The sequence below is a fragment of the Mya arenaria genome, chromosome 2 (assembly GCF_026914265.1).
Source record: "Mya arenaria isolate MELC-2E11 chromosome 2, ASM2691426v1".
In the NCBI taxonomy this organism is placed as follows: domain Eukaryota; kingdom Metazoa; phylum Mollusca; class Bivalvia; order Myida; family Myidae; genus Mya; species Mya arenaria.
Window position 1 is genome coordinate 30,465,473 of NC_069123.1, and position 72,089 is coordinate 30,537,561.

General features: G+C 36.6%; 3 protein-coding genes and 1 long non-coding RNA gene across 5 annotated transcripts in view; 2 read left to right on the forward strand and 2 right to left on the reverse strand.

Annotated features, from left to right (window-relative positions):
• Window positions 1–3,042: 3,042 nt before the first annotated feature.
• LOC128217420 (methylated-DNA--protein-cysteine methyltransferase-like) lies at window positions 3,043–9,006 on the reverse strand. 2 transcript variants are annotated; one of them, XM_052924575.1, is made up of 4 exons: window positions 8,961–9,006; window positions 7,314–7,493; window positions 6,610–6,764; window positions 3,043–4,816 (listed from the first exon to the last, which is right to left on the reverse strand). In XM_052924575.1, the coding sequence occupies exons 2-4, from the start codon at window positions 7,460–7,462 to the stop codon at window positions 4,554–4,556; spliced, it is 567 nt and encodes a 188-aa protein (XP_052780535.1). In that variant the 5' UTR covers window positions 7,463–7,493; window positions 8,961–9,006; the 3' UTR covers window positions 3,043–4,553. The 2 variants fall into 2 exon arrangements, with proteins under 2 accessions (XP_052780535.1, XP_052780527.1); XM_052924567.1 differs by lacking the exon at window positions 8,961–9,006 and adding an exon at window positions 7,647–7,793.
• Window positions 9,007–11,343: 2,337 nt separating this feature from the next.
• On the forward strand, window positions 11,344–30,248 carry LOC128242618 (ubiquitin carboxyl-terminal hydrolase 31-like). The gene is made up of 11 exons (XM_052959840.1): window positions 11,344–12,212; window positions 12,487–12,807; window positions 13,357–13,547; window positions 15,014–15,137; window positions 16,064–16,170; window positions 17,247–17,327; window positions 18,783–18,909; window positions 20,671–20,793; window positions 22,579–22,753; window positions 23,887–25,689; window positions 26,671–30,248. The coding sequence occupies exons 1-11, from the start codon at window positions 11,583–11,585 to the stop codon at window positions 27,123–27,125; spliced, it is 4,137 nt and encodes a 1,378-aa protein (XP_052815800.1). The 5' UTR covers window positions 11,344–11,582; the 3' UTR covers window positions 27,126–30,248.
• A 10,184-nt stretch (window positions 30,249–40,432) lies between these two features.
• On the reverse strand, window positions 40,433–45,041 carry LOC128225182 (collagen alpha-1(I) chain-like). The gene is made up of 3 exons (XM_052935237.1): window positions 43,521–45,041; window positions 42,726–43,289; window positions 40,433–41,997 (listed from the first exon to the last, which is right to left on the reverse strand). Exons 1-3 carry the CDS (start codon window positions 44,914–44,916, stop codon window positions 41,963–41,965), a joined length of 1,995 nt encoding a protein of 664 aa, XP_052791197.1. The 5' UTR covers window positions 44,917–45,041; the 3' UTR covers window positions 40,433–41,962.
• A 26,715-nt stretch (window positions 45,042–71,756) lies between these two features.
• The window catches only part of LOC128244225 (uncharacterized), a 1,289-nt gene continuing 956 nt past the window's right edge, over window positions 71,757–72,089 (forward strand). The window contains exon 1 of the long non-coding RNA XR_008262944.1: window positions 71,757–72,019. This is a non-coding gene — a long non-coding RNA (uncharacterized LOC128244225). The remainder of the gene's footprint in view (window positions 72,020–72,089) is intronic.

The following is a 72,089-nucleotide window of genomic DNA, read 5'->3' on the forward strand; positions in this document are numbered from 1 at the left end:
AAACAATTTGGCTAACTTTATATTCTTAAATGGTGTTTTCGGGTGCGATTTATACATGTTTCTTTTTAAACCACTTTAGCATTAGAAGTTTACTTTGTTAATTTAAAGGATGGGGTCGGGAAGTGGGCGAAAGGGGAGGTCTGGTGTGTGTGTGTGGGGGGGGGGGGGGGCATGTTCGTACTACAACACTTCAATTTAAGTTTCTTTCTTTTTTCATAACATATTTTTGTAGCAAAAGAACTGTACATTTGAAATGATTGGAAACTAACATTTGTTTTCCCTTTTATCCAATCCCAGTATGACTCAGATATTCTATTATCATTAAATGTTACCAGCTTCTTGATTATACATACCCTATATTTAGTTATCAATTAAACTGTAAAAGTAAGTGAATTAAACTAGCTTTATAAAACTATTTTAAAATTAAGTACGTGCTGTGAGTTATTCATAAGCAAATCCTTTAAATGAAATTAAAGTTAAAAATACCCTTCAAATAAATCACTACAAATATGTGAAGGATTCGCTCAAACCTGAACCATAACACTTCTCATATCATGAATATCCAGAAATTTGCATTGTTAACATTAAGCTCTAAAAGTAATGCAATTTCTAGACGATTACATTTTTATTTTTGTTCATAACGTTTAGTCAGTCTTACTATGATCACTAGCGGCGAACCCGGGGTCTCCGCCCCCCACCCCACCCACCACTAAAATGTCGTCCAAGTTTACTTTGTCTTTCAATATAGGAGTAAAAAGTAATAAAATACGCCCAAAATGAACCATTTCGGATTAGAAATTGTTAAAATTGTCGCTGCCAAGACTTTAAACCAAATAAATTTCGGTTTTAAGGGAGGGGCGCAAGTCAAAAGGTTACTCCCCTGAGTTACGCCCCCTCTAACGTCGAATCCTGGATCATATTCACCGAGTTTACGTTTACTCGTTAAAAAAACTCGGAGAGGGATAAACAACACATATCGCTTTTTGCTCCATTTTCAACTCATTCGCACAACAACGGAAGATGCGCTGTGGCAGTTTGACCTACTTTTTATGTTTTTAAACCTACGGCAATGAAATTTAGACCATGTGTACAGTTTGCAAACGAGTATCAATGTTGACCTCGGATGACCTTGACTTTGACCTTTGGTCTACTTTCTTAATTTTGAAGATACAGCAGTGATCTGACCATGAATACAGTTTTGAAAACAAATATTATTTCTTTCCTCGGATGACCTTGACTTGGCACATATTTAAATAGTTCATGCAACTAATCTGCTTACAGCTTTATCTGTCCTCAGATGTTGAACGCGCAACGTTTTCAGCTAACCCAAACACAAAACGTGAACTGTTTTTAGCCTATTACATACATGCTCTGGATTGAAAATGACCAAAAGAGCCATGCCAGTAGAGCATAGGCCGTCCTGGGCATCTTTTTTTTTATTTCACAGGCCAAAATTATTTCTGCAACATTACCTCTACTAAGTATTTATATTAGTTAATATTACTGCACCCAGATTGTAATGCTTCCCAAAGTGAGACCATATAGTCGCCTCTTTGTCCATCTGTCCGTCCTTCTGTCACACGCTTGTACGGAGATAAACTTCGAAACTACCGATGGGATTGAAATAAAACTTGGTATACACATAATTATAGATGAGAATGAGAGGAAGTGCAGTGCACCATAATCCTATCATGCATGAGTATTAAGCTATCTCCCCTTAACCATTGTTTCTATAATTGATGCTTGTCCGGGCCATATCTTGGACAATACTCAAGAGATGTAAAAATAAAACTTTGTCTACAGATATATGGCAATAAGATGAAGTGCAGTGCACAAAAACCCAAGAATCATAATCCTGCACATATATGGTTGCTTGTCCAGGCCATATCTTGGAATGTACTTGACGAATTCAAATGAAACCTGGGTATAGAAATAGTTGGCAATTACATGAAGTGTAGTGCCAAAGAATAATTATTCTAACCTGCATATTTACTTAGTTATCACCCTTTAACGTGATATTTTTCACAACGGGCCCCAATATCATGAAAATACTCAAGTCAAATCACAATCTCAACTCTATTAACTACATAACATCTAAAGTTATTTAAGATCCTATGTTTTGACACTTTTTGAAATCACATTCTATCGTAGACTATGATGATGAAAAATGTTGGTCAATATTAAAAGAAAAAATATTCTACAGCAAAAATGAGTACAACGCATTGCTTTTTAACCATTACCCAAGTACAAATGTATATTTGCCCTAGACTAAGTTATCTTTGAAATATTGACCAGGGTTTTCATCAGCACATTCAATGGGAAAATACGTTTTTCTTAAGTGTAAAAGCATACAAGATTTAGAATAATACTATGCTTTTATGGGGTAAAATGAGTTGAATTTGAGATTGAGATTTGATTTAAGTTATTTCTTGATATTGGGGCCAGGTGCTTGTTCAGGCATGCATGGGCCGTATTCAATAAGCAACTTAGATTGATCTTAAATTTAAGATTAGAAACTAAGTGTTTTGATTGGCCTATATATTAAGCTGACCAATAGGCTGAATGGAATCACTGAGCCATGTCTAAGGATAAGGATAAGATCAATATTGAATACCAGTCATGGCATACCTACGAATGTTCTCAATGGATTCAAATGAAACTTGGTATATAGAGAAGCTGTCAATGACATAATAAAATGTTTAAATATCCATGTTCAGGCTATCATGCAACGGTCCTCTTCTACTGATCTTTGTGAATTTCAATTGTTGCTTTTTTATTTCATAGCCTCAAATCTTCTTCTCAAACCTGCCCATATCTTTCCAATCCATGTTATGATTTTTTCCAACATGTGTATAATAATGCTACAACCATTCATCAGTCCTTCTACCAGCAAATTGTATTACAATTTCTGCCTTTGCATAGAAAATGGGCTTATTGGGAGTATCCATCGCTTCCAGTGATACTCTTGTTTTAATAGCCACTGTTGCTTTAAAAGCCCGCATTAGTTTTGTAGAACATGATCAAATAACGAAGATGTTTTATATTTAAAGATTTTTTTATTATTTTTGCGAAACATTGCATCAAGTACTACCCACATGTCAAGATTATAGCGAAAGTAGACTTTTGTTAGTTTAACAAGTTTATATCTTTTCCATTCACTAACAAACATGTTTCATACTTTTTACACAAACAAAAGACAAAACAATAACAAACACTGGCAAATAAACGTATAATTTTAGTGTTACCTGGTTACAGCTTTACAATGAAATATTTCAACACAATTTCCAGATTGTTTTCTAAACATTGTGTCTAAACTTAAAGGGACTAGACACCAGATGGTCCAAAAATCAGCAAAAACAGTATTTCCTCAAAACAAGTTTAGATTTGTCAAAACGAGATAGTATGAGATTGATAAAACATCACTCTACATTATTAAAAGAATGTTTTGTCTCTGTCTCAGCTGAGTTTACCCCTTTAAAAATAGCGCATAATGGTTTCCCAGTTTATAATGTGTATATTTAGCATAATTATGAAAGTCACATGATTAGTACAGATATATATACAGAAGCAATTTTAAAATTACTGGTATTGATGTGGTCGAGAAACGCAGTCGATGTCCAATTGGTAAAATACGCTAAAACTTCTAAAGATCCATGTGTCTCAAGAGGTGTGATACATCAGTAAGAAAGATTTAATGTGTTGTACAAAACTGTATCAATTTTATGAAAATTCTTGACAGCATTCTTTTTTTCTTGCAATTGTATCATCTGGTGTCTAGTCCCTTTAACAGAGAGACAGAATTCAACATTTTAAGACATCATACAACCTTTAAACTTGTAATATAAGACATTATTTTCAGAGTATTATGTATAAAAGTACACCAATATCTTTAATATATTGAACTGCTTTTCTGTAGACAAACACTACATGACAAAAAAAAATGATAAAACAAGATTGTCAACAATTAACATATAAACATATATATGGTTTATATGTCTGTGTGTGAACTCAATAATGTGGAAACACTTTTTAACACAGCCATGGAACATTGTCTTCACAGTAAATCACGCGAACAAACATGTTTATTATGATAGGGCACTAGGTGCATGTATAAGAGATATGAGCACATTCAGCTGGTACATGTAATTTTTTGTATACTGTTACACATATAAAATTAAAAAAATTACATGTTTTTAATCAGGCAAAAACTATGCCAAAAAAAATCTATCTTAATTTCTCATACTTATTTGGTTCCAGTTTTAATTGCATTAAGCAAATAATCAACTATTTTTTTTCTTAAAGGAAATAAGATGCCAAAATATTAGCACTTCTTCTTTATTCCGTCATATACTTGTAACTGTATACCCATAACTGAACAAAATAACATAAAAAATATGACATAAAAATATAAGTGCTCTTAATATGCCTTGAAAATCCTGTTACAAAATTAACACACTGCCCTGTAAATGACACCGTTACTTATCAGCATGTGGCATTCTTTCCCATTCATTATCACTCAATTTCACCATATTTCGTAATTTGTTTCACACGTTTCACCTCAAGGCTCCTTCATGTTTAAGTAACCATTCCTTCACCCTATTTCGGGTCCCATGGTGATAGTTCCCCAGCTGGCCTCCCTGTTGAATAACCCGATGACAGGGTATAATCAGACCCACTGGATTGTTCCGCATGGCTTGCCCCACTGCCCGACAGGCCTTGGAGTTCCCACACAATTTGGCGAGGGCCCCGTACGAAATTGTATGGCCGAAAGGTACCTTTTCCAGCAGTGTAAACCATACATTGTAGGTGAATGTTCCTGAAAGACAAATAATGAATATTAATTTTTTCTATTAGCTTAATTCAAACTTATATATTTTACAACAATTGTGAAACAAGTTATTACAACATATTATCAATCAATCGCGTTGGAACGATTTTGTGCGAGAGTGTGGTCTTATGTTGTGGGGGAAACTGAAGAACACGTTGGAAACCCACTTGTCCGGTTTGGTGACCACAAACCAAACTCACATGCACCCAGAATTGTACCCAGGTTGCCTAGGTGAGAAGCAAGTGCACTTACCAATGCATAATCCCAAATGAGCATACTATGAACAATATTGTGGTGAATGCTTGGTTTTGTATCTGGCATTTACCCCTTGAATGATCATGGATTATTCTTACCCTAACCATTGTCCTCACATACTAAGAAAAATAGTACCATATAATAGATAGAACAAAAGAACATTATAACTTTAACAACATTTACTGCAATATTTAAAGATGGTCACAGAATTTTTCATTTAAAAAAACAATTTTATAGTGTAATCTTTTACAGAATTCTTTCCATCAATATCTCTTCTTCTATTCCTGTTTTGAGAGCATTTTCAACACTTTACCAAATCAAATTTTAACTAATTTGACATACAGTGACGACACACATTTAATTAGATCAAGTTTATGTTTGGAACGAATTCAAGCTGAAAAGTACTATAACAAGAGCCGTCGTAAGACAGCGCGCTCGACTACGCCGCTTTGACTTAGAATACAATAACGATGTAATAATACCAAGTTTGGTCTCTTTATGTCAAACCTAACTAAAATTATTCAATACATAAGGTGACTTTGATGCTGCCCTCCCACCAGCCCGCCCAAACAATGACGCAAGTCATTCAAATTACTTGATTTCCCATTATGAAAATGTGGGCCATAATTTGTATTTAGGCTTAAAACGGAGTTATGTTTCTTGTTGTAAGATGGTCGTAAATAATTTTGAATTTTATTAAGTGCATTTAATGAACAGTATAGAAGTTTTTTTATTAAAATCCCAACTTGCCCTTAACTTTTACTTGCCTTAAACTTTAACCTTAGTCAATCAGGGGCCATAACTTGTATTAAGGATATGGAGTTATGTAACCTTGTTGGGTGATGGTCCTGAACAATTGTGTGAAGTATTAAGTCAATTGAATGAAGGGTATAGAAGTTATTAAACAATATCCCAACCTGCCCTAAAACTTTAACCTAAGTTCCATAGTCAATCAGGGGCCATAATTTGTATAAAAGATAATATGGAGTTATCTAACCTCATTATGTGATGGCTCTGAACATCTGTGTGAAGTATTAAGTCAATTGAATGAATGGTATTGAAGTTTTAAGTGAAAACCTCAACTTGCCCTAAAACTTTAACCTGCCCTTAAACTTTAACCTAAGTCAATCAGGGGTCATAACTTGTATTTAGGATAATATGGAGTTATGTAACCTCATTGTGTGATGGTCCTGAACAACTGTGTGAAGTCTTAAGTCAATTGAACAAAGGATATAGAAGTTATTAATAAATATTCCAACTTGCCCTAAAACTTTAACCTAAGTTCCATTGTCAATCAGGGGCCATAATCTGTGTAAAGAATAATATGGAGTTATCTAACCTCATTATGTGATGGCCCTGAACAACTGCGTGAAGTATTAATTCAATTGAATGTAGGGTATTGGACTTATAAGTGAAAATCCCAACTTGCCCTAAAACTTTAACCGGACGCCGACGCTGACGCTGGGGCGAGTAGTATAGCCCACCTTTTCTTCGAATAGTCGAGCTTAAAATAAGACTTATCTCACCTTGCTTCCCAATATGGTGGCAAATGGCTGGGGTAACAAACTCTCTCTTGTCTTTAGTGCTGAAATATGCCTCCAACCAGTTGACACAGTCTGTAGCTGGCTTGTATGTGTAACCATTGTCCTCATATTGTTGGGACTTCAAGCATACCTTGATTCTGAAACATAACAGTGCAAAGTTGTCAATTTAAACTGCATAAACAAATATTTTTTAATTGAAAATAAAACTTAAGCATGTAACAATGTACTTTTATAATTTACAGACTGTTTATGTTGTCTCTTAAGACACTGGGGGGGGGGGGGGGGGGGGGCATGGTTATGTTACAATTGACTGATGCAAGTCTTGCATCAGTCAATTGTAACATAACCACGGCCCCCGCCAGGTCAGGGGAATACATGTAGCAGGGACTTTGACTTACGGTCCAGCCTATCCCCAAATCCCTGCCCAACAGGCACAAACTACTGGTAACAACACCCCCCCCCCCCAAAAAAAAATGCCCCCGCACCCCGGGGACATTCTAGGTAAGGCCCATTCCCAGCTATTTTCAGCGCGAAAACAAAACCACCGCATTCACCTGGCAGTGCAGGGCCACCTGGAAGGTAAAAACACGCTCTATTCCCAGTACAATAAATAAATCATAACATAAATAATTCGCTTACGCTGTATGGAAAAATGAAGATATTATGATGCAATACAAGTCAATTACCCGGGTTTAGGGGTGAAGTTGGCATCATTGACGCTGCCCACCATACCGAGATCATGAAGACCTTTAGGGCAGCAAACCACCTCATAATCCCCCAATGGTGTCGCCACTATGTATGTGTTGGTGGGACCATATTGGCACTTGATTGACATCACTGCCTTGTGTTGATGGCTTTCTTTCTGTCTGCAATAGTGAAAACAAAAAGAAATGATGTGCATGTACATGTACAAATGTTCTGCCTGAGTGGGAGCAGTGAGCACCGCTAGAGGACTTAAATAAACTGAACATTTTGTTGTGGATATCAGACATATTTATATATCTGCATTAAAACTCAACCTTGGGGCATGGACACTGTCAAAATCCCTGGGGTCATAGTTAGTCTTAGGGCATCAAGAATGCTTAGGACTTTTCTTCCAGCCAAGTCCTATTCCTGCCTTAGAACTCCTATTCCAGTCAATTTTCTATTCCTGCTAAGTCCTGTTCCAGCCAAGTCCTATTCCTGTCTAGTCCTATTCCAGCCAAGTCCTATTCCAGCACAGTCCTATTCCTGCCAAGTCCTATTCAAGCCAAGTCCTACTCCAGCCAAGTCCTTCTCCTGCAAAGACCTATTCCAGCCAAGTCCTACTCCATCCAATCCTTTTCCTGCCAAGTCCTACTCCAGCCAAGTCCTATTCCTGTCAAGTCCTACTCCAGCCAAGTCCTTCTCCTGCCAAGACCTTTTCCAGCCAAGTCCTATTCATGCCAAGCCCTACTCCAGCCAATCCTTTTCCTGCCAAGTCCTATTCCGGTCAAGGCCTATTCCAGCCAAGTCCTATTCCAGCCAAGTCCATTTCCTGCAAAGCCGATGACTGTGAGAAACAATAGCATGGTGCTTTTACCAAAAGAGCCAACCAAGAGACTGGTTCATACCGACACACACTACTCACTTAGCCTGGCAAGGCTTGTTAAAAAATTAATGCACCAGTCAGTTGTAACCACGTCTCCCTCTAAGGCCGGGGGATAACAGGGAAATGGGCCGTGTTTTTATCTTCTAGGTGGCCCCGCAAAGCTGAGTTTTCGTGCCATAAATAACGGAATGTGCCTAGCTTAGAATGCCCCTAAGGTGCAGGGGCTATTTACAATTGACTATAGTCTAAAATAATAGACGTGTTATACGGGATTCTTCCAATCCCTAACTTCGCAGCTCTGAGGGAGTATAGTGTTTCCATTATAACATTGCATACATGAAGGATTTTCCATATCAAAAATAGTACAAAAAATCCGTCAACATACAATTATTTGGACTACAATTGACTGGTGCTTGATCTATAGTTCGTATAGATAGCCTATGTAGGTGTTTTAACAGATCGAGACTCTAACAATTAGCAAAACATCTTTAAAGTGCAAATCAAATGTTCGATTTTATCACTAAATTGCGGTTTAGTTTACAGTTTGCAATCTTGAAAGTATTCGAACGCTTTAAACTTTGAGTGTCGCTAAACTTGACTATTGGTACGAACCAGCCGTGTTCGAATTTGTCACTTTCATGATCACCTCGCGTGTATTATGCGTTCTTACTTGAGTTAGGTATAGAAAACACTTAGTAACTATCACAAACTTATTTCATGCACTTATTATTTAAGATATTCGTGTGGAAATGTAAAATGTTACCCTTGCAGAATGTAGTAAGTACAATTATCATCCCTCGCTTTATATCCCGCGCAAGACGAAGCAAATGACCAAATACACAATATAACAACTGCGCAAATCAGTTTTTCACCCCCCCCCCCCCCAAAAAAAAAGCATTTATTTAATTTATCAATGCTGTTAATACTCCTGTATTGCTTAAATATGTATCCGTTCTTTTTTATATTCTTTTTCTTATTCCTTTCCAAATATGTCAAGATGTCAGTCTTACTATTAATTCTTCTTTATATTTAATTACAATGTATTCACGTAACACAGGAGTCTGGCTCATTGTTTGTGTCTAAAATGTTGATAAATATAATTTTGGATACATATAATGACATAAACAACACATCTTAAGATATTTAATGCCTTTGATATACACTAGAAAAAACAATGTATGTAACTTAATCATAGAGTCCTTCTAGGTATTATCGATATATTTGCATAGTCGGAAATCTATGTGAGAACATATCTGCATGTCATGAATGCAAACGTCCGACTTCTTGAATGTTAATAGGCCAAAGATCAGTCTGCCGAAATTAAAACGTAGGCTGAAATAGAATTATCCATTAACATCTATATGCTTCTGAGGGAAGCAATGATGGTGAAACTGACATACCAACTTGTATCGGAGGCATCCCTTAGCCTTCATCGTCACCTTCGGTACGTGAACAAGGGCGCTAAAATTATGGACTCGTATATGCCACCCACGAGGTCACGTGCAAGGAATTCCTTAACAATATTGTAGCTATTTACAGCGGCAGATAGTGTGTTATAGTTGTGACAGTTGTGGCAGTGTTTAGTGTATAAACTGGACGCCATAATCAAAGTTGAGATTAAAATCAATATACTGGAACTTCATATTTATGCCCCAATTCGAAGAAGATGGGATATTGCTTTGCACATGTCGGTCGGTCGGTCCGACGGTAGGTTGGTCGGTCGACAGGTCGGTAGACCAAAGCTTGTCCGAGTGATAATTCGGCAATGCCTGGACCTATGGTCCTCAAACTTTGCTTTGAGGCTGGACGTGACAATAAAAATGACCACTATTGAATTTAAGGTCATCAGCTCAAAGGTCAATGTCACTGTGACCTTGAATGCAAAACGCTTGTCCGAGTGATAACTCTACAATGCCTCGACCTATGGTCCTCAAACTTGGCTTAGAGGTTGGACTTGACCAGTAGATGACCCCTATGGATGTTTATGTCGTCGGCTAAAATGTCAAGCTCACTGTGATATTGAATGCGAAGAGCTTGTCCGCTTGTCCGAGTGATAAGCCGCCTATGGTCCTCAAACTAGGCTTCAAACGTCATCAGGTCAAATCTTCAAGGTCACATGGACCTTGAATACGAAAAGTTTGTCCGTTTGATATCTTGGCAATGCTTGCACACATGGCCCTCAAACTTGATATGAAGGTTTTGGGTATGACTAGTCGATAACCCCTCATTGATGTTGAGTTCATCAGATCAAAGGTCAAGGTTACAGTAGCCTTGAATGCGAATAGCTTGTCCGAGTGATAACTAGACATTGCATTAAACTATTAACCTCAAACTTGACATGGATATAAGTTGTGCCCAGTTGATGACCTTTATTGATTTGGGGGTCACTTGGTCCAAAGGTCAAGGTCATAATGACATTGAACGCGAAAAACTTGGTACATCTTAGAAAATACTTAAATAGTGTAACCTTTCCTCAGTTTTTCAACTGAACTGGTTTTGTTTTATATATATATATTAACATTATTTGCGATGGAAATTGGTAGATGGCATTAACTTATTATTTATTTTCATTATATTTATGTGTAATTATTTTAAAGTACATAGCCTTATTTCTTCCGAAATTTTATTGATATTGAATATGTTTTTTACGTTACTTAAAAATCTTCTTACATCTAATGAAATAAAATTTGAACCAAAGAAACAGCAAATCAGATAAAGTTCAAAGGCAGTGACCCTTAACACTTAAAAGCAACAAATATGAAGAAAAAAATGAAAGACATCATTTGGCAAGAATAATTATATTTTTCAAATATAAAATAAAGCGTTAATATTTATAAAAGAGGCCAAAAGGTCTCAGGGACCGATTTGGTTGGGGTAGAATCAGTTAGGGTCGATATGTCTTGCTACCATCTTCTCCATACTGAAGGTCTTCTTTTGATATGATATTTAGCTGTGATATTTCATTTTTATTAGAATTGACAGTTTTGCACTTTGCAGACTAATTAAAAGGCGGTAGGTTTTAAAACCTCATCCCAGAAACTATTCTAAATTATTCTGTACGTTTGAGCTGTTTCGTGTGAACTAGATTTTTGACAACCCGGAAGTCCCACAATTCTTTACAAAATGGTCGCTAATTACAGGTAAAACACGGAAACGAGTATATTTTTGTATATTTCTTCAAATGGAAAGTGTTTTGGTGTACTATTCCGTAATTGTTTTAACAAGAACGTTTATTTCTCAATGTCAACCATTGCGTTTGTGGTTTAAATCAGGATTTTGTTGAAAGACACTGAAATATCAGTGAAGGATTGTTTGTTGACAAAAATATACAGAATCATTGACAATTACTTGTAAACAAAATAACCAATATATATGTTAAACTCCTATGTATAAGCGAAGTGCTAACGAACAAGTTTGGAATGGTGTTGAAGCAGACTTAAAGGGTGGGTTAACTCCAACTTCCCTGCAGAAGCAAGAGATTTCAAACTTGCGATCAGAGAGTTGTCATCAGTATGTTCTTAATAAAAAAAGTCGCGAATATCCAAGTAGCATGCCAGTTTCCAGTCAGAGTCATATGACTCAGCAGGCCCTGCTGCCAAAATGGAAAACTACACCGGGAGCCATTGGAATATTCAATCATGGAAATACATGTTTTATGAATACAATTTTACAGTGTTTGAGCAATGCTGATGTCTTTTCTGAATACTTTGTTCAAAGGAAATACAAAGATGTCTTTAACAATAAAGGGTTAAAGAAACTAGTTGGTAATGTTAAAGGTGAAGTGAGTGACCAGCTTGGTAACCTTTTAGAAAGCCTTTGGTCTGGAGCTTATACTGCAGAAGTATCGGGGAATTTTAAATCCATTGTTAGCAAATACAATGCTCAGTACAAAGGTGCAGCCCAGCATGATGCCCAAGAATTTCTGCTGTGGCTTCTGGACAGGGTCAATGAAGAGATACATCAGAGTGGAAAGAAAAAAGCCAAAGACTTGCCAGCTAAGAGTAAAAAAGAAAAGGTAATTTGTATTTCAAGTTACTGAATTATACAGCCTGTTACAGAATGATGCATTTATTTGATTTCGTTTAAAGAGATCATCTAAGCTAAGTAATTTTTTGGCTAATATTTTATTAACAGTAACATTCCATTATAGCATGGATGTTGTGCATTTACCTGTTATATGTTTGGTAGCTCCTTTCCATTTAAAATCATATGATTAGTAATATTTTGTATAACAGTAGTAATAATTAGTATAATAAAGTACTTATTTAATGAATTATCTAATTTTTCAGATTGAAACGTCCATCCAGAGTAACAATCCAGAAGCTGTTCTTACAGCGGCTTGTGGGTTTGAGATTTTCAATAGATTTCAAGCCTTGTACCAGTCTTCATTGACATGTCCAAATTGTAAAAAGTTCAGCAATACCTACGAATCTTACCTTTGTCTTTCAATACCTGTACCTCAAAAATCGACACGTCCAGTATTTGCAACTGTGGTATATTTAGATGATAATCCGAAACAACTAAAAATTGCTGTAGAAATGAATGTTATGGACACTGTGATGGATCTGCGAGAGAAGCTGGCCCATGAGCTATATGTTACTCCAAAAAGGGTGTGTATATCTATGTAAATGTATATTTAATTTGTAAACTGACAATGATTACATGTACATATCAATTAATTTGACATCAAAATTGTTTCAAAGGTTGTCTCCCTTTTGAACATACAGTACTGAATTGTTCTGAAAGTGTTTACAAATATCTGAATATCAACATTGGGAACAGAATGACAGGTTTTAATTATTAAGATTTTTTTACATTTACAAAAAAAATAATTGCAAATCCACAAATTTATATTCAATTGATAAATTTGAATTCAAGGCTAATTGAAAATATGACCACAAAAGTTGCTTGACACCAGGTTTGCTATTTGAACTTGGAAGCCTTCACCTTTGGAAGTTTTCTCCAAAATTATGGATTTTTTTTACTTCCAAGGACTCAATTTCGGAAGTTTAAGCCCATTTTAGGAAGTTATATACATCCAATGGAAGGCCTGTATACTCTCAAAGCTGGTGAAATGAAAATAACATGTACTACAACCTACTTAAAGCCATGAAGTAGATTCCTTTTAATGAAAAAATCAAACCTAATTTTCTCCACAGTTGGTGCTCTGTCAGTTGTCCGATGCTGGTTTCGGAAACACATTTGGAGATGACCAGCCCCTTACAGATATACACGAATCTGAAAATGTGTATGTGTTTGAGACCCACCCATTTAGCGACATCAACAAAACACCGGAGGGGGATCTGATACAGATATTGCTGGTTCATGTTGAAAAGACAAGCAAGAGATGGTAATCATTTATTATCATGTATAAACTAAATATAAATCCTATTATTCACGGCAATACCTGTTTTAGTTACATAAATGCTTAAAGTTTTAAATTAAAATGTATTATTAAGCCCCCCTTCGAAGAAGAGGAGTATATTGCTTTGCACATGTCGGTCAGTAGGTCAGTCGGTCTGTCCGTCAGTAGATCAAAGCTTGTCCGAGTGATAACTCAGCAATTCCTAGACGTGTGGTCATCAAACTTGATATGGAAGTTGAGCCTGACCATTAGAAGATCCCTATTGTTTTTGGGGGTCATCTGGCAAAAGGTCAAGGTCACAGTGACTTTGAATGATAAAAGGTTGTCCGAGTGATAACTCGACAATGCCTGCACCCATGGCCCTCATACTTGACATGGAAGTTTGGCCTGACCAGTAGATGACCCTTATTGATTTTAGGAGTCATCGGGTCAAAGGTCAAGTTCACAGTGACCTTGAATGCGAAAATGTTTCAAGTGATAACTCGACAATGCTTGCACCCATGGCCCTCAAACTTGACTTGAAGTTGCCTCTGACCTGTAGATTACCCCTTATGATTTTGACCCTACCCCTTATGATTTTAGGGGTCATCGGGTCAAAGGACAAGGTCACAGTGACCTTGAACGAAAAAAGCTTGTTTGTGTGATAACTTGACAATGCCTGAACCCATGGCCCTCAAACTTGACATTTAGGTTTTTGGTGACCAGCAGATGACTCCTATGGATTTTGAGGTCATAGAGTCAAAGGTCATGGTCATAACACACTCTATCCTCACACTTTGAATGGTCATAATCTTAAAACTGCCTCAACGGCATCCAATGTCAGTGCCAAATCAGCTGTCATTTCGGTCCAAGCATATTTCATTCAATTGTCCATATAATCCTTACAACATGGCGCTCAGGGGGGCATCATGTTTGACAAACATCTCTTGTTTAATTGTAATTAAATTGTGTCATTAAGTAATCACCATTAAAATATATTTTGGTGATAATGATACAAATTGCACTTCTATCATTTTCTATTGAAATATGTCATGTTTTCAAAACTTCGCTTAAATAATTGCAAAAAGATCTACATAATTTTGGTGACTCAATTTATCTATCATATGTAGCAGTCACCAGCCGTTTATACTATTTCACGCATTCAGTTATCTTAATTTTAAAGCGGCTCTCTCACAGATTGAGATACATGTAACTCGCAATAGAACAGATCTTGATTATTTTGAAAACTGCCAAAAATGTTAATAGCGCTTTTAGCCATTTACACATATTTGCAAATGTAAATATGAAAAACTCTGATCTGATCATGCCAACAGTATTATATCACTGGTTTCCTCACATGTAGGTTAAAAATGGCAGATTCCAAGACAAAAAAAGTAAAATTGAATTTTAAGACAATATACTGTACATCGAAACTGCTCATGCCGATTTTATGCTCTGGGGTCTATCAACAGTTACAGGTTCGGCAATCCAGAAGTGATCAAGGTTTACCGTGATTATGATTTCTTCACTCTACAACGCTGCATACTGAAATCCATGGGAATGGCTGTAGCGGAAGAATGGATCGAAAAAAGCAATGTAATTTTTTCTAGTAATTCATGAAATTGATATCCATGTAATATTCACACAAATTTGTTTTTGGTAAAATAATTGTAGTTTTCGTGCAAAACTGGGAAAACGTACAGTCATAAAAGAAAATGTTAATATCAGTACTGGTAATTTTACAAATTCATGCTCTTCAACATTTCCAAAATAACTGCGATAACATGGTATGAATTTGAATGTTTACCTGGCTGGTATATGGTGATCAGTGATAGTAGCTTTAGTAATTGAGTATTGAAAACCAAAGATTATCTCTAAAATGTAAACTACAAAGATTAATCCACTGTTTGCAATATCTGATATTATTTTGTACATGTAGCTCTATGAGTCAGGAATTTCTCTGACCCAGAAAACCTGAGACCCTGACAATTTTCTGGCTAGGGACGCTCATTTCCAACTTACTGTGCATCCCTGTGGACCCTCAAAATAAACATGTATTGAGTATAAACATTAGGGTCCCTGGACCCACAGCTGGGAATTTCTTGGGCAACCCTGTAGAGCCTGGGTTTCCCGTGGCAATCACCATTGTTGCCATTTGCGACAAAATCACAAATGTGGCGACAATTTTAAATCAAGCAAGCTGCCGTTGTGACTTAACGATAATGAGGCACGGCTAGGTTAATTAATTTTATGACCTTTGCGGATTAACAGTGAGTACCTTTAAAGATAATGCCCCCTAGACCCCCAGCAAAAAGTTGTGACAACTTTTCAAACCGCAGAGGGAACTCTGAGAGCATGCATATTGTTTGTTATGTCTGGTGTTGTTTAATAGTGTTTGTAGTAGAATAGACATTTGACAAAATTATCTAAAAGAATCATAAAATTCAGACATGAAAGATATGGTTCTTATTGAAACCACTGACCAGTTTGAAATAATTATAATGCATGCTGTTGTATTGTAGCATTTTGAGCGTGCCATATTTGACATCCGGGTGGTCGAGAGTGGGCCTTCAGACTGCTATCTTGCGACCAACGTGGAAATGCCTCTCTATACGCAGGACATTGACAGGTATAATTTTTGATTGCAAATATGGAAGGGCAAAAAGAAAAAGGATCTATTTTAAATGAGATGTGGCCACATACATGTACATGCATAGAATTTGCATAAGAGTGACAAAATGACTTTTTAACTGCGAATTTACAAGCCAAAGCCCATGAATTTAAGTAAAATGAAATTTAATGAAATGTATTACTAAACTATTCATTTAAAAAAATTAAATTTAAAAATGCATGATTTCTTAAATTTCAAGTGTCCGGTTAAAAATGAAAGCCCTTGAACATATCACCCCTGGATTTAAGTTAAGGGGCAGGGGGCAGTATTCTTGAAACATCTCAAAAATATTTCACATAACTGTAAAGTATAAACCTTTTATATCCATGTACTTTCAAATAATCAAGATCCATCAAATGATTGTAAGATATTTAAAATCTATAGGTATTGTAATTTTATTTGGTATAATTAATTTAGTAAGATATAATATACACATGGAAAAGACGGTTTAGGAAAATGATTTTGAAAGCTTACCGGGCACTTCATTTCAGAAATGAATTGCGGGAGTGATGTCATTATCGGGGTGTGTATACTTTGACCAGCCCTATTGCGTTCATATCCCTGATAAATTTTTAGCAAATGACGTCACAATAACGCGGGAAAAGATCAACCACTTGAAATTACTTTTAAACGTAAAATTGAAACACTTATGGCAACAATACATTTAACATATCATAAATTGACACTTTATATACAATACATTTAACATATCATAAATTAACACTTTCTAAAAATGTTAATTTATTGTTTACGGAACCTGCGGACACAATACAAACATTAGCAAGATAAACAATTTCCATATATATTGTAATGCAGTGATTCGCGATCCGAACATATTGGAAGATGATGCTTTCATCGGATGATAACTGCAATTGTCGAAAGGCAGTTCATTTAAGGAATGGAAGTTGAGGAGTAAATATTTGTAAATATGATCCCTAGAATTAAAATTAATTGTATTGATCATAGAAAAACTAATAAAAAATATGTATTTGTAATGATATATTTTAGATGACCTTCTGTAACTTTGATTTCAGAGCCATGGCAACCTACAGGGAGGATTATGGTTCTTCACATGTGAAGTTTGTAGTAGAATGGGATACAGCCACAAAGCAAAGGTAATGCATATTTCATACAGCTGCTAAGAAAAGGTAATACATACATGTATTTGAAATGGGAAACAGCCGCTAAGCAAAGTCAATACATATTTGAAAATGGAAAACAGCCGCTAAGCAAAGTCAATACATATTTGAAAATGGGAAACAGCCGCTAAGCAAAGTCGATACATATTTGAAAATGGGAAACAGCCGCTAAGCAAAGTCAATACATATTTGAAAATGGGAAACAGCCGCTAAGCAAAGTCAATACATATTTGAAAATGGGAAACAGCCGCTAAGCAAAGTCAATACATATTTGAAAATGGGAAACAGCCGCTAAGCAAAGTCAATACATATTTGAAAATGGGAAACAGCCGCTAAGCAAAGTCAATACATATTTGAAAATGGGAAACAGCCGCTAAGCAAAGTCAATACATATTTGAAAATGGGAAACAGTAGCTAAGCATAGGTAATATATAATTGGAATGGGAGACAGGTGCTAAGTAAAGGTAATATATTATTGAAATGGGATAAAGTCACTTATCAAAGGTAATACACATTTGAGATGGATTACAGTCGCTTAGCAAAGGTAATACATAATTGAAATGGGATCTAGTCACTAAGTAGAGGTAATAATTATGTCTCCCCCCTCCGTTTCCGATCAATGACTTGAGAACGCTATGACCCAGGAGCTTCAAACTTGGTATGAAGTTGGTCATGACCAGTAGATGACCCCTACTGATTATGAGATAAGAAAGTCAAGTGTCAAGGTCAAGGTGACCTTGAAGGGAAAAACGGTTTCCACTTAATAACTGAACATCCTTTTGGTCCAGGAACTTCATACTTGGTATACAAATTGGTCATGACCAGTGGATGACCCCTATCGATTCTGAGATTAGCTGAAAAATGGTTTCCACTCAATAACTTAAGAACGCTTGCACCCAGGTACTTCATACTTGGTATGCCAGTTCAGTAGATGAACCCTATTGATTTTTAGATCAATAGGTCAATGGTCACGATTGAGATGACCTTGAGGTGAAAAAAAACACTTTCCGCTCAATTACATCAGCATCCAGGATCTTAGGACTTGGTATGCCATTTGGTAATTACTAGTGAATGACCCCTACTGATTTTGGGATCAGTAGGTCAAAAATTCAAGATGACCTTAAGATGAAAAAAAAAGTTTTCTTGCTGAATAACCCCTATAGATTTTTGGGATCAGTAGGTCAAATGTCAAAGTCGCAGTTACCTTGTAGCAAAAAAACGGTAGGTGAAATGGGAAACAACTGCTAAGCAAATGTGATGCATATTTGAAATTGAATACAGAATCAATTAAATGTCGGCCAAGACATTAAACAAAAGCTGTTTTCCAAATGCATACATAAATAAAATATGAAAACTTAAAATGATTTATAGGTTTAAGGATAAAATACCCCAAATAGGGCTTTAAAAGTATTTTTATTCTTTCTTTCCCAGGATAGTTGACAATGACAAAGATGTGGTAGATGAACACAGCTCTGTTCACAAAGCCCGCCTCAGTCTTACCCAGCCTTCCTCTGTATCCCTTGATGACTGTCTCAGACTCTTCACAAAGGAGGAAAAGGTGAGAAGCACTCAATAGGTTTGCATTGTAGCACTGAACAGTTTTTCTTGTATAACTAATTTGTTACTGTGCCTGTGGTCTTTTTGAAAGAAAGCCCTACATTTAAAATGTAACTTATTTAGTATGTCTTTTATCAAAATAATTCATTAATTGTTATCAAAATAACTGATTCATTGAGCAATTGCTAGTTTGTTTGTATGTAGCTTATATCCGTATATGGTACAGTTATTTCATAGCATTTCATAATGTCTTTTTTGAAGCAGAGACATTTTGCAAAAACAATAAGATTAATGTTATATTGACAAGTAGGTAATTATGTTCTATGATAATATGCTACGTATTAACGCCTAATGCATTATAAATTTCTGTCCATCAAAGTAAATTGTAAATACCACAAGCATGTTCTACCATGAAATAAATTGATGCATGAATTAATTATCAATTTAGAGTTATCCATTAAAGCAAGCTTAATAGATAGCCTTTAAATTGTTTGTTTTTTTCTTTAGAATGTGTTTCCTTAATTTAATACTGCATTACGTGATTGATCAATGCAGTATATTGTTGTGAACCTGTTCATATGTTCAACATTGAAAACAATGGTTCTACTGTATCAAAATCAGAATATACGTATAACTGTAATAACATGTGCTTAATGATGGTATTGCAAAAAAATGAAATATGTTTTATAGTATGTGCAATTGGTGTGTTCGCTGTAGGCCATTTTGAATATTTTGTGAGACAGCAAACTGTTACTTTTTGCTTTTTAGTTTAATTCTGCTTTAAGATAATTTTCAAATTATCAGCCTACACAAGCTGATGTTTAAAACAAATGAACATGAAACAGTTTCATTGTAATATGTTTTTTGTCTTCATTTTTCCTTTGTTCTTGCTCAAATCTTCTTTCAGCCCCTTCAGATATTTGCTTGCAAGATTATTTAGCAGACCTAGTCGTTACTCTATTATATTGATTTATTATTGTATCTACGTGTACTTAATTAGATTAGGGTTTAGCAAGGTTTTAAAAAAGACAGGGTGCTGCAGAAAAGGGACAGGGTGCTTAGGGAGAAAAGGGTACATTGTATCTGGCTATAAAGAACTTGAACATAATGAATTTCACAATAAATGTAAAAATAGTGTTTAGGGCTTTTCCATTTAAACATTTAACCCCTGGGGGGAAGGCACTTTTAAAATATACCACCTCCCTACAGAAGCAAACGTATCCTTTCGGGGTCCAATTTAGCGAAAAAATTAGCCCTGTGGGTTATGTGTTTTAATGGAATAGCCCTTAGTTAATATTTGGCTTCAAAGGCCATATATGTATATATTTAGAATCATTGTATTAGTTTTTATTGACCACAAGGGCAGAAGGGTGTTACCAAAAAGGGACAGGGTGCAGCACCCTTCCATAACTCTTCAACTGTAACCCTAGATAGATATACAGTTGAACCCCGAAGGCTCAAACTCCCTGGGACTGGAGAAAATACCTCGAGCCTCATAAAATTTAGAACCAAGCGGAAATGCTTATTTTCAGTATATAGAAATCGGTCCTCGACATCTATTTTGAGCCAATGAGGAATTCGAGCCAAGCGGGTTCGATCCAACAGGGTTCAACTGTAATTTAATTTTTGTTTGCTTTCTTACTTATATATGAAAATATATTCATATTCTGTTAAAATTATCTCTGCATACTCCTATTAAGGATAAATTCATATTTTTTCTATTTACATGTTGTATGTATACTGATTTCTCTTAACATCACAGCTGGGTGAGGGAGATGCGTGGAACTGCCCGTACTGTGGAAAAGTGCAGGACGGGGCCATTAAAAAGCTGGGACTCTGGTCCACGCCTGATATACTAGTCATCCATCTTAAACGATTCAGACATGTAAGTTGTTTTGTGGTCCACGCCTTTGTAATGTATCCTTAATGTAATACTAAATGGTATATTGACTATTGTTTATATGTATGATCATGTTGATGGATGATGGATAATGGACATTATGTTTAAATACAAATAAACTATTCTATTCCTATATACCAGTCATCCATCTTAAAGCTTCACTCTCACGGATTGACTTTTTTTATTAAATTGTTTGTCTCAGATTCAGCTGATTTTGGCATTAATGCCTTCAATTGTGTCATAAAAGAAAACTCACTATAGAACAGATGTCAATTGTTTGGAAAACTGCCGAAATTTTTTTTCTTCTTGAAAGAGTTAGTAATGCTGATAGCCATAAAACATCAATTTTCGACAGCAAATATGAAAAACTGTGATCTGAACTTTTGTCAGCAGTCTTAAAACACTGGTTTCCTGACATTAACACAAAAATTGGTTCAGTCCAAAACAAAAATAAAAAAGTGGTCAAAACGGTCAATCTGTGAGAGTGCAGCTTAAAGTCATTCAGACCTGTAGGTAGATTTGTAGTCTTAAGAAAATGGATGATACAAAATCTAAGTCTTAATTTAGGGCTATTCCAGTAAAACAAATAACCCATGGGGGAAGGCAATTCTTTCATTAGTATATAGGTGGGTGTCTTTTTTCGCTAATTTGGACCCAACAAGGGTAAATTTGCTTCTGTAGGGGGGTGGCATTATTTAAAAGTGCCTTCCCCCCCAGGGGTTATATGTTTAAATGGAATAGCCCTTAGTATTTCATGAACAATTATATATAACAAATTTAATTCTTGCGGTTATTTTAATTATTTTTTCAATTATTTACACAGCCCAATTGTCTTAAATGTAAATAAAATCAATAAGGGTGTTGCTTATTGAAATAGAATGCAACAGAAATAAGCAATTTCTTTAATAATTAACTGACTCAAAATCTCATTCCTAACTAACTACATGTAAAAAAAATTACTTCTTAAGCGCAAAACCATTCACTTAAATATTGCTGATAATATTAGTACAAAATTGCACCTTGGCTCAAATGTTCTTTGATTTTCGTGGATGCGTTTTGTTCAATGATGTCTTGATATAATTTAATCAGTGAATCAAGCGCTTTCTTTGATGATAATGAACTATATTTCATATTTATTGGACATATTGTCAAGTCAATTTTCAGAAATATTTAAAATAATTTACATAATTTTGACACTTAGGTAAAGATAACAGCTATATATAAAGGTAACATTTATAAACAAACTATTAGTATTGAAAGTAGTTACAAACATACACACAATATGAATTGAACACTCCCATTGTAATTGCCCAATTAAGGTTCATTCAATGAGCACCAAAAGTGCCCTTTCTGACCTAGCTTCTTGCAGATTTCCAATCTTGATTGGCGCATTGTAGTCATTCATGTTGTAGGGCATCTTCCATCAGATGTTTTAGGTTGTCTGAATAGCTGGTGGTTAGCACACTCGCTTTTCACCTAGGCGACCTGAGTTTGATTCCCATTCTGGGTGCATGTGAGTTTGGTTTGTGGTCACCAAGCAAGACAAGTGCGTTTCCTCCAGTTACTCCGTTTTCCCCAACAACACAAGGCCACTCTCATGAGCAACATCATGCCAATGAGAGTGATTAATAAAATGTCGTAATAACTTGTTTCACAATAATTGTTAAAGAAATAAGTTTCAACTACGATTTTTTTATCACTCTCATCTTAACTGCTAAGTAAAATTGTAAACAGTTTATAGTAATTACTTTTGTCTTTTCCTTTCTTTAGTGTGGATTGCGGAAAAACAAGGTGAACGTCCTAGTGAACTTCCCCCATGACCTTGACATGACCCCTCACCTTCTGTTGGAGACCCCTGGTTGTCATGACGATGATGTCACCAACCAGTATGATCTTTATGCTGTCTCAAATCACTATGGCAACATGAGTGGGGGACACTATACAGGTAAGTGATTTGATAAAAAGGTGGATCCATGGTCTAGTGGTAACACTATTGACTGTCAATCAAGGGGTTGCAGGTTCAATTTCCCACCGCAACCACTTAAAAAAAAATACTTTTTGACGTGTGTCAGGAGGAATGTTTAATGGGGGTCCTGTTTGACAGTGCTATACACTGATGCATGATAAAGAACCAGGGTAACTTTAACCAGGGTTCCATTATGTCTGTGCAATATGCTCCAAAAGCGTAAAATGACTAACAATCTTATCGGAGATCACGCCAAATTGGCCTTGACGAGTGCGAGTATGAATTAACTTTCTGTGTTTGTGTGGTGGTCACAAGAATTAACATGTCCAGTTTCCTGTACAGCTGAACAGTCTGAGCTCTACTTAAATAATTAAGTTCTGAATATAAAGAAACAAGACATATCGCTTTTACCAGACGTGTGATTTGATGTTGACAAAGTAGATGAGTGGTAGAGTTGCCATGGACACTTGCAAAAAAATAGCCATATCAAACTGCATGAAATACTCATGCAAGAATAATAATTATAAACATGTTCCACATTTTCTATGCTATTCTTAGAAATTCTTGAAAGTCCAATTCTCAAATACATGTCCATGTTTCACCTGTAATTGAATACATGTTGCACCTTGAGGATGAGTGTGACTAGTAGTAGCTAAGAAAGGCTGGGTTATGATGATGTTTCTTATTAATTCTTAAAGAGCTGAATGTCAGTAGTTTGTTTTTTTCATTTCATGAAAGATATTACACATGAAACTTCAACAAAGCCTCATACGCTGTAAATGAATTTGTAGAAAATATTACATATGATACAGAATCAGACTTACACATATTGTATTAATGGCGTGTCTTTTATGTGTTACTCATTCAGCGAAAATTAAGTGAATCAAAGCCTTAAATAATTCATTTTTCATTAGCATTACAATAAGTGCATTTTCTGTCAGTTTTTTCAAGTATTATTTACATTGTAAAAATTAAGCTTTAATTGGAACTTTTGATGATGTTTTATCATTAAAACGAGCATTTTGGTCACATTTCACATGAAAATATTTTTTAAGATGTCTGCCCCGATAAAGCATGAATGCCCCTTTAAATGCATGGTTTATCAATTTCAGCATACTGTAAAAACCCAGTGAATATGCAGTGGTATGAATTTGATGACACAACCGTACAACCATTGCAGTCTAACGAAATCATAAGTAAGGCTGCATACCTCCTGTTCTATCAGCGAAAACAGCTTACAAACAATACTCATGACAATTTACTCTCCAATTCACATTGGGTGTTCAGTGTCAATGAACCTCCATTGAGTGTGGCGACTTCCAAATCTTCAGTGAGTGAAGGCAAAAAAGTGACACAGAACTCTTCATTTGAAGGTAGAAAGGGTGCCTACTCTTCAAATGAAGTATGGAATGGTGAGCGTGTTCAAGATTACTCAGATTTGTTAGTAAATAAAGTGAAGTTATCTGAAAATGAGAAAAGGGATGGTGCTGTGTCTCATGTACGGTCGAAATCAGAAGCTCCCCTGGATAGGCATTCTCAAGTTCTTCTAAATGAGGAAGCCTCTTTAATTGAAGAGCTGAGAAGGGAAATAACTCCTAGAAAAGAGAAACAGTATCAAGATGCTGAGTATTATAATAGAGACTCTAGTGATAGATGGGAAATGAACTCTCCAAGGGGACATAATTCTCAAAGAGATATTACCTCCCCAAAAAGAGAAGGTATGGGCATTAATTCTCCGAGACAACAACCAAAACATGACACACATGAATCTCCAAAAAAGGAACTGTTCCCAAACCAAACTCCTCTGTCACAGAATTACAATGGTGACATATCTCCTAGAATTACCGATAGACAAAGAACATCTGTTGTTGAACAAATCATAAAAAGTAAAAATGTTACTGACAAAAGTGGCACTCTTCGACCTCCTCCAAAAATTCCACCGAGAGAGCACTACAGAAGGTCAGACAGCGTTGATTCAAGCAAGAACAGTCACTCATTCACTTCTGGAAGTGATGGAAGTGCTCCCCCTTCCCCTTTAGATAACAGCCCAACTGCTTATCAGCCCAGTCAGATGGCTTATCAGAAAGTGAGTAGTGCAAGACCTCTGCAGTCCAATGTTTTGAACAATGAGCGCGAAAATGCAATAATGAATGGTACAGTTCCAAATAATGTGAAGTTAAAAGTATATGCCAATCCAATAAATAAACCAAGCATTGCATCAAAACCGACTGGTGCTCAATTGAAAGGCTCTGAAACAGTCAACAGTAGAAGTGTTAATCAAAAGGTTACAAATGCAGTTGCCCAGTCAGTAAATCGTTCTCCCGACTCACCCCCTTACAGAACGGATATGTTTGCTACACCCCAACAGGTCAGAAAATCCCCCTCACCTCCTGTACCAGCCAGAAACTATTCCACACCCCAACCTGTCAGAAAAAGCTACCCTGAGTCAGCTAGATCTACCAGAGACCCTGTGGAAAGACAATACTCTGTCCCTTCAAGGCAAAATACTGGTGACTATGACGATTATGATGGTCAAAATATTGGCCTTCAAGTTCAAGGTCTTGGTCTATTAGACAATCAGCCCATAAGTCTTCCAAATGAACAATTAAACACAAAAAGTATGGCTGATAAGCCTCCACTTCCAAGAGGAAGTAATCCTTCTAGACCTGTGACTGCTGTAGCAAGTGTTTCCCAAGAGTACAAAGTTCAAGGTCAAAGGAGACCAACCTCTGCTGTTGGGTCAAGTAGCCGAGGTCAAAGTTCAAGTTCAAGGCCACTCAATGTGCAAGAATCTAGAGGTGAAAGGTCATCTGGAAGTGAATCTGAGAGTCGAAGGTCAAGGGGACGGCAGGAGGTCAGGTCACGGGAGCGGCATGAGGTGAAGATGAGGAACAGATCTGCAGAGAGACAGTCAGGTAAAGGACTTTGGGGCTTCTAACAATGTACATACAACATACTTCATATGTAGGGTTTTACCTGAAGAGTTAGTAATCTTTTTTAAATTAGTTGTTTATCCAACATTGGTGCTGCACCCTGTCCTTTTTTGGTAGCACTCTTCTGCCCTCATGGAGACCATCACATTCACCCTTCTGCCTTCATAGAATTCTTAATATAATGAAATATTTTTTTTTGCTTTTGATTTTAACTTGTAATATGATTGTATTAAAACGCATTCAAACATGTTTGGATGTTGAAACTTAATATTACTCCAAATAAACACAAAGCTGAACATTTCTATCAAACTTGGAATATTTCAGTTCTTCACAGCACAATGAAATGTGTCCTTTTCACTCTTAAAGGGACTAGACACGAGATGATACAATTGCAAGTAAAAAAAAAAATTGCCAAAACCTTACATAAAATTGATATCGTTGTGTACAGTACATTGAATCTTACTTACTGATGTATCTGACATCACTTACAACACATGTATCTTTCACAGTATTTTTCCAATTCGAACTGACTGGAACCTACTAATAATGTGACTTTCACATGCTAAATATACACATTAAAAACTGGGAAACCATTATGCGCTATTTTTAAACGGGTAAACTCAGCTGAGACAGCGACAAAATATCATTTTAATCATGTAAATTGATCGAATTATCAGCCTCATACTAGCTCATAGCTTGTTTTGTGAAAATAATCTATTTGCTGATTTTGGGACCATCTGGTGTCTAGTCCCTTTAACATCATTTTCCTCTTCAGCAGCACCCTGTAACAGTGCTGCTTGTAGTGACATGTAAATGACACTCTCAAAACACTTTCAAAAAAATGATTGTTTGTTTATGCCTACAGTAACAATCTTATTTGTAAATACGTTTAATTTGTTTTTGAAAATATCTGTTAAATTATCAGATGTAATAAGAGATGATCATATTTCATCATGTTTCCAGATGTGGCCAGACGTAGTGTACGAAGTCGTCCAGAGCGTCCATTATCCTATCACCATTCCACCCACCCTGAGATGATTGACGACTACTATCTATCTCAACCCATCGACGATGAACCCACAAACTTTGAGCGTACAAGTTATTACGCCACAATTCGCCAACCACGTGCTGACACGGGCTATTTAAGCAGCACAGACTATCTTGTTGATGGTCGCAGTGACCATTCGCGGTATCAGCTGCAGCAACCAAGCAATATCGTGACGACCACAGCCCAGCAGCCACGATCACGGGCTCCAATCGGATACAATCCAGCATTATACCAAGATCGGGGTTATGACTTGCCAAGGTATCAGCCACATTTACACATGGAACGGTCGCTTCAACGGCTTGCCTTGAAGGAAAAGGAGATGCATAGGCATAAAGTGAAGGCTGAATGTTTGAAAGAAAGTAGTGTGTAAATTTCAGTGTATTTAAACTACTCTTTCACTCTCACAGATTGACCATTTTGAAACTTCTTTATTCATTGTCTTGGAATGAGCCAAATTTTGCGAAAAAGTCGGAGAATCGGTGATATAAGACTGCTGATAAAATATCAGATCACAGTTTTCAATCTTTACGTTCAGAAGTTGATTTTTTTATGGCTAAAAGAGTGACAAACAATGAAAATGACTTTTTTATGGCTAAAAGAGTGACAAACAATGAAAATGACTGTGATAAAATGATCCACAGTCTTCCAAACAATTGAGATCTGTTCTATTGTTAGCTATCTTACATGTATATGACTGAATTGAAAGCATTTATGTCAAAATCAGCTGATTCTGAGACAATAAATGAGAAAGTTGTCAAATCAGTCAATATGTGAGAGTGCAGCTCTAAGGCATCTGAAGTACAAATAATCTTGCTATTTTGTCAAGCCATTAGCAATAATGCTTAATTTTGATGTGCTGTCCCCATTTTATTTTTGGTATAATTAGAAAGGGTATTGGTTACTGATAAATATTGTCAAAAATGAATAACCAAAAATACATTGCTGATTAAATTACGGCAGTATTTTTGTTCTTTATTTCAACAGATATCGGTACAAAATAATCTATTTAGCGACCCTTAATTGCCAAAAATGTGTTTTTGTTAGAACCCAAAATCAGCAGGGCTTCTAAAAACCAACAAATTGCTGGACTTGACTGATTTTGACCATACTGGACTGATTTCAGTTTTAGAAAATGGCTTAAGAATCAATCCGAAATTTGTTCATTATTTTTAATTTTGATCCCAAAAAATGTAGAAATTGCAAATCACAAACAGTGTTTGTCACGTCCCCAAATACCAGGGGACTTCCTTGAGGGCGACACACGTGATAACCTCTGTGTAAATGGTCGCCAGCGAACATAACCCTTACTTGGGTACAGTACGCTCATAGTGTAAAACCAACTTTTTGTGACTAAAAAAAATGAATTTATCGTCTTGATACTGCCTCATATCAGTTGGCTGAAAAATAACGATCACAGTAAGAATCTCATTTATTTTATTTGTTTATAAATTTCAATCTTTATCAGCTATGAACGCTCTAAAGAACTGCTTACAAATTGCCACATCATGAAAAAATAATGACAGAATTACACCTCGCTAAAAAAATAATTGGGGGGTCAGGGGGACGGGCCTAAATTGATTGAGATTTAAATTTTTAGAAGCCCTGAAAATCTGTATCATGTTTAAAATTTTCTTTTTTACACTATGATACCAACATAATATGGAGTCAGCAGGCTTTCAAAATGTACATTATGGTACATCGGTTACCATTAGTATGTCTTAATTTTTGATGCATTTGGATTAATAAGATTTACAGTATTGTTGAAAGTTTGAAAAAATCCTTGTTGTACACTATTACAGATTGTCAAGATCTTTTATTGTTATCTGAGTGTATTAAATCAAACATGTTAATATTGCCATGGTATTTTCTCAGATATCATTTTGTAGAAACCAGTCAACATTATGACATCATTATTTATTTCATTGCTGCACTTTGATTGGACAAGCTCGATGTCATTTAACCAATGATAAAGAGCGCTTCAACTACCCATTCCTTTTTACAGATGTTAAAAACTGAACAGAATTTTTTCTTTAATTTTATTTAAAAAAAAAATATGAATCCATCCTTAAAAGATGCACAGATCATATGAATAAAATTTTGTATATCTGAAAATGTTTTTGGTAACCATGACAAATTAAAACTAAATTCCATGTTTGGATATCATTAACCAGTACATTTTTACACAGACTAACTATATACACAGGGATTTTCCACTTAATTATAATATAATAGGGGCTGAAATGTAGCAACTTCCCAGTTGCACAAACTGACCTAATTACCTAATTTGCTTAATGAAGTTTCGCTCAGTTTATCATTTCTGGTTCCAAGGATAACAAATAGGATTGATTAATATGGAAGGTGATCAAAATATCTTAATACAGGCAATATGCAATGAAATATTTCAGATCTTTTCTATTCTAAAACTTTAAAGAATGCATTTGTGATCAGAGATATTTTAAATAAGATGTTTCAGCTGTACTTGTTTGATTATAATATATATGAACTCATCAAAACATATTTATGTTTTAAAAGTTAACAGCGATGAAGTTAACGATGTTGTTAACTTTAATTAAGTTCTGAACAATTAGTCCATATACCAGTTGCTTAACGCTTAAGCTGCTGATGGCGATTTTAAAGGCTTTGCAAACAGCTTGGAACCAGACCAGACGCCGAGTAACTCGGCGCCTGGTCAGGTTCCAAGCTGTTTGCCACTCAGTCAATATATCCCCAAAGTTTTAAGTAAATTGAAAGAAATTTAGAATAAACCTGACAACATTTTTGAGCAGACGACAATTTACCCAGCATGCAAAGGGTTAAGAAGCCCTGTATTGCATTAATCAGTTCATGTCATTCACAATGTTGTCAATATTCTAGAATCTCAAATACACGGAATTGATATTCGAGGAAACATTACGGGCATTTTAAGAGTTGTTAAAACTCACACATCATGAAAATAATGTCAAAATTGATTTCAAGTTCAAATTACTTGATAATATGTTGAAACACAGAAAACTTCAGCTTGAAGTTTGGACAGTCATGATTGAATTTCATAGGTTCAAACCTTAAACATATTTCCGTTCGAAAATTAATGTTTGTATAGCGTAAACCGTTACTAACGGTTTAAGAAAAATGCATAAAACATCAATTTTTGAACTTAAATATGAAACTCATTTTATATTTATTTGTCAGCAGTCTAATATAACTGGTTTCCATGGTTTTTCGCAAAAAATGGCTCGTTCCAAGATAAAAAATAAAAAAGTTGTCCGAACGTATAATCTTTGAGAGTGCAGCTTTAAAATGATGTTTCATCTATGAAAAAAGAATTGTGTTCATATTTCAAAAGTAATTATTTTTCTTCCATCTCCGACCCTATAAAACATGAGCAAGTCCCTTTAAATTATTTTTCTCCTGTGATATGTAAAGCATTCCTTTATTCTTTGGAACAACAGAAATTGTTGTTAATCCAACATTGGTTAGTGATCTTTTTAAAGTAGTTTTTAATCAAATATTGGTTAGTGATTTTTTTTAAAGTAGTTCTTAATCAAATATTGGTTAGTGATTTTTTTTTTAAAGTAGTTCTTAATCAAATATTGGTTAGTGATATTTTTAAAGTAGTTCTTAATCAAATATTGGTTAGTGATTTTTTTAAAAGTAGTTTTTAATCAAATATTGGTTAGTGATTTTTTTTTAAAGTAGTTCTTAATCAAATTTTGATTATTGATTTTTTTTTTAAAGTAGTTCTTAATCAAATTTTGGTTAGTGATTTTTTTATAAAGTAGTTCTTAATCAAATATTGGTAGATGATTTTCAAAGTATGGTAGTTGTTAATACAACATTGGTTAGTGATCTTTTTTATTTTAAAGTAGTTTTTAATCCAACATTGAAAATTGATTTTTGTAAAGTAGTTGTTTATCAAATATTGGTTAGTGATTTTATTTAGTTATCTTGTTCATGAATGATTTAGTTTTTGTTTTTTAAGTGAATTTTTTTTTAACCCTGGTTAAAAATGCCCACATATTTTATATGTACCAGTATACATATATATGCTGAACTTGTGCTTATGTTTCTAACCCACAAATAAGCTTGCTATTTTAGCCTATGGCAATAATGTTGAATTTGGATGCCTGATGACGCAATGTAAATTTGGTATCGTTTGAAAGCTTATTGCTTGCTGAATACTAAAAATTAATAGACCAAAAATATATTTCAGATAAAGTTCTACTGTTTGTATTTCACACTGTACTGGCCAAAGGCCAGAAGAGCTTTTGCAATGGCGCGGTGTCTGTCGTCCCTGCGTCTGTAAACAATTGCTTGTGAAACGTGATACAGACTTCAATTTTGAATGTATCTTTATCAAACTTAAACAGTAGTAAGATATAAACGAGAGCTCAATTCCATTCTTAAACCAGCCAGATCAGCCCATCCTTGACTGGATTATGACCCTTAAATTGTGAAATAATTTTTCAAGGGGAAACAACTTTATACAAAGATTTGTGTATTATTGTAGTTGTTCTTGCCCTTAGAAAAATGCTGCTAGCGAAAGTATTTTCTAAGGGAAACAACTTTGGACAGAAAATTGTTTTATAATTGTAGTAGTTCTTGCCCTTCTGAAACATGGTTCACTGATTGCATCCATTTGAATGTGATTGCCAGTAGAGCATAGGTCCCCTTGTGGGCCTCCCGATATCCTGTTTGTCAATTTAAATCTGGTGTGAAATGGCCTATTTATCAATCTTTCAAGGCCAAAAATTCATGCTTATAATGTTTTTCAGTATCTATTATATATACTGTTTTTCTATTGATCTATCCATCTCAATTGATACCAAAAAAGGGGGTCACCAGGCATCCAAAATTCAAGTGATAGTATTAAGCACACCTTTAGTAGTTTCCTTCCTTGGTAGATATACAGACTATGATATACATGTATATATACCTCACAATTATTAGACATGAAATGTCTTATTAGACTGATAAATGGCTGAATTTACCTTTTGTAGAGATTGTAGTTTATCCACACCCATAGAGAAAGGCCTATGTTATTGTGTTGTATGCACACCCATGGCTTTGTTCTTGTGTTGTATGCTCACCCATGGCCATGTGTTTGTGTTGTATGCACACCCATGGATATGCTCTTGTGTTGTATGCACATCCATGGCTATGTTCTTGTGTTGTATGCACACCCATAGCTATGCTTCTGTGTTGTATGCACACCCATGGCTATGTTCTTGTGTTGTATGCATACCCATGGCTACATTAAAGCCCTTTCTCCTTATTGATGTTGTTTTTGTTTCGTACACAAGTAGCATTTTTGTTCATTTATAATCAATTATTGTAACTAATTCTTCATTTTAGCAATAATTTTCAAGTTGTTGCCTTAAATGATTGTGAAGTAATCAGTTAAACATAGGCCACATTGTATGAAAAGCAACAAGCATATTTTCCAAATATTTTGAAAAAAATCAAGACCTTGTTTGATAAGTGTAGGGTCTAGTTGAGGCAGAGCGTTATTGGAGAGAACCACATAAGACCCATCCTTACCTTGCAATAACTGAATTTTAAAACTGCTTTTGGATGAAATTAAAAAAGTTGAGTGAAAGAACATATTTGAAAAGGTTAAGACCCACCCCATGAAAGTCCAGATGGTTTTTACACGTAAATAATACGGTTGTTTTAGATGTAGATTTTCATTGCGACAGCCTGAATAAAACAAAGCTCTCCACAAATATGCTGCCTCATTGATAGCACTTATATGAACTGTATATGTTTGTCCTTTTCATAAGCAGTGCTGCATATTTGTTTTGGTTACTAATTCTATTTTCATGCAATAGGTGCTATTTTAATTCAGGTCGTTCATGAGGTAAAGATGTCTCTTATGTGGTACTTTCAGAAAAAAATGTATAAACAACTTTCCCCAGTAATGGTATCTACCTTAGAAACATTTTGAGCATGATTGTAAAGTCATGGGCTGAAATAGACTGGTTTAAACAGAACTGAAATAGACTGGTATATGGTTTAAACAGAATTGAAATAGACTGGTATAAACAGAATAAATAATAAAATAGACTGGTATAAAAAAATAATATTGATTTTATTATTTTGTTTCTTTATAGAAACATCATACGAGTATATGATCTTGTTCCATACCAGAACTAAGCACACCCTTGTTAAATTCATGTTTGTTAATGCATTTAATGATCATGTACACTTGTTCAATTTTATATGTTTGTCACTTGTTGAAGATTTGAACTTGCCACCTATTTTCAGTGTTTGGAACATTAACCCAAGTGCTAATAATTGTTGAAGATTTTTCATATACATTTACATTAAATATTAAGTGTGTATTGTTCATTATACATGTTTAAGTACATAATGTATATACATGTATAGTTTGTGTGCGTGTTTTGGGGCATTGTTATTGATTTAAGGTATAACTGTTTCATTGTGATAATTATTTTGCTGCATATCATTTGGAATGTAAATAGTAATCTTTGTACATGTTGGTATCAAACGCTGTATATATTTGTTTTGGAAAAAAATAATCCCATTCACCTTTAAAAGGTATTAGTATATTTTGAAGAAAATTATGACACTGTTTTTAATGTTTTTGAGATTTTATTCGTTTTGTTTTTTTAATCAAAAACGTTTGGGTTTTTTCATCTTTTAAAGACTATGGAACTTTTCAGTTGAATGAATACATTCTCGAACATTTTTTTAAAGCTGCACTCTCAAAGATTTACCGTTTTTACAACTTTTTTTATTTTTTGTCTTGGAATGAGCAAATTTTGCGTAAATATCTTCAAACCAGTGATAAAAAATTGCTGACAAAATATTAAATCTCAGATTTTCATATTTTCTGTTGCAAAATTTATGTTTTATGGCTAAAACCATTACTAACAGTTTAAGAAAAGTGCATAGAACATCAATTTTTCAACTTAAAAATAAAAATCTGCGATCTTATTTTTTGTCAGCCGTCTTATATTACTGGTTTACATGTATATTCGCATAAATTGGCTCATTCCACGACAAATAATAAAAAAGTTGTCAAGACGATCAATTTGTGAGAGTGCAGCATGAAGTAATTAAATAATATTTATTTCTATTTTTTTAACTCTGCTTTAAAGGTGATTAATTTTAATACATTGTCTGTTTATTTTTTCAGTATTATATGTTCAAAACACACAAAAGATTAATTGTTAAGTTAAATTGTTTGAATACATAGTTTCTATAATCATTAAGTGTGTGATGAAAATAAAAAAGAGTAGAAAAAAACATAATTTTATGTTACATCATCATCAAAGTTAAGTTGAGTTTGTAAAACAAGTTTAAGAAAGTCTATAATTAATAATGCACCAGTCAATTGTAACCACGGCCCCACTAGGTCCGGGTAATAGCAGGGACTTTGACTTTTGGTCCAGCCAACCTTGGGGAAAATCCCCGCCCTGCGGGGATGAACTGATGGTAAAATCCTCGCCAAATGCACCCGCACCCCAGGGAGCTAAGGACAGGCCCATTTCCCGCTATATGTTTCATTACGGCAAAACCACTGCATTCACCTGGCACTGCGGGGCCACCTGAAAGGTAAAAACACGGCCCATTTTCCCGGAGATCCCCAGTATACCCCTGGACCTGGGGGACGGTGGTTACAATTGACTGGTGCATAAAAACACCATGATAATAGAAGTCAAGAGTTTGTTAAACAAGTTATAGAAAGTCTTATGTTTGTAAAACAAAATTTAAAGGTCAAAAGTTTGATGAACAAGTTTTATAAGTTACAACATTTATGTATATGTTGAACTTTTTATACTTGTACTGAATTGATTTATGAAATATTTAGTGACCATTCAAAACCTTACTTAAAACAAAATGTTCAAATTTCTGTTTAAGGGGTTTATGTATATCTTATAACATTTCTTATGATTTTATTTTTTTATTCTTATGTTTGTCCATATTGGACTTAATTGCTGCCATGACATTTTTGTTTCTTTATTTGCTTGCCTTTACCATTTGTTTAAATATTATTATATATATATATATATTAGCCTTGATGGAACTGTTATTTTAAAATTAGGTGGGAGATTGACAGGAGTGATAAAAAATTTTAAGTGGATTATAAAGGTAGTTTTTGAATTGATATTTTCACTCCTTATTTTGCAGTGAAAATATCAAATTGATATTTTCACTGTAACCTGTTGTTATTTCACTGATAAAACTCCATTTTCATCGAAAAGCATGACAAAAATTGAATTATTTTATGCAGGTATTTTCTAAATATCGGATGTGTTTTTTTAAAGTGTGCAAACTTGTTTTTATTGTCACTAATTAACACAAGATTGTTTTAATAATATCATTTTTGTTTGATAGAAGCATTAAAATTGAAATCAGTATTTTAAATATGTATTGAAAAAACCCTGATAGAATGTGTAATTTTTTGTTTCATGGGTCGAAGATTTCTTTTAGAAAGGAACCAAAACTTATCTTTAAAATCATCATTTAAATGTGTTTCTCAAAACATAATTATGCTGTTGAAATCACGCTGCCACTTCTTAAAAGTGGTATTTGTTATCTGCAGTTTTGTAAGTTTATAAAACATAAGATACAAATTTTGTTTATGCCCCTTTATAAAAGAAAGGGAGTATGGTTTTGCAAATGTCAGTCAGTCAGTCACCCTATCTATCCAAGGGTCTGTGTCCATGTCATGTCCACACAATAATTTGACAACGGTTTGACCAGGAAGCATGAAACTTCAGTTACTCAGTAAATGGCCCCTCTTGTTTTTTGGGTCAGTAGGTCAGTGTTACACCCAATGTTTTAGGAACACTGTCCACATTACAATTTGACAATAATTTAACCTTTGTCAATGAAGTTAAGTAGTAGTTTGCCCATAACCAGTTCACGACCCTTTGTATATCAGAATCAGTTGGTCAAAGGTCAAGGTCACAAATGATATTTGAAATGTGATCATTTTTGCACTTTACCCAAGATTACCCTTTATGGATTTTGGGTCAAGTAGATCAAAGATCTTGAGGGCTTTCTTAAGATTTCTAAAAACTTTCTGCAAGACTAAATTAGCAATGCTTTTCCTCTTAAATCACTTTTTTCAATTTAACTGGTTACAAGAGAAGTCATTATACTAGCAAAAAAGTCATACCGGTACAACTTCATGTCTTGGGCAAAACATGTCAGTGCTCAGGGAGGCACAGTGTTTTATAAAGAAATGGTTTGCTTTTTTTGCCATTTGATTTTTATGGGCATAAATGCCACTGTTGCATTTATAAGCTGTGTTTTTTATCTCTTAATGAAAATGATTTGATCATAAAGCATATTGTTACTAACACTTGGGGTAAAAGATGAATAGAAATAAACTGTCAACATTTTATTTGCTAGAGACTTTTAATTTAAAGAAATGTTATATTTGAATGTACATTTTACAAAACGGCATGTAAATATTACATCAAGAATGCTAGTTTTACATGTAAAAGTGCGCATTGTAGAAATTTATTCCGTAGATGACATACGTTCAGTGATAGTGAAATTTATGCCTATATACCTACAGAGGCTTTAAAATACACTGTCAGATCATACACTAAAAAACTCACCATCATATCAGATGTTTTAACTATGCACTGTGAGATCAGACCTTTTATAAACACACCATCAGATCAGATGCTTTAAAAATGCATTGTCAGATCAAACCCTTAAAAGACATACCATCAGATTATACTCTCTAAAGACACATCCTAAGATCAGGCCTTCTTAAAACGCACCATAAGATCTGATGCTCTAAAAACGCACTTTTAGACCAGACACTCATAAAACACATATGCAGATCAGACTCTATAAGAACCCACCATCAGTCTCAGACGTTTTAAAAAAGCTCAATCAGATCAGACGCTCTGAATACACGCCGTAAATTTAGACGCTCTTAGATCTCACAATCTGATCAGTCGCTCTTAAAACACACCGTCAGATCAGACGCCCTAAAAACGAACCGTCAGATCAGACGCCATTAAAATGCACTGTCAGATCAGATGCTCTTAAAGCGCACTGCAGATCAGATGCTTTAAAAAGCACTGTCAGATTAGACGCTCTTGAAACGCACCGTCAGATCAGACATGTTCAAACATGATTTTGTACAAACACTTTTTTGTAGATCTTAAAAATAACATGTGCCCTTTTGGTTCAAACAATCTTGAGAAATGTCAACTATCGACTTACACCTTTGAATGCTTTAAAGAGTTTGTATGAAGTTTGATTGAACAGGCCCGTTGTTTGGAGAAAAACTGATTAATGGTCACCATTGTAATGGGTGCAACTAGTTCATACAGTACTGCTCAACTGAAAGATAACAAATTGCTTATGGCATTGTTGTTTGTCTGTCTGTCCATCCATCACTAAACCATGTGTTGCACATATCTCCAGAATAATAAAAGCCAGTGTGATGAAACTTTACATTAAATGAGCATGTGATCTTTTAAACCTAGGGTTTTGTGTGTGGCTGCACCCAGTAAGTGCAGAGTTATGGCCTTTGACTTAGTTAAAAAATAGTATATTTAATATGCAATCTTGTGTCATGCATATCTCCAATTGTATCTGAGTCTAAATCTCAAAACTTCACAGGAAAGGTAACCAGCATGTTAAGTTGTGCACCTGAGGTTTTGTGTGCTCCTTCACACTATAAGTGCAGAGTTATGGTCCTTGATTTAGTTAAAAGTACATGTAGAGTATAAGTATAGAATCTTATGTCATGCTTTTAACCAAATATGAATTTAGGTTTTATGTGTGGCTTCAGCAAAAATGCTCAGAGTTATGGCCCTTTAAATTATGGCATATTGAGCCGCACCTATCTTTAAAGGTATGTTAACCAGCATGAGACGTTGGGAACATGGGGAAATAATATGTGGCTTCGTGCAGTAAAAGTAAAGCTTTAAAATGAAACTTGGTACTCATCCTGCAAGAGACATGTACGGCAAATCTATTTTGGCAAGCTTTAAAATTGTACAGTAGTGACCCTTTTCAACTGAAGGTAACAACATGCATCAATCCTTTCGCATATTTATGCCCCCCCCCCCCTCGAGAAGAAATGGGAGTTTATTGCTTTGCTCATGTCTGTCCGCTTGTCTGACGATCGGTTGACCAAGCATTGTCTGATTGATTACTAGAGTTCGTTTGATCAAACTTGGTATGGAGATTGCATATGACCATCAGGTGGCCTTAATGTTTTGACATCAGCAGGTCAAAGGTCACACTCTTAGTGACCTCGAACAAAAAAGCTTATCTGATTGATAACTACCAGTATCCTTGGTCTTAGGGTCTTCAAACTTGTAAGGATGGTTGCTCATGATCAGCAGATGTTAGCTATTGATGTTGTGGTCAAAAGGTCAAAGGTGGCATCCATTGTGACCTTGGACACAAAGGGCTTGTCTGATTAATGGCCATCAACCTGGAAGGGAAGTTGGTCATGCCCAGCAGATGACCCCTATTAATAGTGTGGCCAGTAGGTCACAGTCGTTGTGACATTGAACAAAAAAAATATTCGATTGATTACTATAATATGCTTGGTCCTCAAACTTGGAAGGGTGGTTTGTCGTGACCAGATTATAACTTCTATTGATTTTAAGGTCAGAAGATCATAGTCGTGGTGACCTTCGATACAAAAAGCTTGTCTGATTAATATGAGTATGCTTGGTCTTATGGTTCTCAGACCTTGAAGGGGTGTTTGTCATGACCAGTAGATGACCCCTATAAATTTTGTGGTCTGTGGTCAAAGGCCACGGTCGTGGCGGCCTAAGACACAAAAAGCTTGTCCGAATGATAAATAGATTATGCTTGGTTCTATGGTCTATAAATTTGGAAGAAAGGTTATTCATAATAGCAGGTGGCCCATATTGGTTTGAGGTCAGTAAGTCAAAGGTCACGTCCGTGGTGACCTTAAACACAAACAGCTTGTCCTTTTGATAACTAGATTATGCTTGGTTATATGATTCTCAAATTTTGTAATAAAGTTTGAAATTACCAGCATATCAGACCCATTTTGATTTTAAAATCAAACGTCTTGGTCGTTGTGACTTTGGGCACAAAAAGTCCGATTGGTGACTAGCGTATGCTTGGTCTTACAGTCCTCAAACTTGGAAGGGAGTTTAGTCATGACCAGCAGATGACTCTTATTAATTTTGAGATAAGTCAAAGGTCACGGTCGTTGTGACCTAAAATAACAAAATATTTTTTTCCGATTTATAACATGATAATGCTTGGTCCTTTGGTCCTCAAACTGGGTATGGATGTTGATCATGACCAGTAGATAACCCCTATTGATTTTGAGATCAAAGGTCAAGGTAGTGGTGACTTTGCGCACAAAAAGCTTGTCCGATTGGTAACTAGAGTATGCTTGTTCCTATGGTATTCAAACTTGGTAGGGAGGTTTGCCATGGCCAGTCGATGACCCATTTTGACTTTGAGATTAAAGTTCATGGTAATATTGATCGGGAATACTGTATCCGATTGATAACTTAAATATGATTGATCAAACGGTCCTCAAACTTTGTATGGTGGTTGGTCATAACCAGCAGATTACCATAATCATTTTGAGACCGGTAGGTCAAAGGGCACGGTCGTGGTGACCTTTGGCACTAAAAAGTTGTCAGGTTGATAAAAATAGTATAACTGTCATACGGGCCTCAAACTTGATCTGGATGTTTGTCTTGCCATAAGATGACCCCTATTGAATTTGGAGTCAGTATGTTAAAGGTCACGATTGTGGTGAACTTGATTGCAAAAAGCTTGTCCAGTTGATAACTAGAGTGTGCTTGATCCTATGGTCCTTAAACTTGGTAAGGAGGTCGGTCATGACAAGGAAATGACCCTATTGTTATTGAGGCTAATAGGTCAATGGTCACGGTCCTGGTGACTTTTGAAACCAAAAGCTTGTATGATTGACAACTAGTGTATGCTTCGGCTTACATTCCTCAACATTGGTTGGTCATGACCAGCAGATAGATTCTGTCGAATTAAGTAGCAGGCCAAAAGTCAGCACTACAGTGCCATTGACCACAAAATCCGTTTCTAATCAATATTAAGGGAACGATTGAACCTACGGTCCTACAACATGGTGGAGAGGTTAGCAATGCCCATAGCTCATGTTTAAAAGTTTACAACGACGCCGTTCTGAACATTCAGCCTAATGATATAAATTTGAAAAACACACTAATTGTATCAGATCAGAAATGATTTCCAAGTATATATCCCGAACAATAATAGTTTTTGTAACATTCTTTTCACGTTTATCACGTTTAATTTATACTTAATTAATGAGGTTATAGTCATTAAACACATCCTTATTATTCATAGAACAGTAAATATCATTAAACGTGCACGATTATGATATTAATGTGAAAGTCAATACATAAATTTTATTACCATTTTAATTTTGTTCAGATAACTGGAATGCTGGTATATGTGTGATTTTTTCCCATGTTTTAGACCTTGAGCAAAACGTACATTAAAATGTGCGTATATTCATATATTATTTCGTCGTGAAATTTATTTGACAATATAAAATAACAATTAATCTGGCTACAGTGTTCTAGTCCTTTGTTAATGAAACAAATCGAACCGATCAATCACTGTCGATTGATATCGATCGTCGACTCGATGATTGAAAACAAAAGACGAATTTCGAAATCTTTCACAAAGATTTATTTCTTTTATAACCCACTAATCAATCACAAAACATCAAACGACCCATACACGAAGTCATGATGTACATAGTTTTAAATAAAAAAGTATTTGCACCTTTTTATATACATTTTCATACATTATACGTGTGCTTGCAATCGGAACACCCGCGGCTATATCCGGAGATTGCCGAGTGGTCACGATTGGATGTGCACATTCCAAATTTGTGTCAATCTGCAAAATAACTTTGACTTTATGTTCAAAGTTTATATGATATTTATTTTTATGTACAATAACATTTTGATAGGACATAAGGAATCGAAGCATTTGAAAGCGTATTTCCGACGGCTTGCTCAAAATTTAGATTTTCAGACATTCCCGTAAAACACACATGTACGTATTTGTCAAAGTACGTCTTGGACGTCTTGGGTATTGTTAATCTAAGTCTAATCACCTTTATCTTGGTCAATATTCACTAAAATATTTAATCTGATTTTAAAACTCAGAATCCGAAAGCGAATTTTAAAGTTTACGCAGGATATCTTCAATTCAACAATTTAAATGACAAAGCGTGTGTAAATTATTGTAAAATACGTTGTTGTTTTTTCAAAATTAGGCCACTTTATATGAATTGCTAGATTTTCATCCCCGCCCGCCCCCTGTTTTCCGCCGCCGCTTAATTTTATTGACTCAAATAAAACGTTGAGCACAAGTCTGTATTTGCGTTTCAAACCAGTACTGTCCGGGAACGGCGTTTATTCATATCTACGGTGTTGGTGTATAACAGTCATATGGAGAAAGGAGAATTGTAACGACCGTGTTCGTGGTTTGTCTAGAAACAAATGTAAATGGTCCCTTGTGCAATAAGAAAGAACATATATTTAACGGTAAATCAGTCATCTCAGATAAATAAATAAGAAATTGTCGACCCCGTCCAATTTAGAAAAATGGATGTAAATCTAGCAATTAATTTATATTTGCCTCATAGCTCTTCAATCAGCAATCAGTTCACCATGAAATTAAGATTTGCGGTTTTGAATGTTGTGTCTCAAACTCAGACTAGAAAAGAAGGTGAATGTCGACCTAGATATCCACATGTGTAATCAAACATAGCCAAACTTCACTTATCGTGTCTCAATAAAAAATATATATAAAAGCTAGTTTGAAAACACACACCAAAATGTCTGTATTAAAGCTCTGAATCTATTTAAACTGAATGCTTTTTAAACAATGAAAAGAAAATTCTCGAAATAACAAAAAAGCAAGTAGGAAAGGATCTCTTACCTATATTTTTAAAGGTTTGGAACAAAAATGTATTTTTCAGTCATAAAAAAACGTCATCACAAGAAAAGCAGCTGATTTACAAAGCTAAGCGTTAAGACCAAAAAACACAGGGAATTGTACAAAATCATGATCTGTTTATTAACGATACAGAATGAAGAAGTCAAGATAAATAAAGAATGAATATTTCTATGATGCAAGCATAATATGGATTTTTCTAACACCTCGCTGTTTTCCTATGGGAACGTTCCCAATTTATATTCCCCTCCTGGAAGAGCCGGAGCCCGCTCCTGAAATAGAACAGAAATAGTCCTATTGTCAAACGAAAAAAAGGAGACATTTTTACTTTTACGTTTATGATTACAATAATTTGTCATAATAACGGATTTACTTTGTTTTCATTTTATAACAAAACTTTTGATAGCTTCACAAATTGTTTGGATCAAAACTGTTGATTGCTCGGCTTAATTCTGAACCATATCTTACGCGCATGCGCATGGTTTGTTCGTCTAGAAACAAACTAAAATGGCGCGGAATGTGTTGACTTTTTTTCTCGAACGAATTGAATTAAAAAGCAGGTTTGATTTTTTGGTGTAAAAAATCTGAGAATCATATACACGAACAAGAACAAAACTTTTGATAGCTTCACCAATTGTTTGGATCAAAACTGTTGATTGCTCGGCTTAATTCTGAACCATATCTTACGCGCATGCGCATGGTTTGTTCGTCTAGAAACAAACTAAAATGGCGCGGAATGTGTTGACTTTTTTTCTCGAACGAATTGAATTAAAAAGCAGGATTTATTTTTTGATGTAAAAAATCTGAGAATCATATACACGAACAAGAACATTTCAAGAACGCGGTGTATCCATGTTTCTCAACCCTGGCATCGTGTGTTTTAGAAGGTCACACATGCTACTTTGAATAAAATAGCAGAAGACAAAAGGAAACGATAAACAAGTAAAGTATAGGTCTTTTATCTCTTTAGAGAGCTTTTAAGAAGTTTAATATAACATACCGAAAGTTGGAGGATACGGATCCATGCTCATCATGTCGCCGCCGGTACCGCTCATTCCAAAACGACCGCCATCCCTAAAACCACCAGCGCCCGAATCCCTTAATTCAACAGCGCTGGCATCCCTTAATCCACCATCCCCGAAGCCACCTGAGGCTGAGTCACCAAATCCACCAGATCTGGTGGTGTCCCTAAATACACCGCCACCAAGATCGCCGCTACCAATTCCACCGCTTCCACCTGAGCCTCTATCCACGAAGCTTCCTGAGCCTGAGTCATCAAATCCACCAGGGCGGCTGTCCCTTAATCCACCGCCGCTACCAATTCCACCGTCCCTTAATCCACCGCTTCCACCTCTGCCCGAATCAAGAGGTGCGCCGGCGCCGCTATCTCTGAATCCACCAGCACCCGTACCTCTAAAACCAAAATCCCTCATACCGCCACCAAATCCAGGATCCCTCATACCACCACCAAAACCACCGACACCTCCGTAAGGACCACCCAGATATGTAGAGGACGGAAAGAAGCCTGGTGCACTGCCCGGCATGTAACCTGGTGGGGGGAACCCTGGGAATGAAAAACAGCAGTCGTAGAATACAACCTACATTTACAGCCAATGAATTTGCAGAAAGGCAATTATTAAGAACTAGGCTTAATCTGACATAAAGAAGTTCAACTTTCTTGGGTGTTTAAATGTTTTCTTTTTTCTGTATTTTCTTTTCGGTTTCATAGAGAAAAATATTTATAATAACCTTAAAACAATGAGCGAGTCTCTCAGAAAAAAAAATATTTTAATACCTCCTGGGGGAAAGCGGGCTGGTGGATAACCAAACGGACCTCCATACATATGAGGAGGAGGATATCGTGGGTCATAATATGGCGGCCGGAAGTCATCAAACCCGCTTCTGGAAGAGTTGTAGTCCCTTCCGAAGTCACCTCCAAACCTGCCTGGGAATCTAGGTTCATATACTGGTCGTCCAAATGAATCGAACATCGGGTACGAGGGACGGAATGGATCGATCCCTCCTCTTCCAAAGGGATCAGGAAAATCACGTCGGTCAAATCGCGATGGACCACGAGAATCCCGTGCATCGGGGAATCGGGCTCTATCACGTGAATCAATCCTGTCGCGTGGGGCACCACCGCCAGCTAAACTGTCACGTGAATCGAACCCAGTGGTCCTGCCACCTCTGTCAGCTCGGTCGAATCCACCAGAGGGACTTCCACGTGGATCATACCTGTCAAGTGGGGCACCAACATCACCACCACGACCACCACCTGTTATGTCACGTGTATCAACTGCAGGGAACCTGTCACGTGGGTCAACTGGAACGAATCCTATGCTGCTATCTCTGAACGTATCCGACCTGCCTCTTGAATCGCGCACCATATCTCCACGGGGATCCCTCATACCACCACGTGAATCGCGCACCATATCTCCACGGGGATCCCTCCCCATATCACCACGTGGATCGCGCACCATATCTCCACGGGGATCCCTCATACCACCACGTGAATCGCGCACCATATCTCCACGTGGGTCCCTCCTCATATCGCCACGTGGATCGCGCACCATATCTCCACGTGGATCCCTCCTCATATCGCCACGTGGATCGCGCACCATATCTCCACGGGAATCCCTCATACCACCACGTGAATCGCGCATCATATCTCCACGGGGATCCCTCATATCGCCACGTGGATCGCGCACCATATCTCCACGGGGGTCACGCGGGGATTCCACAAGTGGATCCCGCATGGGATCTCTTGGGCCGCCTCCCACACCCGTACCCCTTCCGCCACCCATTGTGAGGATGTTTCTTGATCCAGGAGAATCTCCAGCGCCGCCGGGTCCATACGGAACCGGTTCGAAACCGGGAATTGCAGGGGCACCTGTGCTCCCTGATCCGATGGGCAAGGAACTGCCTGCTGATGAATCCCCACCTGTTATAGGAGTGATGTCTGGAACCCCGCCTTCATACGAAGGAGAAGCGCCTGAACTACCGCTCATATCGAGGAAAGATGTATCTGCAGCCCCGCTTCCTCCAGGACTGCCAGTCATTATTGAGTCCATGACATATGTTAGGTCTGGCACGCTGCTATGACTACTTCCGGCATCCGCACCCGCCTGTGGGTCCTGCCCCGACACGTAGACAACACATGCAATAAGAACGGAAACGGTCCACCCGTTCATGATTATTCAATTGAATAATCCCCCTATTCCTGTTTTCAAGGTTTTTAATAATCCAAAATGTATTGTCTATGCAGTAACTAACAACTGTTCTTTCCCACCGATTCCCTTTACTGCTAACGTACGCATCAACGTTTCTGTTTTATACGCCAACGTGACGTAACGTGGGGAGATTAATCGACAGCCACAGTTTATTTAAGATATCAATCAAACTGGGTTTAGAAGTTTTAGTTTTCATTGTGTATATTATCAAGAAGTGTGACTATAACGTTTTACAAAATCTAGCCAATCATAAAAATGTTCATGTTTGGTCAACCGGCTATCAGTCTTAAGCGTTACGTTGGTTGCGGTGACGTCGACATACTTTAACTAAAACTGGGGAAACCATAATGATTACTGTTGAATTTATGTCATGATTATCAAATTTAGTAATTCGTGGTTAATCATATTGTGTGGTTTGTTTTTAAAACGTCGGGCCGATTGTTTATCGATGTTAACAACGTCATTAGCGACTGCGTTGTTAACTTTTAACGGTGTAATATAGTGTATGACATGTTCAAAAATTTATAATAAACAAGTACACCTTAAACAGATATATTAACAGTGATTTTTGGCTGCCTTCTTAAAAAGTTAAAACATGTATATTTGTCATTATATATAGTAGTTTTTTGCCTGATTTTGTATTTTCCAAAGTCGACCTTTTCCCAATTTGCAAGGCACAGGCGGTAAAAAATAATTCCAAAAAAAAAATAAATACTGTTTAAACCTTGTTAGAAATACTGCATATCTGAAATATATATATCCATGTTTATTACAGAGCAATAAAGATTAGAAAAGTAACAACTACGACATCAAATTTATTAAAATCAGATCCTCAAATGGCTCAATACTCGTATCACGACGCCACGCTACAGCCATATGATTTATATATATATCAGTGAAAACACAAATGTAGTAATGGAAATAGGCAAATACGAATACTTACTAAATGTTTTTGATTTGGCGGCCATCTTGGACGCCATCTTGGATTTCTCAGCTCTGCATCGGTCTTGACCCAAACGATTAACTTTTCCAGAAACTACATACCATTGCGAACATTTTGGTATATGAAACTCCTTGTTTGGCAGACATAGACCAGTTACTCCTCTAAATATTCAGGTAATGTGTTCTGATTGGCAGCACTATTAACGAGGACGTTAACAACGTTGTTAACTTAAACAAAGTTTTAAGCAGTCGGCCAATTGTGGGACTTGTGGTTATGATATATAAATATTTGACAAATAAGACATTATCATACAACTTAGCTTTTGTACGAAAATTATAATAACATTAATGAGTACAAAAAAATAAATTCGGTTTCAAATAAAGTCATTATTAACCTTCATAATTAGTATGTTGTTGGTTACAGACATACACAGAATTAGTAACAATTATTAAAAGGTGCCAATAATAACACCCATTAAAAAACAACAATCATTTTATACGTTTTATTTTTTCTCAAGAACAATAAATAACTGGAATTCTCAATTAAATAAAGTGACGCGTGGAAGTACTCTGTAGTCGCTCGCACACCAACTTCGCTTTTAAGTACCTTGCATTCATTTGCACACCAACTTCGAGTTGAAATACCCTGTATTCAACCGCACGCACATCAGTCGGTGTTTATTACTCAACACCTTCGTGTTGTACAGGAAGCCTGCAAAAAGACAAAAAAAATATTTTGCTGCTCTTATTTCAACGGAAAATCGAACTATGTTCAGGCAATTTGTGTTGCGTTTTCCATGTAAGTGGAAAACATTTTATTTTGTCTAATGAGAAGGCAGATTTTCTTCAGTTTTCCAATATATTTATTCGAGGAAATTAAAAGTCAGCCGTTATTGATTTTAATCAGGTGAAGAGGTAGATATAAACAGTGACATATGCCCAGTTAGTTGGTAGTTTACACAATAAAATGTAGACCACTAAAAAGTTAAGATTGTAAGTATGTAATTACACAAAATAAATGGTTATCAGACTGCGTCGCATTAAACCATTTGTTAGAACATACGAAAAAGGTTAACCATTACTTAGTCATATTAAATAAAATATTAATTATCATATATTAAAGGACCATAGCGTTCGAAATTATATTTTACCCAATGGTATGGTGCATGCATTTATCTATATATATGGCACAAGAGCCTGCAATACTCCATGATTATTTTGGTAAAACATACTATACCATTTAGCTTATACTAAAATTTTACCTTTCAGGCTGTATTTAGAAGCCGTACGTCATACGTACAGCTTTTGTCAATAGACTTCTTCAGAGTGAAAAAAACTTATAATAACATTCTTTTCCCAGTTTAGGGCATGCATCGTGGCCATGTACTTTTATTTTTTATAAAATGAAGGAAAGAACAGCAACAATTACATAGCAAAACTTACTCTTCCGGCACGTGATCTGCACGTGCAAACGTTGTTACAGCGGTCCACGACACGTGACTGACGGTATGGAATGAACAGTTTGTCCACTAAACAACCTGCAAATAATAATTTGTGAATGTGCTATACATTTTTTAACATATTGTTTCAAAACGGAACAGGGATTATGGTGCTTTGAAACGGGACTGAACCACCGTATAATAAACAACAACAATAAAACAATGGCTTTTACTTAACTAATATATATCACTGAGCAGGGCTTTTTTAAAGGTCTGATTAATTGTATTATCCGATTAAAACTTTACACAGAACAGCGCATTCCGAACACCTCGGACATTTACCATCGAAAAGAACCTCGGATGTATATATGTACGGTTTACAATGTCAAAAATCTTTATATTTTAACTACCTTGCAAATGATCGCGTATTATTTGAATTTAGCAGATAAACTTAATTTCGATGGAAAATGGCCGAAGAATTCCGAATGAGAACAGCTTCGTTTAGCTTCAAACCAGGTTTAAAGCTGTACTCTCACAGATTGCACGTTTTGACAACTTTTTTATTTTTTATCTTGGAACGGGCCGATTTTTGCAAAAGTGCATGAAAACCAGTTATATAAGACTGCTGAAAAAAAAATTAGATCGCAGATCTTTATATTCAAGTTAAAAAGATGATGTTTTATGCATTTTTCTTAAACCGTTAGTAACGGTTTAAGCCATAAAACATTAATTTTCGAGCGGAAATATGAAAATTTACGATCGGAGTTTTTGTCAGCAATCTTATATCATTGGTATGCGGATATTTACGCAAAAAATTGCCCTTTCCAAGACAAAAATAAAAAAAGTTGTAAAAACGGTAAATCTGTTAGAGTGCAGCTTTAAATATTAAATCATCGGAAAAACAACATTATGCTGATTAAATTTCTCAAAAAAAAATTCGGAAAAAAATATGGAGACAAATGGAGGGGATTTACCTCTCTGACACCGGCATGGTACGCCCCTGACAGAAGATGGACAGGGACTTCCCCAGAACACACAATGACTGTCGTCACCTGTACAGCCACTGGAATAGATTAAATAATGATGATTTTTAAAGAAATGATATCACTTTACTGAACATATATGACTTAAACTGGAACTGGGAAAGAGGAAAGGGGTTCCATAAAAATATAAGACTTTACCTTTCTCCTTAATCCCTCCCTGTATATGAAATATGCATATTATAAAAGTAAATACTGATTAAACCAAACTGGAACTGACATAATTCGTTGAAGAAAAATGAAGAACTTTCTCTCATTATCGATATATTCGTATAGCATATTTATGAACTATGTCAATATGACACATGATTAAAAAACTTCAAAGCATACAATGCTTGCAAGTTACATTATTCAATATGGACGGATTCAAGTTATAGAATTATCATAACGAAATGTTAAATAACTTATTATCGTAGGTTGCTTTTTTTCTTTTGGACACTGTATAGTTTACGTTCAAAGATTGATGTTTTATGCCGAAAAAAATCGTTTTTCTTTAAGCGTTAGTAACGCATTCACCCATAAAACATTAAATTTCGAACGTAAATATCAGATCTTTTGTCAGCAATCTTATACCACTGGTTTCAATACATTTAAGTAAAAAATAGCTCATTCTAAGACAAAAAATAATAAAAATGTCAAAACGGTAAATCCGTGATATTGCAGCTGAATTTACCGTAACGAATTTGATAATGTCATAACATTTTGACATCGCGATAGAGAGAGACGTTTTATGAGGGTCATTGTGTTCAATGACATAAACTAATTATTACATCATTAACTAATAATGAGGTGATTGACTTGTTTTTATTATTACTTCTGTCGAACTAGTTAAACCACATAGTTTAGTTTTGTCGCTTTAGGTACATTTTTGTTCATTCTCGTTCATTTTGATTTAATTGTCGTTTTTTCATTTCATAGGTTTTTTCATTTTATTGTTCTTCATATTCTTTCATTTTATGGTTTTATTGTAGTATATTATTATGTTTATTATTATTATTATTATTATTATTATTATTATTATTATTATTATTATTATTATTATTATTATTATTTATAACCATTATAATTATTATTGTTGTTGTTAACGATCTATTATTATATAAGCTTTGTGGTCAAGATTATATTTTGTCTACTGGATAAGCCTCTGTTTAAACCGATCCACATGATTAAATAACAAAAGTGCTGATTTGCCAAATAAAGGTACGGCATATTTGGAAAAAAAATGTCATCCCATTAGACAAAATATAATTTCGACCACTCAAGTGTTATTTTACTTGAATAGAGGTCAGAAGGGGATAGTTTTTAATAAATAAATGTATGCTCTTGTTGGTAGTCAGAGCAAATTATATACAAAAAGGTTTTATAAATAAACTAGTGAAAACTATATAAATTAAAAGAAAAAAATATAAACAATGTTTTTCTTAATTAGGTTGATAACAGTTGTACGAATATTTACACTTAAATTTTGAATACGTAAAGTGCCTTGAATACATCCCTGCCTTGTACGAATAATTACTAGGTATGATTGATTGCCTTGATGTATTGTTTACAACATTAAAATCAGCCTGCCGTATAATTTGTAATATTTTCTCTTCAAAAATAATTTACAATTGATTTAAGCAAAAAATATGTCGTATAATTTGCAAAACCTTATACAAATAACTACATGTTCTACAATGATAAATTTCTATAACAAATACGCAGGAGATCTTTCATTTATTAAATGTAACAAATAATATGACTAACCAGAGCAGTCGAATTCATATGATCAAAATTAGAGATAAAATAACCACATGTCACTTAAATAATATAGTTCGTGATCATGTTTATAACATATATTATAAATAGCCAGTTTCCTTTAAACCCACTAGAATAATTTTGTTCGTGATCATGTTTATTTCATATATACATAAATAGCCAGTTTTGCTTGAAGTCATCAATATGATGTTAAGGGATCCGACCACAAATAAGATAGTTCCCATTAATCTTAAAGTTAAATTGTGAAGCCTGGGCGGTTTTCAATATTCAACTTGAGTTAATCTTATGGTCATGCATCATTGACTTCATTCACTCTATTTGTCAGTAATTTAAAACAAGCAATCCGATTAGCTACATCGTTATTAGATCCAATTAAGATCAATACTGAATACCGGCCTAGTTGTTGAAGTTATTTGAAAGGTATTTGCTTAATGATGTCGGTAAATAGCTTATTAAGTAAGCTAATGCTTCTTCTTAGTATATACCCGACTTTAAATAAAGATTTTGGTATCTTGTACCTCTTTTTATCTTTTTCTAAACACCAGACCCTTGCAAATGATACCAACCTATTAAAGGGCAAAATGCATTCTAAATGCACATATTTATGTATTGGATACCTTAAGAATAGAATGAAATAATACAAATGAGGAAAAATCCCACAACATAAGATGCCGTCGAATCATACGCCTTAGTATCATTAATTCAAATGATTTTGTCGAATGCTAGCACAGAGAGTTAGATAAAGTGTAATTAACCGCGTGAGCATGACATTGACTATTTAAATTTCCTGGTTTGAAACCAAAATCACTACGTCAAACAAAATAACTTACATACACTTTAATATCAAATAGACCATAAGAAAACTGCAACATGACAAAAATTATATAGGACTCTATACAGCATCATATTCTGTTGATATGAACGGGAAATTATGGATTCATATTCCCGGTCCCAAAACGTGCTTTTTGACGAAAAATAATGAATACAACTTTTTCATTTGTTTGTCCCACCATATACAGCAAATTTTAGTAATCAATTTGATATATTTACGTAATATAACATTTTATTTGTTTTACTTACGCTATACTGCAAATTCTAGTTATCTATTTATTAACTTACATCATACAGCAAAATCTAGTTATCTATTATTTAACTTACGTTATATAACAATTTCTAATTAGCTATTTGTTTTACTTATGCGTTATATAACAATTTCTAATCAGCTATTTGTTTTACTTATGCGTTAGATAGTAAATTTTATTTATCTATTTGCTTTACTCACGTTCGTTGGCACGTGTTGATTCTATTTTCTCTGTTAATTGGAAACGTTCGATTTGGTTCCCCTGGCGACCATTCTCCGTCTTGCAGTTGCATGGAACCACGGTTGCTAGGTGAAACAGGAGAAAAATTTCCCGGCATGCTTTTGACCGGAAGTCGTCTGCTTGCATTTAAATATGGCCGAACTGGAACTCTGTTTCTACCACGAAATGGTGGCACTTTTTGCCCGGATATATGCATGATTTGAAAAACACATACGAAAAAACATATGAGTTTAACTTGCGTTTGAAATTCCATATTTACTATTTTGTGTGCGTCTTTCTTTACGGTTAGTTTTAATAATCCTTTATGAACTTGTGTATGAAAATGTTAAAAGGTAACGAGTATTAAACAGGGGCACCTATTTGAATTCGTAACTGTTATAATATTACGTGCACGGTCTTGACTTATATAGTTTGAAGTTCTGGATATTTTCAAAAACTGACGTCATAGCAACCAAACTACTGTCAAATTGACAATTGTTTAATCACTGTTAATAAGTGAATATGATCGTTTTATTATGATTTGATTATTGGATAGGTCGTCTTAATTAATTTACACTGGGTAGAGGTAGGTAGTTTATGATCATTTTCACAAGTTGTCAAGGAACGTCGTAATTTGAAGGACATGCTGACGTAAGGAAACAGAAATTACATAAACTGTACCAAGTGAAACACCCACTACCTTAAATAAAAGGATTATTTACGCCTTTTTCCTCGTCAGGCCAAAAATGTTCTTATTTTTTTCTAACATCTCCAAAGAAATGAGTACCTGTCCCAATGTATTACGAAAATACTCAAGTCAAATCTTAATCTCCGTCTCAACTCTTTTTATCAAATTACAGCATCATATGATTCAAAATTGTAAACGTTTTACCCATTTTAAAATCACATTCTCTCATTCAATATGTTGATTAAAAAATTGGTTAATATTTTACAGAAAAAACTATTTGAGAGCAAAAATTGTACTTGAGTCCAATTTATTTTTTTTGAGTTTTACTCAAGCACATTTTGTGCTGTTTATTTTTTTTTAATATTGAATAATGTTAATCAACACAATGCATGTGAGAATGTGCTTTTAAAAATAGTAATACATTAGTATTTTTTAATGATATGATAATGGTCATAGAGTAATGTGGAAAAATGAGTTGAGATTGAGATTTGACTTAAGTATTTTCGTGATATTGGGGCCTGGATTTCTGTACTAAACCGACCTTTATCATGGTATATCGGTACTGTGGAAGGTTTCACAAATAAGATGGTCAAAATAGTAACATGTTCACTCATAAATGTGTTGTTGTTTTTAGGAAAATATGAAGAAAACAATCTAGACTTCGAAAAAAAGTGCAGTGTCAGGAGGAAAAAATAGGGTCGGTCGGGTTAGTGGAAACAAACATTATTTTTATTTTATTTTACTCCTTTTTTCAGTGTGGTATCATATTATACAACTGCAAAGCTAAACAAAATCCATATTTGATTATTTGTCTCTGAGTTCCCTACGACTGAGGTATAATTTTATTTTATTTTATTTTTACCATTATAATCTCATTTCAACGTCCTGAAAAGTGAACAAGTGCAGCTTGTGCATTTATTTTTCGTCATTTAGGGCGTTTTTATTCAATCGACATAGGCGTTTTCGATCAGCCTGAACATTATCATCAAACATTATCCATTACAAAAACAGATGACCCTTTTGATCTTACCGCGTATTTACAAGCATTCAGACCGATGCAACCAAGATTTGACATCATTCACCTTTTTTGTTATTTTTTGTTGACTAAAATCACCCGTTGTAAACATTGATCAACACGTTAATATAACACTCATTGGGTCGATTGTTCAAAACTTGAAGTTAACAACGCTGTTAACGTCATCGTTGTGAACAGTTCAAATTAATAATGCTCTTGAAGTTTAATGGATACATTTATCGTCTACTGTATTTCAAACAAAAATTTGAGACAACTGTTGCAGCTTTACTTGTTTTGCAAATTTTCACAAGTAACAGTAAGCACAACATATTATTACTAAAATTTGATATAAAAAAATTGATAAAAAAAACAACAAAAAAACAAAAACGGACGGGGGCGTGGTGTGTCAAAACAACGCAACCTGCCCCTGTGGTTTATATGTGAGCACATCATCTACAAATTCACGCTTAAAAGTTAACAACGATGACGTTAATCACGTTGTTTACTTTAACAAAGCTCTGAACAGTCGGCCTATTTTTATGATATTTCATTTGTTGAGCATTGGTGTCGATAACACCGGTATTCAATACTTTGTAGTTTTGGAACACTTTTCAGGTCCTTCATTTGACGAAAATGACGTCATCAGCGAAAATGAGTCCTGTTGAGGTAATCACGTTACCGAGATAAAGCGAGATTAAACAAACAACACGTTTGCAGAGCAATTATCGATTTGTTAATTAATTATTTTGGCATTATTTTAAAAGTATTTACAAAATCGAAGTGTACACACTATATAAAGGCACATCACTCTTCTATCAGTTGATTATTGTCGATAATATTCATTAGGACCCATTTTCGCAGACTTGGCCACTTGTATGATGTGCGTGAAGTTAGCACCGTAGCACCGTATCACCATATCACCGCGGTGATGCGGTGCTAGCACCGTATCTCCATATATTGTCAGATCAGTATATTAGTTGTATTAAGAGTCTTTTATTCCTGGATATGACACCTATAACACTGTGGGGGCAAGACCTAACCATAGGTAAAAGTTGCATGTGAATAACCTAGGATTTTAGGCCGGCAATGCCGTATTTGAATATAGGCACATAATGGCTATTTGCCACATAGTCAGTAAAAAACCACGCCGATACGTTGGTTTATAATTAAAAGTAAAGTATACGTGTTATTTTTTGTGTTACTCAATTAACCACATAGTCAGTAACTCATATATAGGGGAAACCTTAAAATCAGCGATGGGACCATAGCGATCAATGTCACCGTGTAGCCAAAACATGGCCATAGGTGATAGAACATGTTAATTTCCTAGGATTTCAGGCTGAATAGGCGGAATAAGGAGATGACATAGGTTCCAAATGACTATTTATCGCATAAAATGGTATAACTATGGTGCGGAAACCTCAAAATGAGCATGGAGACCATAACGACCTATGTCATCGTGTAGCCGAGGACTAGGCCTAGGTAATAGTATTTGTGAATAACCTAGGATTTTAGACAGGCTTTGTGGTAGAGGAACATAAAATAGACCCCCAATGTCTATTTGCCGCATATTCATTAACTGGTTATGGCACGGACACTTTAAAACAAGCAAGGGGACCATATCGACCTATGTCACCATGTAGCCGAGAACTAGTCCTAGTTGATAGTACATATGAATAACCTAGGATTTTAAGCAGGCTATGCGAGATAGGTACATGGAAAAGGCTCCCAATGCCTATTTGCCTCTTATAAATGACATGTTATGGTGCAGAAACCATCAAACGAGAAACGGGATCAATGCGACCTATGTCACCATGTAGCAGAGACCTAGTCCTAAGTGATAGTACATATGACTAACCTAGGATTTTATGCAGGCTATGCGAGATAGGGACTTAGAAAAGGCTCCCAATGTATATTTTCCTCATATCCATTACATGTTATGGTGCAGAAACCTTCAAACGAGCAAGGGACCATAGCGCCCTATATCAGTGTGTATCTTAGACCTAGTCCTAGGTGATAATACATATGAATGACCTAGGATTTTAGGTAGGCTATGAGTGTTAGGGGCATGGAAAAGGCTCCCAATGGCTATTTCCCTCATATTCATTACATGTTATTGTGCAAACACCTTAAAACGAGCAAGGGGACCAAAGCGACCTATGTCAGCTTGTTACTTAGATCTTTTTCTAGGTGATAGTAAATATGAATTATCTAGGATTTTAGGCAGGCTATGCAATGCAGGGACATGGGAAAGGCCCCTTATGCCTATTTGCCTCTTATTCATTAGATGTTATGGTGAAGAAACCTTAAAACGAGCAAGGGGACCATAGCGACCTATGCCAGTTCGTTGCTTAGACATATTCCTAGGTGAGAGTACATATGAATTACCTAGGATTTTAGGCAGATTGTGACAGAAAGTGACATGGAAAAGGCTCCAAATGCCTATTTTTCCCTCATCTTCATTAAATGTTATGGTGCAGAAACCTAAGATCGAGCAAGGGGACCATAGCGACCTATGTCAGCTCGTTGCTTGAACCTAGTCCCTAGATGATAGTACATATGAATTACCTAGGATTTTAGGCAGGCTATGCAATGCAGGGACATGGGAAAGGCCCCTTATGCCTATTTGCCTCATATTCATTAGATGTTATGGTGAAGAAACTTTAAAACGAGCAAGGGGACCATAGCGACCTATGCCAGTTCGTTGCTTAGACATATTCCTAGGTGAGAGTACATATGAATTACCTAGGATTTTAGGCAGATTGTGACAGAAAGTGACATGGAAAAGGCTCCAAATGCCTATTTTTCCCTCATCTTCATTAAATGTTATGGTGCAGAAACCTAAGATCGAGCAAGGGGACCATAGCGACCTATGTCAGCTCGTTGCTTGAACCTAGTCCTAGATGATAGTACATATGAATTACCTAGGATTTTAGGCAGACTATGCGAGATAGGGACATAAAAAATGCTCCCAATGCCAATTTGACTCACATTTATTACATGGTATGGTGCAGAAGCCTTAAAATAATTAAGGGGACCATACGTCACCATAGCGACCTTTGTCAGCTCGTTGCTCAGACCAAGTCCTAGGTGATAGTACATATGAATTACCTAGGGTTTTAGGCAGGCTATGCGATTTAGGGACATGGGAAAGGCTCCCAATACCTATTTGCCTCTTATTATTACATGTTATGGTGCATTAACCTTAAAACGAGCAAGGGGACCATAGCGAACTATGTCAGCGTGTGGCTTAGACCTAGTCCTAGGTGATAGTTCATATGAATTACCTAGGATTTTAGGCAGGCTATACGAGATAGGGACATGGAAACGGCTCACAATCCCTATTTGCCTCATATTCATTACATGTTATGGAGCAGAAACCTTAAAACAAGCAAGGGGACCACAGCGACCTATGTTAGAGTGTAGCTTAGACCTAATCCTAGGTGATAGAACATAAGAATTACCTAGAATTTTTGGTAGGCTATGAGTGATAGGGGCATGGAAAAGGCTCCCAATGCCTATTTCCCTCATATTCATTACATGTTATTGTGCAAAAAAACCTTAGAACGAGCAAGGGGACCAAACCGACCTATGCCAGTTCGTTGCTTAGACCTATTCCTAGGTGATAGTACATATGAATTATATAGGATATTAGACAGATTGTGCGAGAAAGTGACATGGAAAAGGCTCCAAATGCCTATTTTTACCTCATATTCATTAAATGTTATTACATGGTATGGTGCAGAAACCATTAAATAATTAAGAGGAAGGGGACCATGGCGACCTATGTCAGCTCGTTGCTTAGACCTAGTCCTAGGTGATAGTACATATGAATTACCTAGGATTTTAGGCAGGCTGTGCGATATAGGGACATGGAAAAGGCTCCCAATGCCTATTTGCCTCTTATTATTACAAGTTATGATGCATTAACCTTAAAACGAGCAACGGGACCAAAGCGAACTATGTCAGTGTGTGACTTAGATCTAGTCCTAGGTGATAGTACATATGAATTACCTAGGAATATAGGCAGGCTATACGAGATAGGAAAATGGATAAGGCTCCCAATCCCTATATGTCTCATATTCATTACATGTTATGGTGCAGAAACCTTAAAATGAGCAGCGACCTATGTTAGCGTATAGCATAGACCTAATCCTAGGTGATAGAATATATGAATTACCTAGGAATTAAGAAAGGCTTTGCGAGAAAGGGACATGGAAAAGGCTCCAAATGCCTATTTTTACCTCATATTCAATAAATGTTATGGTGCAGAAACATTAAATCGAGCAAGGGGACCATAGCGACCTATGTAAGCGTGTAGCTTAGACCTAATCCAAGGTGATAGAACATACCAATTACCTAGGATTTTAGGCAGATTGTGCGAGATAGAGACATGGAAAAGGCTCCCAATGCCTATTTTTACCTCATATTCACTAAATGTTACGGTGCAGAAACCTTTAAACAAGCAAGGAGACCATACCGACCTATGTCAGCTTGTTTCTTAGATCTAGTCCCTAGGTGATAGTACAAATGAATAACCTAAGATATTTGGCAGGCTACGCGAGATAGGGACATGGAAAAGGCTCCCAATGCCTATTTGTCTCATATTCATTACATGTTATGGTGCGGAAACCTTAAAACGAGCATGGGGACCATATCGACCTTTGTCATCATGCATCCGAGACCTAGTCCTAGATGATAGTACATATGAATAACCTAGGATTTTAGGTATGCTATGCGAGATAGGGACATGGAAAAGGCTCCCAATGCATATTTGATTCATATTCTTTTCATGTTTTGGTGCGGTAACCTTAAAAGGAGCAAGGGGACCAAAGCGACTTATGTCACAATGTAGCAGAGACCTAGTCCTAGATAATAGTATACATGAATAACGTAAGATTTTAGGCACGCTATGCGAGATAGGGACATTGAAAATGCCCGCAATGCCAATTTGCCTCATATTCATTACATGTTATTGTGCAAAAACCTTTATACGAGCAAGGGGACCATAGTGCCCTATGTCAGTGTGTAGCTTAGACCTAGTCCTAGGTGATAGTATATATGAATAACCAAGGATTTTAGGCTGGCTATACGAGATAGGGACATGGAAAATGCTCCACATGCCTATTTGACTCATATTCATTACACGTTTTTGGTTCAGAATCCTTACAACGAGCAAGAGGACCACAGCGACCTATGTCACCGTGTAGCTTAGACCTAGTCCTAGGAGATAGTACATATGAATTATCTAGGATTTTAGGCAGATTGTGCGTGATAGGGACATGGGAAAGACTCAAAATGTCTATTTTTACATCATATTCATCAAACGTTATGTTGCAAAAACCTTAAACAAGCAAGGGGACCAAAGCGACCTATGTCAGCTCGTTGCTTAGACCTAGTCCTAGGTGATAGTAAATATGAATTATCTAGGATTTTAGGCAGGCTATGCGATAATAGGGACATGGAAAAGACCCCTTATACATATTTGCCTCATATTCATTACATGTTATGGTTCAAAAACATTAAAACGAGCAAGGGGACCATAGCGGCCTATGTCAGCGTGTAGCTTAGACCTAGTCCTAGGTGATAGTATGTATAAATTACCTAGGATTTTAGGCAGATTGTGCGAGATAGGGACATGGAAAAGACTCTGAATGCCTATATTTACCTCATCTTCATTAAATGTTATGGTGCAGAAACCTTAAAACGAGCACGGGGACCATAGCGACCTATGTCAGCTCGTTGCTTGAACCTAGTCCTAGATGATAGTACATATGAATTACCTAGGATTTTAGGCAGGCTATGCGAAACATGAAAAAGGTTCCCAATGCCTATTGCCCTACATTCATTACATGCTATGGTGCATAAAATGTAAAACGAGAAACGGGACCAAAGAAACGTAAGTCATCGTTTAGCTGAGACCTACTCCTAGGTGATTGAACATATGAATTTCCTAGGATTTAAGGCAGGCTGTGTTAAATGGGGACATGGAAAAGGCTCCAAATGTCTATATGACTCATATTCGTTACATGTTATGGTTCAGAAACCTTAAAACGAGAAACGGGACCATAGCGACCTATGTAACCTTGTAAACGAGACCTAGTCCTAGATGATAGTACATATGAATAACCTCGGACTTTAGGCATGTTATGCGAAAAAGGAACATGGAAAAGGCTCCAAATGCCAATTTGACCCATGTTCATTACATGTTATGTAGCAGAAACCTTAAAACGAATAAAGGTACCATACCGACCTATGTAAGCTCGTTCTTGGACCTAGTCCTAGATGATAGTACATATGAATTACCTAGAATTTTAGGCAGGCTATGCAAGATAGGGACATGAAAAATGCTCCAAATGCCAATTTGCCTCACATTTATTACATGTTATCGTTCAGAAACCTTAAAACGAGCACGGGGACCATAGCGACCTATGTCAGCTCGTTGCTTAAACCTAGTCCTAGATGATAGTACATATGAATTACCTAGGATTTTAGGCAGGCTATGCGAGACATGAAAAAGGCTCCCAATGCCTATTGCCCTACATTCATTACATGTTATGGTGCAGAAAATTTAAAACGAGAAACGGGACCAAAGAAACGTATTTCATCGTTTAGCCGAGACCTAGTCTTAGGTGAAATTCTTAGGATTTAAGGCAGGCTTTGCGGTAGAGGAACATGGAATAGACCCCCAATATATATTTGCCGCATAGCCATAAACTTGTTATGGCACGAAAACATTTAAACGAGCAAAGGTACCACAGCGACATGTGTCACCATGTAGACGAGACCAAGTCCTAGGTGATAGTACATATGAATAACATAGAATTTTAGGCACGCTTTGCGAGATACGTATATGAAAAAGGCTCTCAATGCCTATTTGCCTCGTATTAATTACATGCTATGGTGCAGAAACCTTAAAACGAGAAACGGGACCAAAGCGACCTATGCCACCATGTAGCAGAAACCTAGTCCTAGGTGATAGTACATATTAATAACGTATGATTTTAGGCAAGCTATGCGAGATAGGGACATTGAAAAGGCTCCCAGTGTATATTTGCCTCATAGTCATTACATGTTATGGTGCAGAAACGTTCGAACGAGCAAGGGGACCATAGGGCCCTATGTCAGCGTGTAGCTTACACCTAGTCCTAGGTGATAGTACATATGAATTACCTAGGATTTTAGGTAGGCTATGAGTGATAGGGACATGATAAAGGCTACCAATGCATATTTGCCTCATATTCATTACATGCTATGGTGCAAAAACCTTAAAACGAGCAAGGGGACCAAAGCGACCTATGTCAGCTCGTTGCTCAGACCTAGTGCTAGATGATAGTACATATGAATTATTGGATTGTAGGCAGGCTATGTGATATAGGGACATGGAAAATGGCCTCTTATGCCTATTTGCCTTATTTTCAGTACATGTTATGGTGAAGAAAACTTAAAACGAGCAAGGGGACCTAGAGACCTATGAGAGTTTGTTGCTTAGACCTAGTCCTAGGTGATAGTACATATGGATTACCTAGGATTTTAGGCAGATTGTACGAGAAAGTGACATGGAAAAGGCTCCAAATGACTATTTTTACCTCATATTTATTAAATGGTATGGTGTAGAAACCATTAAAAAACAAGGGGACCATAGAGACCTATGTCAGCTCGTTGATTGAACCTAGTCCTAGATGATAGTACATATGAATTACCCAGGATTTTAGGCAGGCTGTGCGAGATAGGGACATGAAAAATGCTGCCAATGCCAATTTGCCTCACATTTATTGCATGTTATTGCGCAAAAACCTTAAAACAATTAAGGGGACCAAAGTGACCTATGTCAAGATGTAGCTTAGACCTAGTCCTATGTGATAGTACATATGAATCACTTAGGATTTTATGCAGGCTATGCGAGATATGGACATGGAAAAGGCTCGCGATGCCTATTTTTACCTCATATTCACTAAATGTTACGGTGCAGAAACCTTTAAACGAGCAAGGAGACCATACCGACCTATGTCAGCTTGTTTCTTAGACCTAGTCCTAGGTGATAGTACATATGAATAACCTAAGATATTTGGCAGGCTACGCGAGATAGGGACATGGAAAAGGCTCCCAATGTATAATTGTCTAATATTCATTACATGTTATGGTGCGGAAACCTTAAAACGAGCATCGGGACCATATCGACCTTTGTCATCATGCAGCCGAGACCTAGTACTCGGTTATAGTACATATGAATAACCTAGGATTTTAGGCATGCTATGCGAGATAGGGACATGGAAAATGCTCACAATGCCTATTTGTCTCATATTCATTGCATGTTATGGTGCGGAAACCTTAAAAGAGCATGGGGATCATATAGCCCTTTGTCATCATGTAGCCAAGACCTAGTCCTAGGTGATAGTACATATGAATAACCTAGGATTTTAGGTATTCTATGCGAGATAGGGACACGGAAAAGGCTCCCAATGTATATTTGATACATATTCTATACATGTTTTGGTGCAGAAACCTTAAAACAAGCAAGGGGACAATAGCGACCTATGTCACCATGTAGCAGAGACCGAGTCCTAGATGATAGTACAAATGAATAACGTAAGATTTTCGGCAGGCTATGCGTGATAGGGACATGGAAAATGCTCACAATGCCTATTTTACCTCATACTCATTAAAGGTTATGGTGCAGAAACCTTGAAACAGACAAGGAGACCATACCGACCTATGTCAGCGTGTATCTTAGATCTAGTCCTAGGTGATAATGCATTTAAATTACCTAGGATTTTAGGCAGGCTATGCGAGATTGGGACATGGAAAAAGTGTTCCAATGCTCATTTGCTTCATATTCATTACATGTTATGATGCAGAAAACTTAAAACAAGAAACGGGACCAAAGCGACCTATGTCATTGTTTAGCAGAAACCTAATCTTAGTTATGAATAACCTAGGATTTTCGGCAGGCTATGTGGGATGGTGACGCGGAAAAGGCTCCCAATGTCTATTTGACTCATATTTATTATATGCCATGGTGCAGAAACCTTAAAACGAGAAACGGGACCATATCGACCTATTTCACCTTATAGACGAGACCTAGTCGTAGGTGATAGAATATATGAGTAACCTATTATTTTAGGCAGACTATGCGTGATAGGGACATGGAAAAGGCTCCATATTCCTATTTACGGCATAGTCATTAGCTGGTTATGGCGCGGAAAAATTAAAACGATCAAGGGTACCATATCGACCTATGCCATAATGTAGTCGAGACCTAGTCCTAGGTCATAGTGCATATGAATAACCTAGGATATTAGGCATGCTATGCGAGTTGGGGACTAGGAAAATGCTCCCAATGGCTTTTGTCCTATATTCATTACATATTATGGTGCAGAAAACTTAAAACAAACGAGAAACGGGACCAAAGCGACCTATGTCATCGTTTAGCCGAAACCTAGTCTTAGGTGATATAACAGGATTTTAGGCAGGCTATGTGTGATGGGGACATGGAAAAGGCTCCCAATGTCTATTTGACACATATTCGTTACATGTTATGGTTCAAAAACCTTAAAACGACAAACGGGACCATAGCAACCTATGTCACCTTATAGACGAGATCTTGTCCTATGTGATACTTCATATGAATAACCTCGTATTGTAGGCATGCTATGCAAGATAGAGACATGGAAAATGCTCCCAATGCCTATTTGCCACATTTTCATTACAAGTTATGGTGCGGAAACATTACAACGAGCAAGTGGACCATAACGACCTATGTCAGCGTGTAGCTAAGACCTAGTCCTAGGCAGGCTATGCAGGAAAGGGACATGGAAAGGCTACCAATGTCTATTTCCCTCATAATCTGGCATTGCGCGGAAACCTTAAAACGAGTAAGGGGACATAGTGACTTACGTTACTAAGTAGACTTGACCTTTCCCAGATGATGGTTTATGTAAATATATAGGCAGGTTATGCGGGATAGGGAAATGAAAATGACTCCCAGTTTCTATTTACCCAATATACAACTAAAACGGTGCGAAACCCTTAACACGAGCAAGCGCACATATGGACCTATGGCACTTGGTAGCCCAGACCTCGCTTTAAGTGATAACATCGCTGAATTACCAAGAATTTTAGGCAGGCTTCGAGGGAAAGGGGCATGAAATAAGCTCCAAATGCCTTCATTGCATTAATAACAAACAGCGAAAACATGAACACGAACACATATACCATAGCGACCCAAATCGCGACCTGGCCATACACGGTGAGTGAACATATGAATATCATAGGAATTTATGCAGGCTATGCGGGATAGGGACATGAAATTTGCTCCTAATGGATATTTAGTTATTTATATTCTGGCATTGTTTTGGTGCGGAAACCTTACAACACTCAAAGAGATCATAGCGACCTTAGTCACTGTGTAGCCGAGACTTTACCCCAGATGATTCCATATGTGAATTAGTTAGGATTTAAGGCAGATTTTGCGGGGAAGAGGCATTCAAAAGAATCCATAGTACTATTTAGCCAATATACAACTTTTATGGTGCGATAACATTACAATGAGTAGTAACCTATGACACGTTGTAGCCAATATTTGGCTTGAAGTGATGGTATATGGATCAACCTAGGCAAGTTATGCTAGGCTAGATAGGGACATGAAAAATACTTCCAATGCCTACCTGGCATTACTAACATGTTATGGTGCGGAAACCTTTAAACGAGAAAGGAGACCATAGCGACCTATGTCACCGTTTAGCCGAGACCTGGCCACACTCGGTGTTGAAACATGAAAATATCCTATGGTATCTGGGATAGGGACATAAAATATGCCCATTATGCATATTAGTAATTTACACGATATTCTTGCAGCGTTATTGTTTGTTATTGTGTGGAAACATTAAAACGTGCACTGCGACAATATGGACATATGTCACTGTTCAGCCGAGACCTTGCACCAAATGATGGCATATATTTGAATAACCTAGGATTTTAGGCAAGTTATGCAGGATAGGACATGGTAAGACTCCCAATACTTAATATCCAATATACAACTGTTATGGTGCGATAACCTTAAAACAAGCAAGCGAACCATTGCCACTGTATAGCCGAGACTGGTTTAAGTTTATGGCATATGTGAATCACTTAGACTTGTAGGGTGATAATGCGGGATAGGGACATGAAATAAGTTCCCAACACCTACCTGACCCACATACTTACCGTTTATGTTGCGGAATCCTTACAACGAACAAGGGTACCATATCGACCAATATCACAGTGTAACTGAGACCTGGCCCTTGGTGAGGCCTTATGTGAATAACTTCGGATTTTCGAAAGACTATTCGAGATAGGGACATACATTTATTTCTTAATGCGTGTTTAATGTGTGTATATAAAAGTGCATGTCATAGGCAATTAAATAAATAAATAGGTCCAGCTTTTATTTGTATTTAGAGTTACTACGGTGTTAACACCTAATTGTGTGATGGCCGTAAACGACAGTGCACTTTAGTATTTACTTAAGGAATGAATTGCAGGGTTCGGACTCCACACACTTTGACAAGCCCGATTGCGTTCATACCCCGATAATGATATCAACCCCGCAATTAATTCCTTATATTTACACCAATAGTTCATTATTTCATTCAAGAATCGTTAAAAAAATACTTCATTTCATTTAAGAAATCCTTTCAGTAATGCTTCCTTACACATTCTGTATGTGAATCACTTAGGATTTTAGGGTGATAATGCGGGATAGGGACATGAAATAAGCTTCCAACACCTACCTGACCCACATACTTACCGTTTATGTTGCGGAATCCTTACAATGACCAAGGGTACCATATCGACCAATATCACAGTGTAACCGAGACCTGGCCCTTGGTGAGGCCTTATGTGAATAACTTTTTCGAAAGGCTATTCGAGATAGGGACATACATTTGGTTCTTAATGCGTGTTTAATGTGTGTAAATAAATGTGCCTGTCATAGGCAATTAAATAAATAAATAGGTCCGGCTTTTATTTGTATTTAGGGTTATTGCGATGTCTACACCTTATTGTGTGATGGCCGTAAACAACAGTGCACTTTAATACGATTTGATATTTCCTAGGGATCACAACTTAGTCTTGATCCGTCTTCCCCTTGAAGCATAGTATATGCGGCATAAATAAATAAGGAGATTGGAGGGTTCTTACGCTATAATATCGCTATGTCTAAATTCAGCCTTGAACTGTGCACTTTGGTGTAATATTTGTTTATTTATATGGACATAAAACGTTAATTTTATGGCGTCACATTGGGAATGTGACGTCTTCCATGTTAGCCGAAAATATGTTAACACCTAAACAAATGCGCGGCTAAAATAATTCTAAAACTGTGCATTTTGTAATACATACACAGGACAGAGGCTTGGAACTATCCCGGAATACGGTGAAGATGTTTGCCGTTACATAATGTCGTATCCCGGAGAGCAATGCTGATTTGTGATTAATGCATATTTATATACTTGATGTATGCTTATTAATGACAGGCTTTGATAAATTACCGCTTCAAATGGCCACATTCAGGAAAGGATACTAACACATTCATAAGTTTACAAAATGTTACCATATTTTTAAATATAATTCATTCAAGAAATATATTGTATATATGTAGCATACGTTTATAGACCTAAACATAAAGATAATGCTACTTATCTTTATCTAAAAGTAAACATATTGGATACTCAACAACACTGCTAAACGAAAAGCCCTCTTTTCCCCTGTAAGTAATCACTGTTTTCTCTCCTGCACCTCTTATACCATCCAAAATGTTACCCTGTGTACCCTCCGTTAATACGGATGTTCGGTAGCAGTCAATCGTTTAGTCATCATTCGATTGTTCATCGTAAGATGCGAATCGGGGATCCCAAATTTCTATCTATAAGGCATTGAAGGTAAATTTCGGCAATATCTGTCTCTAAAAAATTTAAAGCTATTGTTTTTGTAAAACAGGTACTATGTTACGACTGTTTCTTATATAGGGCCAATTTAAATTCGAAACTGTGCTAGAAACACCCTGCATTTCAAATCTGAAGCTAAGCTTTAAAGCTGTACTCTCACAGATTGAACGTTTTGACACCTTTTTTCTTGTCTTGGAACGAGAATATTTTTGCGTAAATATCTGCAAACCAATGGTAAAAGACTGCTGACTAAAGATCAGATCGCAGCTTTACATATTTCCGTCCCAAAATTTATGTTCTATCCATTTTTCTTAAACCGTTAGTAACGGTTTAAGCCATAAAACATTAAATTTGGGATGGAAATATGAAGATCTGCGATCTGATTTTTTGTCAGCAGTCTTTAATCACTGGTAAGCAGATATTTACGCAATATTTTCCAATTCCAAGACAAAAAAAATTGAAAAAAATTGGAAAAACGGTAAATCTGTGAGAGGGCAGCTTTAAACCTGATGTCTGCAACCCGGTGTTAATCAATCTCCAACGCAGTGTTCTCAATAATTTACATTTCATTTACCAAAATAACGATTTTTTTTTCAATTGACACGGGATTTTCATGTTGTGTGCTCAAACACCTTAGCGATGTATATTCATGTGTTCGTTCATTATGCTCAGACCAGAGTTTCCCCAGATCAATGGCCTATGTGAGGTTGAAGTGATTCCAAATTCCTACCACTCTGGCAATATTCATGTTAATTGAACATAAACTCGTGAATGCCTCGAACATGAGCCATCACAGCATATTGAGGCATAAGGCAATGCTCACATGTTAATGTGCTCAAACCAGACTTTTCCGAATAAAATGGTATATTTGAGGTTGAAGAAATTCCAAATGCCGACCACTCTAGCATAGTGGCAAAAGCCATGATAATTTTAAGCAAACGTATCAATGCCTAAAACATGAGCCATGAAAGAGTATTATTATTATCTATAGTTCACATTATAGGCCCTGAACCTAGTTATCATTACACTTTCTGTTAAGGACCTCTTAGTCGAATAATCGGGTCAGTCCGTCCCAAAAATGGCTTTTGCAGCAGCAAAGTTCAATTTTCGAGCTCTATTTTCGGCTATTCAGTACAACAGCTCCAGCGAAATAAATTTATCATAAAGTAGGCGTCGTGGCCTAGTTCATCCCTACACTTATCGTTATGTCCCCTAGGTAAATTTTTTGGGTCAGTTTGTCCCTATCCCGCATAGCCTGCCTAAAATCCTAGGGTATTCACATGTGCCATCACCTAGGGCCAGGTCTCGGCTACACAGTGACATAGGTCCCTATGGTCCCCTTGCTCGTTTCTGCGAGAACGAGCCTTACATGTATGGTAGGGGTCAGTAGGGCTTATATTGCCCATATACGCACAATGTTGGGCTAAGGACGGGGCCAGACTAAAATCCTCGTAGTATTAACAGTTTCCCCGAATGTATCACACCGCCAGGTAACCCTTGGATACAGTGCCATTGGTCCCCTTGCTCGTTTTTAAGGCATCCGCACCACAGCAGTGTCTGAATATGGGCCAAATTGGCATGGGGGATCGAGTTCATGTCCCTATCCCGCAAGCCTGCCTAAAATCCTAGGGTATTCACATGTGCCATCACCTAGGGCCAGGTCTCGGCTACACAGTGACATAGGTCCCTATGGTCCCCTTGCTCGTTTCTGCGAGAACGAGCTTACATGTATGGTAGGGGTCAGTAGGGCTTATATTGCCCATATACGCACAATGTTGGGCTAAGGACGGGGCCAGACTAAAATCCTCGTAGTATTAACAGTTTCCCCGAATGTATCACACCGCCAGGTAACCCTTGGATACAGTGCCATTGGTCCCCTTGCTCGTTTTTAAGGCATCCGCACCACAGCAGTGTCTGAATATGGGCCAAATTGGCATGGGGGATCGAGTTCATGTCCCTATCCCGCATAGCCTGCCTAAAATCCTAGGGTATTCACATGTGCCATCACCTAGGGCCAGGTCTCGGCTACACAGTGACATAGGTCCCTATGGTCCCCTTGCTCGTTTCTGCGAGAACGAGCCTTACATGTATGGTAGGGGTCAGTAGGGCTTATATTGCCCATATACGCACAATGTTGGGCTAAGGACGGGGCCAGACTAAAATCCTCGTAGTATTAACAGTTTCCCCGAATGTATCACACCGCCAGGTAACCCTTGGATACAGTGCCATTGGTCCCCTTGCTCGTTTTTAAGGCATCCGCACCACAGCAGTGTCTGAATATGGGCCAAATTGGCATGGGGGATCGAGTTCATGTCCCTATCCCGCATAGCCTGCCTAAAATCCTAGGGTATTCACATGTGCCATCACCTAGGGCCAGGTCTCGGCTACACAGTGACATAGGTCCCTATGGTCCCCTTGCTCGTTTCTGCGAGAACGAGCCTTACATGTATGGTAGGGGTCAGTAGGGCTTATATTGCCCATATACGCACAATGTTGGGCTAAGGACGGGGCCAGACTAAAATCCTCGTAGTATTAACAGTTTCCCCGAATGTATCACACCGCCAGGTAACCCTTGGATACAGTGTCATTGGTCCCCTTGCTCGTTTTTAAGGCATCCGCACCACAGCAGTGTCTGAATATGGGCCAAATTGGCATGGGGGATCGAGTTCATGTCCCTATCCCGCATAGCCTGCCTAAAATCCTAGGGTATTCACATGTGCCATCACCTAGGGCCAGGTCTCGGCTACACAGTGACATAGGTCCCTATGGTCCCCTTGCTCGTTTCTGCGAGAACGAGCCTTACATGTTTCCTCGAGATTAATGCTCTTATTGTATTGATTTTGATGGTGATACGGTGCTAGCACCGCATCCCCGCGGTGATATGGTGATACGGTGCTACGGTGCTAACTTCACGCACATCATCAGGACGCCCAGAATGCATCAGATTGTACCATTGTTTTCATAATTGTCATGAACAATCTACATCAATAGAGGGCTAGCTATGCCATTGGATGCTTCATAAATAACATCCCTGGTTAATGCGTGGATACATTAATAACAGTGGTCAGTCAACTGTTTGAATTGAATCACGTGTTCCAAACACCATAATTGTAAACGGTTATAACTGAGTATCATTAACCGGGGGAGACACAATCACATTTTATACCGTAGATACAAACTCAATATTATGTACTGTTTCTCTTCCATACAGCCCTTGTGAACATTAGCCAGTCGTGTTACTTCTGCGACTCCGCGCACTCCGACCAGGGTGATGTCACTGATCCTGAAGATTGTATCACTATGACAACCTGCGACGTAGACCAGGTTCGCTGACTCCTTTTATAAAGACGAATCTTCGATTCTATTTGTTGTATGATTAGATCGTATCGCCTCATTCGTTCACAACTTGAACTGATTTTAACACCTAGTAATATTGTATTTGTTTATTTCATTGATGAAAATAATAATAAAATTACATAACATAACATAAACTTTATTTCGAAGTATTAAAGCAGCTTATTAACAAATGTAAAATATTTACATGCACACATGTTAATTGCGTATAATACGGAATTTTGTTAGGGTCATCGTCCCTAATTGACTTTTAAGTCAGACTTTGAATTTCTTTTAGGCGTGTTTCGGCCAAAATAAGTATCACCCTGGGCAACTACCGTCGTTCCGATATGGGTGCTTGAACTTTGAGGTAAGAATCATGAAGTTCTTTTTAACCTTTACCTACTTTGAATTAATGTGAACGTTTAACAAATAACATAGCAAACTATTTATACATGGAAACAACCAATTAAGCATTATTACTTAATATAGGACGGTAAAACATTCATCGGTTGCAATCTAACGTAAGTAATTTATGAGGATACACTGGTGGACAAAGGACTAAGATGTCACCTGGACTCCAAAATATCACTTAACCTCGGATCGGAATCCGAAATCCCTCTCTTTTTTAAACTGGAATTAAGAAATCTATTTAGTACAATCAAAAGTCGCTATGTCGAACTATTTACTCTCGACCTTCTGGTTATTTCGAACTTTTTTCGAAAGTATTGGCTTTAATAACCAGAGTTTTGTATTTCGGTTATATCGAGTATTCGATATCTCGAAGTATTTCCCGAGGTTCCGACGACTTCGACAAATGGTGTTTAAACTGTATAAAAATTGCTATAAGATTGAATCCTAATCCAGTTTGCTCTATGATGCGGAATCCTTATCCAGTTTGCACTATAAAATGGAGTCCGAATCCAGTTTACACCATAAGGAGGAATCCGAATCAAGTTTACGCTATAAGATCGAATCCAAATTCAGTTTGCGTTGTTAGATGGGATCCGAATCTTAGTGCGCTATAAGGTGGAATCCAAATCAAATTTTCGCCATAAGATGGAACCCAAATCCAGTTTGCTCTATAAGGTTGAATCCTAATCCAGTTTGCGGTATTAGGTGGGATCCGAATCCAGTTGGCGCTATAAGGTTGAATCCTAATCCAGTTTGTGCTATTAGGTGAGATCCGAATCCAGTTGGCGCTATAAGGTGGAATCCTAATCCAGTTTGTGCTATTAGGTGGGATCCGAATCCAGTTGGCACTATAAGGTGGAATCCTAATCCAGTTTGCGCTTTTAGACAGAATCCGGATCAGTTTGCGCTAAAAGGTGGAATCCGAATCAGGTTTGCTCTATAAGGTGGGATCCGATTCAAGTTTGCGCTATTAGGTGGAATCCGTTTCAAGTTTGCGCTATTAGTTGGAATCCGAATCCAGTTTACTCTCTGAAGCGAAATCTGAATCATGATTGCTTAGGTCGTATCTTTATCGCAGATCCGACGGTGAGTGCCGAATGGTCATGCTCTTTGCATGATCCAAATACTGTGAAATAATTAATGTTCGTGGGGCATTAATGTTCGTGGTTTTCGTGGGTTGGGTGATCCACGAATTCAAGATCCCACGAAATATAAACCCTTTATTCACTTTTTCAATTGCCTTGTTACGTACATACGGTAGTATATTATTTACAGAGGTCGCAGTATACAGTGTTAAAACCTGTCTCACTGTATAACTTACGATCATTATTCTGTTAATATATCATAACTGCCTTTAACAAATAATGAACCAAATCAATTAAATGTGTTTTATGCAGCAAATGACAGTTATAAGCACGTGTTTAAACTTGTGCTGTTAATGAAAATCTCCAAGTTTACAAGATGTGCGTGATGAGTGTCTGTACTCGATTTTTTTATTTAATGAAATAATTAATCGATTACTAGTACATTGAAGGTTACTAAGCACCGAACGTGACAATATACGCACCTTTTCGGTGTTTTCACAGTTTGCAAAATTCTTAATTGGCATTCAATGGCTTCCCCTATCTGTAGTTATGATCAGGGTACATCTTCTTTTATTACCTTTATTCCCAATTAAATCGATAAGTGACATGGGTATATGCACTAATTGGCATGTGGTACACATTAGCGAGTGTTATAAACCGAGTGACGTAGAAGACGGAAATCACGGGCCAGCGCGTGGATATTATGCAGACGATCTAGGACGATCGCATCTTCGATATTTTTTTTCAAAAATGAAAATCCACGAATTCAAGTACCCACGAAATTGTTTTTTTTCGGCAAACCACGAAATTTCATGCCCACGAACATTAATGATTCCACAGTAATAAAGGTTTTAGAAACTAAGGTTTCCGGTTGTTTGCTTAGACGTCATCGTGCTCGGCCAAATATGTATAAAACTATAGAAATGCTTAATTGCGAACATTCTTCTGCCACACTAGTATTAACTTCTGTTTTAGATATGTAGGGTGATTATGAAAACCGCTTTCGATGAACTTGCGCGGTGTGAAAATGGCGGAGATAGTTGTGGGACCGACAACAGTGGCGTTTGTAACGTCTGTTGTCGAGGAGGAGGGTGTAACTATGGTGATTGCCATGTTATCAGAAGTAAGCTACTTTTAAAAAATGTGTTATACGTTTATTAAAAGTAATGCTATATACATATTTTTAGTTCAAC

Bases quoted from the DNA above. Each gene is read 5' to 3' on its own strand.
- LOC128217420 (XM_052924575.1), bottom strand. From the start codon at position 7,462: ATGTCAATCAAGTGCCAATATGGTCCCACCAACACATACATAGTGGCG. The intron at 6,765-7,313 runs GTAATTGACTTG...GTTATGTTTCAG, and splicing joins AACTTCACCCCTAAACCCGG to AATCAAGGTATGCTTGAAGT. The intron at 4,817-6,609 runs GTGAGATAAGTC...TTTGTCTTTCAG, and splicing joins CCACCATATTGGGAAGCAAG to GAACATTCACCTACAATGTA.
- LOC128242618 (XM_052959840.1), top strand. From the start codon at position 11,583: ATGTATAAGCGAAGTGCTAACGAACAAGTTTGGAATGGTGTTGAAGCA. The intron at 12,213-12,486 runs GTAATTTGTATT...CTAATTTTTCAG, and splicing joins CTAAGAGTAAAAAAGAAAAG to ATTGAAACGTCCATCCAGAG. The intron at 18,910-20,670 runs GTGAGAAGCACT...TTAACATCACAG, and splicing joins TCTTCACAAAGGAGGAAAAG to CTGGGTGAGGGAGATGCGTG.
- LOC128225182 (XM_052935237.1), bottom strand. From the start codon at position 44,916: ATGAACGGGTGGACCGTTTCCGTTCTTATTGCATGTGTTGTCTACGTG. The intron at 43,290-43,520 runs GTATTAAAATAT...TTTCATTCCCAG, and splicing joins AGCCCGCTTTCCCCCAGGAG to GGTTCCCCCCACCAGGTTAC. The intron at 41,998-42,725 runs GTATGTTATATT...GTTCTATTTCAG, and splicing joins TCCGTATCCTCCAACTTTCG to GAGCGGGCTCCGGCTCTTCC.